The sequence below is a fragment of the Balaenoptera musculus genome, chromosome 2 (genome assembly GCF_009873245.2).
Source record: "Balaenoptera musculus isolate JJ_BM4_2016_0621 chromosome 2, mBalMus1.pri.v3, whole genome shotgun sequence".
Classification (NCBI taxonomy): domain Eukaryota; kingdom Metazoa; phylum Chordata; class Mammalia; order Artiodactyla; family Balaenopteridae; genus Balaenoptera; species Balaenoptera musculus.
Window position 1 is genome coordinate 101,305,778 of NC_045786.1, and position 58,837 is coordinate 101,364,614.

Here is a 58,837-nt window from a genome sequence, read left to right on the forward strand (position 1 = left end):
TAATAATAATTGCTAGCAGGTAGGAAAACACTCCTAGATACCCAACTTGTAGTATCTCCCTAAATGTTGACAATAACCTTAAGAGGGAATTGTACATTATTAACCCCATTTTACAATTGAGAAGCACAGAGAGGTTAAACAATTTTCTCAACGTCACATAGCCAGCAAGAAGCGAAGGCACATTTATTCCTTTATTGAATTACTGTGTCTCAGCAGGAGAGAAGCCTTTGTGGTATAAAGGTAAACAGTCTAGGCCCCAGCCTACGGGAAAGTTTCAGTTTCCACAGCAGGGGAGGGGCAGGGGCGGGAAAGAGTAAACAAATAGTTACAACACCGTGTGGTAATTGCTATAATAGAGGCTCACCAAAAAAAGTGCTACCGCATCCCAGACACTGGGACAAGAAAAGTACTGAGAGCTTAAGGATCCAAAGGAAAGACATGATAGTTACGGAATAAGCAGTTGCCCTTTGACAGACGTGTCCTGTAACTAACGTTACACGGAAAGGACTAAACAAAGCAGAGTTAAAAGTGGAAGCTGAGCGCCTTCAAAGGCCAAGTGACAAGACACTGCACGACCGGAAAGGGGTAAGACGGGCGGGTGGGCGGAGAGGCGCGTTGATTGGCAGGGTGGGGCCAGGCTCGTCACCCCGCCCCCTCCTCCGCCGGGCTCCTCCAACCCCTGGGCTGGCGGGGGTACAGTCTGGGCGAGGGACTGGGCGCTGTGCCGAGCCGCCTGTCCCCCTCCTCCGCTCCCCTGCCGCGTTCCGCGGGCTGGACGCGCTGGAGAAGTTGAGCAGCGCCCTGGCCGGCCCTGGGGGCTGACAGTCGGTAAAGTTTGGCCCGAAGAGGAAGTGGCCTCAAGCCCCAGCAGGTGGCGGCCAGGCCTGGACCGGGGCGCTCGCGGCCTGCGGGCCGGCTCTAGGCGAGGGCGCGCCCCAGCGCCGGTCTTCCAGCCGATTTCCGGGGCTTCGGGGGCCGGCCTCGAGAGAGAGCGCGGCGGCGGCCGGGGAAAACAACTCCGAAGTTGGCGAGAGGCACCGCCCCTGCGCTCGGGCCGCCTCCGTCCCCCACCCGCCCCCAGCCCTGGCCTCCAGAGCACCGGTCGAGGAGCCCGGGCCATGGAGGCCCCTCGGGGAGGCGGCACTGGGAGGCCAGGACGCCCGGAGCGGCGCCGCCTCCCCACTGGGTAGACCACCGAAGCTCCGGGACTCTTCCTGCACCTCCGGACGGCTCACGATGCTGCCGGCCATCCTTCTCCTCCTCCTGGGTAAGAAACCGAAAACGAGACTACTCGCCCGGCAACCCGCTCCCAGGGCTGTCACCGGGCCCAGGGGCTCTAGCCCCTTCCTCTACGTGGCCCCTCACCTTACCCTGCCAGCCCGTGCCCGGCAGTGCCTGCCCCAATCCGCGGGAACTCTCTAGCCGCTCTCCTCAGCCCGCAGCCTCTCTCTGGCTTCCGTAGATCACCGTACGCACCCCATAGGGCCGTGCTGCCGGACTTTTCCTTCGAGGTCACACACCGCTGCTTCCTCTGCTCCACCACCCTTTCCTGTAAACTACCCGGAAGCCGCAGATGGCTCCCTTTCCTACTTGAGTCGCTCAGGTGAAGAAAACTCCGAAGCGTGACTCTTGCCCTTTCTCGCTCTTCCTCTAGGAGGCGCTGTGGCCCACCCAGACAGGATCATTTTCCCAAATCCTGGTGAGTAGAGGATGCCCCTGGGGTCCCATGGGCTTGGTAATGAGGGAGGACCCAAGAGAAAGACTCTCTCTTCCTTGAATTCCTCTAGTACCTACCATAGTTTTAGAGTGGAGGTCATCCACCCTTTATTTTACAGATGGGGAAACTGAGACGCAGCATAAGCCTTCAGCTGGTAGTTATGTATTTTTTCCCCAAATATCCATCCTTGAACTGCCTAGCCAAAATGTAGTCTCCGCGAGGATAGAAACAGTATTTCCGGCTCCTCCTGGCCCAGTGGTTGCACAAAGCAGACCTCATGTTGTTTGTGGTTGTTGATACTTAAGGTGGAACTATGATGAGTGTGGAGAGACAGGGGCCCGCTGAAGGCTATGCCTCTAGAGTGTGTGTCGCTGGGGCAGGGGAGTTTCTGTGCTCCTTCTTGAAAAACCCAGGCCCTTGGAGGAGGCGTGGCATGGTAAGAGGCTCTCAACCGATTGTTCCTACCTTCCTCTCTCTCTCCAGCCTGTGAGGACCCCCCGGGCAGTGCTCTTGGAAGTGCAGGGCACCTTACAGAGGCCCGTGGGCCGGGACAGCCCGCAGCTCCCCTGCCAACTGTACCTGGCTCATCCTGGGCAGCAAGGAGCAGACGGTAACGCTCAGGTGAGAAGCAGAGCAAGACCTTATTCCTTTCCCCCACCCCTTCTCCTCTACTATGGAAAAGACTTCAGGGATCATTTCTCCGTGGAACTTCCATCCCTGTCAACAGGGGGAAGAGTAGAATTAGATTTGGCCTAGTCTGCCCTAAAAGCCTGGCTTGTTCCATGGTGAATTGGAACTGCCTGGAGGGGACATCTAGCTTGGGTCTTGTCATCTCTGAAGGACAACAGTCACTCTAGAAACAGTCTTTGCGCTCCGATATGACTGCTTTGAGGAGTCCTTCAATCCACTGCACATCCTTGCCTGGGATTCAAAGCTATTCCTTCATCAGCTTAGAACCTTCCTCAGCCTCCCCAGATCTTTCTTTTTTTTTTTTTTAATATTTATTTATTTTATTTTGGCTGCACTGGGTCTTAGTTGCGGCACGTGGGATCTTCGTTGGGGCATGAGAGATCTTTAGTTGCGGCACACAGGCTCTTAGTTGCGGCACGTGGGCTTCTTCGTTGCGGCATGTAGGATCTACTTCCCCGACCAGGGATTGAACCCACGCTCCCTGCATTGGGAGCACAGAGTCTTACTCACTGGACCACCAGTGAAGTCCCTCCCCAGATCTTTTAAACAGTCCAGGTTTCCCTGGGCTCCTCCAACCGTGGGCCGTGGGGTTGGGGCCCATGTTGAGTACCTGGCTATTTGTTTCCCACAGCTCACTTCCCATGAATTTACCCAGAAATGGGTAGGTGAAGGGAGAGGGCAATCTGGGGAGAGGTTGTTGGGGCAGAGGGATCAGAATGGCATGGTGATCTCAGGTCTCACCACTGGGCACTGGGAGGGGATGATGAGTTCTGGTTAATTAAGCTGTATGGTAATTGCCGGTTACTGCTAGCACCAAACTCGGGTGACAGTGCTGAAACAACAGGAAAGCAACGAATCAGTTCTAACTCAGTCCAGAACACAAGGCAGTTTTTCCAAAAGGCTCTAGGATGTACTCATGGTCTCATGGTGCCATAGGCCTCTGTTAGGGCTGTTGCCTTGATTACAAAGGAATTTGGCTAACTGCATTTTCATTTGGCTATTTGGATTGTGGATAAGCAGGTGTTCGTGCTTCTTGGAGTAGAACGGGCCTGACAGCACTGGGGGAGGAAGAAGCCAGCAGTGGTCAAGAATATCTTACGTCCTGCTCTCCTTCACCCCTGTAGGTTCCAAAAACTGCGTCTGGCCTGTGGCTCAGAGCGCTTAATCCTGCGCTCCCCCATCCAGCCACAGATCTCCCTGTGCGAGGCACCTGCCAGCCCTCTGCAGCTGCCTGGAGGCAACGTCACCATCACCTACAGCTATGCTGGGGCCAGAGCACCCATGGGCCAGGGCTTCCTGCTCTCCTACAGCCAAGGTGGGCTGGACAGGGCTGTCTGTAGTGCTATTAGAACAGGCAGTGGAAGCCTGAGGGAGGAGGGGAGGATCCTGCCAGCTCCAGTGCTTCACAGCCCCTCTCCATGGTGCCTCTGCAGATTGGCTGATGTGCCTGCAGGAAGAATTCCAGTGCCTGAACCACCGCTGTGTGCCCTTGGTCCAGCGCTGTGACGGGGTCGATGCCTGTGGCGATGGCTCTGACGAGGCAGGTTGCAGTTCAGACCCCTTCCCCAACCTGACCCCGGCCCCTGTCCCCACCCCACCCTGCAATCACACCTTGGAAGACTTCTATGGGGTCTTCTCCTCCCTCGGATACTCACACCTGGCCTCAGTCTCCCACCCCCAGTCCTGCCTCTGGCTGTTGGACCCCCATGATGGCCGGCGCCTGGCAGTGCGCTTCACGGCCCTGGACCTGGGCTATGGAGATGCAGTGCACGTGTATGATGGCGCCGGGCCCCCCGAGACCCTCCGGCTGCTGCGCAGCCTCACCCACTTCAGCAATGGCAAGGCTGTCACCGTGGAGACACTGTCCGGCCAGGCCACCGTGGACTACCACACAGTCGCTTGGAGCAGTGGTTGGGGCTTCAATGCCACCTACCACGTGCGGGGCTACTGCTTGCCTTGGGACCGACCCTGTGGCTTAGGCTCTGGCTTGGGGGCTAGCGAGGGCCTAGGCGAGCGCTGCTACAGCGAGGCGCAGCGCTGCGACGGCTCATGGGACTGCGCCGACGGCACGGACGAGGAGAACTGCCCCAGCTGTCCACCTGGACACTACCCCTGTGGGGCCGCTGGCACGCCCGGTGCCACAGCCTGCTACCTGCCTGCTGACCGCTGCAACTACCAGACCTTCTGTGCTGATGGAGCAGACGAGAGACGCTGTCGGCACTGCCAGCCTGGCAACTTCCGGTGCCGGGACGAGAAGTGCGTGTACGAGACGTGGGTGTGCGACGGGCAGCCAGACTGCGCTGACGGCAGCGACGAGTGGGACTGCTCCTATGCCCTGCCCCGCAAGGTCATTACCGCCGCGGTCATTGGCAGCCTCGTGTGCGGCTTGCTGCTGGTCATTGCCCTGGGCTGCACCTGCAAGCTCTATGCCATTCGTACCCAGGAGTACAGGTCAGTGGGAATGCAGCTGGCGGTAGAGGCGTGGGGACTGAGGGCGGGACAGGGCCTGTGCAGCCACAAAAGACCAGAGGGTGCCCACATTGGGGACAGGTTCTGGTGACCAGGTTCTGGGTTGGCTCCTAGGGTTGTCTAGCTTGGCAGACGTGCTCCTCTGAAGGGGGGACAGGTCTAGATCCTGAAAGCCATCTCAAGGAAGGAGGGGGATTGTCAGATGACTTTAGAAAGCCGTGGCCTAGCTCCGGGTGCCCCGGCCTGGGTGCGGAGGAAAGAGACCTGTCCAGGCTGGGGCAGGCGGCTCTGGTGAGCAGCACCCGTGACCGAGCCGTCCTCGTCCCTTCCAGCATCTTTGCCCCCCTCTCCCGGACAGAGGCCGAGATTGTGCAACAGCAGGCGCCTCCCTCCTACGGGCAGCTCATTGCCCAGGGCGCCATCCCACCTGTAGAGGACTTCCCTACAGAGAACCCGAATGACGTAAGTCACCCTCCCCAGCCGGACCACCTCCCACTCCCAGCCCTTCCTTCTTTCAGGCTTCTGGCTGTCCCCACCCCCTCTGACTCTGGTGTTTTCATCCTCTCCTTGCAGAACTCCGTGCTGGGCAACCTGCGTTCTCTGCTACAGATCTTGCGCCAGGACATGACTCCAGGGGGCGCCTCAGGCACCCGCCGCCGCCAGCGGGGCCGCTCTATGCGCCGCCTGGTGCGCCGTCTCCGCCGCTGGGGCCTGCTTCCGCGAACCAGTCCCCCAGCCCGGACCTCTGAGACCAGATCCCAGGTCACACCTTCTGCTGCTCCCCCTGAGACCTTAGATGGCAGCACAGGTCCAGCCCGTGAGGGCGGGGCGGTGGGTGGGCAGGATGGGGAACAGGCACCCCCGCTGCCTGTAAAGGCTCCACTGCCACCTGCCAGCACGTCTCCAGCCTTCCCCACTGTCCCCGAGGCCCCAGGGCCACTGCCTGCGGCGCCCCTGGAGCCATCACTGCTGTCTGGAGTGGTACAGGCCCTGCGAGGCCGCCTCCTGCCCAGCCTGCGGCAGCCAGGACCAACCCGGGCCCCACCTGGACCCCACACAACAGTCCTGTCCCCAGAGGATGAGGACGATGTGCTGCTGGTGCCACTGGCTGAGCCCGGGGTCTGGGTGGTCGAAGCAGAAGATGAGCCACTGCTGGCCTGAGGTGACCTGGCTCCCCTGGGTGCTCTATTCACAGTGACAGCAACCCTTTAGAGGGCAGCTCAGCTTCCCATCCACTACTTCCCTCCCTGTCCCTCAGTGTGAGGGCACTTGATGGGACTCCCATGGATCCCATGTAGCTGCTATAAAGTTAGGTGTCCCTCAGGCAGGGAGAGGGCTCACACAGAGCCCCCCTCTCTGCGCATGGCCAGAGACCACAGTCCTCCACCACCCTCTCCCCACACCACCACCATTTGGGTAGCTGTTTTTAAAAAGTAAAGTTCTTAAAGGGTCATAGGCCTGGACACTCCATCCTTGCCAAACCCACCCAAAAGTGGCCTTAAGCACCAGAATGCCAATTGGCTGGAGACTTCCAGCCCCCAAGGGGAGGATTTGGGCAGGTCCTGGGGTTTTGCCAATGGTGATCCCTCCTACAAGGCCTGGCTCATAAAAAGAGCACAGCAAATGCTTTTGTTCCATAGCCAGGCCATTGTCCAGGAAGCCAAGGTTGAAAATAAAGGAATCAGAAATTTAAGATTTTTGTAAATGAGCTGTGAGCATGAGCCCCGCCTCTCTGCCCATCTCAGCTTATGCTCCCCTCACCTTACTCCTCCCTATGAAGGCCTTTGCTCTGCCCTCCACCTCCTGGCCTTTTCCTATTTATCTTCCAACCACCCATCCTTGGTTTTTATACCACTCAGAGGGTAAGAAAATTCTAGGAACCCTAAGACTAACCCTCTCCACCTGCACTCACTGCCTGGGGCCCAGCTCTACAGTGACTGACACCAGCAGTGAGCACCAAGCCTCCTTACTCACTGCCAGGCCGGAAGTGGTGAGGCCGCTGGGCCCTGCAGCTGAGAAACTTCCCATTTATGGAGTACTCGCAGAGCATTAGTCACAGAAGCAGACTGTCCCTGGTGAAACACTCCTGCCCTCCATCCTCCACCCTACCAGGCATTTTCAGTCTGTCCTAGGCAAGACAGATGAACTCTCAGCCAGGATGCCTCAAAGCGGGCAAAGATGCGTCCAGAGAAAAATCATAATCGTTCAGGGTGTGAAGATGCTAGCATCACCTTGGCCAGATCCAAGAGGTCTTCCTGGAAGAGGGCCCAAACTAGATCCTAAAGAATGCTGTCAGTAGCTGGTATAGAATTGTGAATTTTAGGCGGGGTGAGAGTCCATATGATAAGCAAACTAAGGAGACAGTGAGGGCTAGGGCTGTAAGAGGGACCCTAGACTTCCTGAGAAAGGGGCTCAGGGGCACAAGCAATAGCCAGAGCTAAAGAGCTGGAGAGGGTAATGGAGGAGGGAATGATCTGTGAGAAATGTTGGGACCCAGCCTGTGGTAAGCAAGCTGACAGAGCTGTCCCAGAGTTTAAAAGGAAAATCAGCCGGGACAAAGGATTTAGAAAGAGCCTATGGGAGTGGGTGTGATGCCCACAGGAGCAGAGCTGAGGCATTCCCTAACGGAATCAGTCCCCGGAGAAAGGGCTCCCCCTCAGGCTCCCTTAGCCTTCCTGCCTGGCCCGGCCTATCCCCACCTCCCTGGTGGAGGGGCCCTGTTGATTACACACTGCCAGCACCCTCACACCCAGCACTAATTGCATACCGTTCCCTCTCGCAGCGAGCAGGAGCCTAGGGAAGTGGCTGAGGGGATATGGTACAGTCCTGGGACACTGGCATCTTGGCTTGGGGAAGACTCAAGCACCTTTCACTCCACGCCCTCTCCAGAGATTGGGGAAGGGGCTCCAGAGATTCTCATCCTTGCTTGCTGTTCTCCCTCCGGGCCTGCCTTCCCCAGTGTAAACAATCACTGGGTCCCACCCGCCCCGCATCAGGCCCAGTGAAAACAGGCAGGGAATGTTGATTTCCCCTCCCATGCCTCTCCATCACCTGGCCTCCGCCTCTCCCTGCTCCTCTCCTTCTCCATAGCCACCTCAAAACCTTCAGCCTGATATCCTCATCCTTGTCCTGCTCCAGACCTTTTACCTCCTAGGGGTATTTGAAACTTGAAAATGGACAAAGATTTAAGGTAGAAGAATGTTCCTCGTGGTGGAATGCTTCAGAATGCTGGAGGGAGGACTTGAAGGTAGAGTTCACTAGGAAGCCCTGTGCATGTAGATTTATGGGATTTATCTTCTGAAAGAAGATTCCTCTAGGTGCTGGGTGTGTAATCTAGGAGGTGCAAGCAGTAACACCATTTTTGTCAGCCACAGTGAAGCCCCAGGTGGCGGGGAGAGGGGACTGACATTGTACAGGCAGAATGGGGAAACTAAGATAGAGGGTCTTACCCAGGCAAGGGTGGGGCAGTAGGGGGCTGTCACCCAAGTTATTTTCACCACGGCCCAAGGAAAAAGAAGTGAGGCAACTTCAGATCCTATCAGGATAGACACCACTGTCCAAGGTGCCCAGTATCGGGGGTGTGGGACTCATGCAAAGGCCCTTGGTGGGGAGGAGGGAGGTGATCTCAGTTATGAGATGGGGATCAGGCTGAAAATCTGAGATAAATCTGAGCAGATACCAGAATTTGGTCCTTAAGGAGCAGAATCTGGGCCTGAACCAAGCTCCAGGCCACGCTGGGAGGGGAAAGGGACCCCCAGCCACACAGCCTGAGACTGTGGGAGCACCAAATTTTTGGGCAACCTGCTGAGTGCCAAACCCTTTATCACACGTAGCTAACCCTCACAACAAGGCTGTGCCGTGGGCATCACAGCCCCAAGTCACAGGCTCATGAGCAGCTTCCGAGGAATTAAGACTGCTCCAGTCTCTACTGAGAGGCAGACTTAAATCAGGATCAGCTCGGTTCCAAATCTCAGTCTGTCCCACTATTACACAGGACCTCCAGTTCCTGAGGGAACCTTGACCTGCGCTGGGCAAGTGCCCCTGCGCTGGGCAAGTGCACAGCCTCTTACCAGTGGGACAAGAGAGATAGTGGTTCAAGATGAAACCCAGCATGCGTCTGTGGCCTAAGGCTGGATTGAGGGCAGGCGGAAGTCATGGTCAAGAATCCTCGCTGGGGTCTCCAGCCCCTGACACTCTTATCTAGTATCATAGAAATGAATTCTACCACCTAAATGAGTTTTCCAGAAACATAAAGCTCACCCCTTTACAATTTAAAACTTTTTAAAAACTCATTCTGGAAGGAAATCACTCTAAAACATTACACTCGTCTTCAGCCCATCTGCACTATAATATAAATCCTTCTGGATAGCTGAGGATCATTCATAGACACCAAAAACCTCTGCAGCAGTGTTTTCAGAAGCTGTAACAGCGTCAGAAAAGCTATTTGCCTTAATGCCAGATGACCTTGGACCACTTTTTAAATGCTTATGACTGCTTTAAAAGTTTTCTGTGGGGACTTCCCTGGTGGCGCAGTGGTTAAGAATCCGCTTGCCAACGCAGGGGACACAGGTTTGAGCCCTGGTGCGGGAAGATCCCACATGCCGTAGAGCAACTAAGCCCGTGTGCCACCACTAGTGAGCCTGCGCTCCAGAGCCCGCGAGCCACAACTACTGAGCCCACAGGGCAGAACTACTGAAGCCCGCACACCTAGAGCCCGTGATCCGCAACAAGAGAAGCCACCGCAATGAGAAGCCCGCACACTGCAACGAAGAGTAGCCCCCACTCGCCGCAACTAGAGAAAGCCCACGCGCAGCAACGAAGACCCAACACAGCCAAAAATAAATAAATAAATAAATTTTAAAAATTAAAAAAATAAAAGTTTTCTGTGATACTGCTTCCCTTGCTACCAAGCGATCAGGGGTCACTAGCTGCTATAAATGTGCTTCTAATCTTTGAGCACAGGAACACACATGGACACATTAAAATTGTGAATAAAGTAAGAACGAGTAGGCTGTGATTGAGGACTGTAGGGTCTGTCCAGTGAGTGAAGCACATGAAGACTGTAGCTGCTTAAGAGTTCTTTCTGCTCCCTCTAGACCCCACAATGTTACCCTGCAGTTGACCTCCACATAAGTGAAGCGTCACTGCACTAGTAACCCCGAGATCACTATTTGCTTCTTCAATTGGAAAAGTCCACTGAAGATCACAATATAGATTGTCCCCAATAATAGGAGACAGTTGGAATATTTAAGACAAGGAAGGCAGCATAGCATAGAGACAAAAAACAGTCTTTGGCATTGGAAAGATCTGGGTGGGAATCCTGGTGTCCCCATTTTCCAGCTGCATGATTGATTTGGGGGACAGGCCACTCACCCACCACTCTGAGCCTCAGGGTCATGAGGATGAAAGGAGAGAATGCAGGAAGGTGCTTAGCACAGCATCTGGCAAAAATGGGGTGAGAAGGGGCCAGGAAATCGGAATGTGTGTTTGGGTCCTTGGGGGCATCAGGAAGTCAAGAGTGGGAGCCTGAAGGGAAAGGGACCGGGCAGAAAAGGAGCAGTAAAGGAGCCCCGCTATCCTGGCTTCCCCCCCAAGAGGTAGGTGTCATTGTGTGTCTGCCCTGTGTAGCCCAGAAGGCCTGGGGCTGCCCCAGAGAGCACTGAGAGGGGGGCTGGCTCCCGCACTGGGGATTGGGAACTTCTTCTAGAGGGCTGTCTCTCCCCTTTTTCCTGCTCTGATTAACACGAGGTTGGTGGGCCGGGCAGGGAGGGAGAGATGGGGAAGGAGTCCCCACAATGGTTTGTACCCACCTGAACCTAGTAAAAATATGAAGCTGCCAAACAAAGCAGCCATGTCTCCTTCCTCAAAGCCCCCATCTGCCTAGGGGCCAGGCTGGGAAGTGGGTACTGCTGTGGGCCTTAGCCCAGAAGGGGTAATATGGGGAAGAGGGGGTGGCAGAGAAGCTTGGTGGCAGGGTGGCTGTCCTCCTGTCCCTGCGTCTTTTTTGGTTTCTTCCTTTAGCCCCTCCATTTAGCTACTGAGCACCCACTCCGGGCTGAACACTGGGCTAAGGGGCTGGGATACGGAGACAAATGACACATAGTCCTGGCTCCTGGAGAAAGACCACCCAGGCCCTGGGTCCTTGCCTCCTCCCATCCTCAGCTCCCTTGCCCACTGACCCCTCACCCCACTTCTCTGAACCCGTCTCTTCTGCCCCTCTGACTTTGTTCTGTTCATGTCTTAACCAGACTCCGCAGTGTGTGTGCTCCCAGAGGGAAGCGATGCAAAGGGGGTGGGGGGGCGGTGGGCAGAAAGGAGGGAATCCCGCTGACATCACGGCTCATTAGCATATGTGACCTCATCAGGGGGTGGGACTGTTTCCCCAGGTGTCTAGGGGGAGGGCATGGGGGGTGGTATTTAAAGGGAAGAGCTGACAGTGCTGCTGAGTGAGGGAGCGGGTGCTGCGAGCCGCCAGGCTGCACACGCACACGCACACCGATGCACACAGACCTCGACACCGACATGGACACGGACACAGAAACCACAGCACTCTGCCCCGCCGGCAGCCACCGGGCCTCCCCGCCAGGGACGCCCACACCAGGTGAGGGCTGAGCTGGCAGGTGCTGGCTGCAACCATGGGGGTGGGAGCTGAAGCTTTGGTGGGGAGGTCAGAACTAGGGGTTGAAGGAGCTCGAACCCAAACAGCAAGAGGGGAAGACCAACTCAGGAAGTGGGGAAGCCTCCTGCCCACACCAGGACTGGGGCTCAGCTGAGGTGGGGGGCTAGGGGGCAGAGGTGGGCTGCCTAAATGTCCCCTAACCCATCACCGGGGGTGTCCCTGGGGAAACTGGTACTTAGCCCCTAGGTCTGCCTCATTCCCAAGAGGTTGGGACGGGCAGGAGGGAAGGGGGAAAGACAAGGGGCAGCCCACAAGCCTGGGAATTATGGGCAGGGGGCTACCCTGGGGAACTGTTTTGAGGGTTTCTCTGGCTCCTGGAGGCCCTGGCTGCCAGCCAAGTATTGATCCTGGGCTATTTCCAGCCTCTCTCTATCCCCCTTTGTTATGTCTGTGGTTCCTCCTCCAGTTACCCTGACCCGTGCATTGTCACTCTCCCTGCTACTGCTCTCTCGCTATTTCTCCTCCTCCCTCCCTCTCTCTCCCTCCCTCAGCCTCACGATGAACACAATATTCTGTCGGACTCACAGGGACAGCCAGGGGTGCAGAAGGATTCTCACACACAGACATGCATTGGGGGATGCTTACCTACAGGGCCATGGGAAGAGGCAGCCCCCTTAACACACCCATGGAGACCCAACACACACATCTCAGTGAGCAAGTCCCTTCCCTGGGAACAGGCTCCCCACAAAGTTTTTGACTCTATCAGTACCCAACCCCAGAACCTGGGCAGCAGCTTCAGTTTATCCTCTGGGTGGGGATCATCAGTGCAGGAAGCAGGAGGGGGCAGGGCCTCCCGGTGGAAGGAGGGGCAGCCCCCGGCCAGAGGCCTAGTCTGGGGGTGTGCCTGTGTGACAGTGTGAAGTGTGAGTGGGTGTGCAAGCCTGCACACAGGTGCCTCCCCTGCATGGGGCATGTTTTGAACGGGTTGTGGCTGAAACCACACTGGGCAAGCCTTCAGGTCAGCCCCTGGGAGCCCCACCAGTTCAGGCTTCTGGTGGAGTTCAGTGGAAGAGGTCGGACCAAAGATTCTCAGCTCCTTCTGGGTCACGGTCATCGACTGGGCCTCTGAGGCTGGAGCAGCCAGGACTGAGTCCTCTGCAGGTGCCTAGGCCTACCCCACTCATAGCTTCCTTCTCTTTGCCCCCCCCCCCAGAAGCAGATGCTACACTGCTGAAGAAGCCAGAGAAACTGTTGGCAGGGTTGGACCGGGGCGGGCCACCCCCTGCCCCGGGGGCCCCCAGACGAAGAGGCAGTATGCCTGTCCCCTACAAGCACCAGCTGCGGCGGGCCCAGGCTGTAGATGAACTTGACTGGCCACCTCAAACCTCATCCTCTGGCTCCTCTGACTCCCTGGGTTCAGGAGAGGCAGCCCCCACCCAAAAGGATGGCATCTTCAAGGTCATGCTGGTGGGGGAGAGCGGCGTGGGCAAGAGCACCCTAGCAGGCACTTTCGGTGGTCTCCAGGGAGACAGTGCTCACGAGCCGGAGAACCCAGGTATTTGGGGGAGCCCTGCAAGGATTGAGGGTGCCTCTGGAGCCCTAGTCAGGGATGGAAGAGCTCAAGGCATGAACAGTCCTGGAGGCCAGAACCTAAGAGAAACTGTTTCAATGCTTTCTGTGGCAACCTCCCTGGAGGGGGTCCCTGGTGCTGGGATCTAAGGCATCCCTGGTTACCAGGTCTTACAGGTGTTGGGAAGCCTCCTAATGGGCTCTATTCCCTGTCCCTATTTCCCAACAGAGGACACCTATGAGAGACGCATCATGGTGGATAAGGAGGAAGTGACTCTAGTTGTTTATGACATCTGGGAACAGGTGAGAACTAAGATGTGGCTGCAAGCAGGTGATGAAACCTGGGAGAGCTGAGGAGGGGCCAAGTATGGCTGAAGGCTGAAGGCTGGTGGGACTACAGCCCCTGGTTTTAACATGTAGTGGAACCTGACCTTTCATATATATTGTCTCAGAGAGCAAAGGCTCACACCTATGCACATACCATGGCATTGAGAGCTGCTGTCTGGTTTCCAGGATCTTCTGACCCAGAGGAAAGTTAGGATCTGGATTTGACAAACCCTGCAACTGCAAGCCAGGCTGAACACCCTGAAACTGACCCCCTCTGTACATTTTTCAGCCTAGAAGATCCTGATCTGAGAGGACAGAAGCTCAGGGCTCTGTAATGTCAGGGAAGGGGAAAAAAGTGAGGACTTGTGAATATTTGGACATAAATGATTACTATGCAGAAACGAGAGGCCAGATTACACACACTTGAATAGCATTCATTTTTTAAGAGCTTAAGCATAACAAAGTAGGATGGGCTACCCTAGACTAGGATCCTATGTCCCCCATTCGCCCATGTGGGGCTCACATTACAAACTTCTCCCTCCTCCACAAACACACTCTGAGTATGGAGATTCTGCCATTAACTAGCTCTGTGTCCTAAGCAGGTGGCGTCTCCCTCACATCCTGGCTCCTCATCCTTGAGGTGTAGGTGCTGGGCAGGTTCTCCCATGCCTCCAGCCCTGACGTTCCACGACTCTCTGCCCATCTGCAGGGGGATGCAGGGGGGTGGCTGCAGGACCACTGCCTTCAGACGGGGGATGCCTTTCTCATCGTCTTCTCAGTCACCGACCGACAAAGCTTCTCCAAAGTTCCAGAGACCCTACTACGGCTCAGGGCTGGGAGGCCCCACCATGACCTGCCTGTCATCCTCGTTGGAAACAAGAGTGACCTGGCCCGCTCCCGGGAGGTCTCACTGGAGGGTGAGTACCCTGAACCTCATCCATGTTTGCAATCTCAGGGAACCCTCTCCCTTCCAGGACACCTCTTCTCCATAAGGCCCTTTTACCCTCCTGGGTGCACAAAACTGCAGTTAGCCCCAGGCTAAGGGCAGACTCTCAATGCCCACGCCTTGGGCCCCGAGACTCCCTTCTCTTCCCCCTCACCTCTTCTCAAGGCCCCTTTCTCCCTCCCCCTCCACACCACCACCGCCCTCCACTTAATCCCTGCTTGTTCTATCAGTTGCAAGAGATCCATTTGCCCCAATCCCTTTCCACTGCACGCCCTGGACCCCCCAGACCCAGCCTCGCCCGGCCCCGGGCCCAGCGCAACCCCATGGGCGGGCGGGCGCCTGAACACGTCCCTTCCTGCAGAGGGCCGCCATCTGGCAGGGACACTGAGCTGCAAGCACATCGAGACGTCGGCCGCGCTGCACCACAACACGCGGGAGCTCTTCGAGGGAGCGGTGCGCCAGATCCGGCTGCGGCGGGGCCCGAACCGCGCTGGGGGCCCGCAGCCCGAGTGGGGCAGGCCCGAGGGCCCCGCGCCGCCCACGCGCCGCGAGAGCCTCACCAAGAAGGCCAAGCGCTTCCTTGCCAACCTGGTGCCGCGCAACACCAAGTTCTTCAAGCAGCGCTCCAAGTCGTGTCACGACCTCTCCGTGCTCTGAGCCGCGGTCGCTATGGTCACCGTGGTCGCCATGGTCACCGCGGTCGCCATGGTCACCGCGCCCTCCGCTCGCCCCCTCGCCCCGCCCCGCCCCCCTCCGGCTTCCTCTGTGAAGACAGTCTAGGAAACCAGAAACTCCCGGGACGCCCCGGTGTGACTTTGGGAGCCGGGCCCCCCGCCCCCAGACCCCGGCGGGCGTCGCCCCACCCGCTCCGCGCGCCCCCCGGTTACCTCCCGGCCTCGGGGCTCCTGGAAGGCGAGGACGCTGACCCGCGGGGGTCGCGCAGCGACTGTTGGGCGGGGCGGCTTCCGGCGGGCGGGGAGGGAAGTAGTTCTGCAAGGTATTTTGTTTTTTTATTAATTCACGCTTGACCACCTCTCCCGTAAAGAGGTGCTAAAAGCAAGAACTGGAAAAGTGCTTTGTAAACTCCTTTACAGTTTTCCACCTTTGTACTCAGCGCGAATATGCCTCAACTTTAAGAGATTCTTAAAGGTAAAGACACGGAGCCGCTTCTTTGAGACTTTCCTAAAGCGTCCTGGCTCTGATCTGCTGCACTTGTCCACTTTGCCTTTAAGAAGTCTTAAAGGCAAGGGCCTGGAAGCGCTGTTCTTCTGAATTGATTGTGATTTACCGTTACACCACGGCACTTCCCCTTTAAGGTTATTAAGGGGAAGGTGTGCAGAGACTTTTGCCTGAAGAGCTGTGCGGTGGCAACCCGCCTTTAGCCAGGTTCCAGGAGGCACCAGCAAGGGGGCCACACTTCCCTTTTCAATAAAGAATTTTTCTACTGCACTTGCTCACTTTGACTCTCTGTTCTCAAAGCCCCCCCCCCCCCACGGAAGGGATGGGTGGATTTAGGTTCCTTGCTCCTCTGAGCCTGAGTTTTCTTGTCTGTAACGGTTCTAGGGAGACTCCGGAACTGACTTAGTCCTGGAGTAGTCATAACAAGGGGCAAAAGGCCCCTAAAGTTTACGGAGTCCAGCTTGTCCCTTTGCCAATGAAAAAACAGGCCTGGAGAGGAGCAGGGACCCGTTAGAATTAATTTGGTAACTCAGTGACCAAGTCCCCATCACCTTACCCCTTATCCGGCAAGGAGCAGGCTGGAGGCTACATTTTGTACCCAGAACTACACTCAGCTGTGACCTGGGCTGATTCAAGGTGGGGCCCACATCCAACAGGGAGGCCCATCAGCTGGGGCGTGATAGGGTTGGCCTGCACCTCCCCAGCTGTCACCTGCAAGGTCCCTGTGAGAGCTGAAGCTGTCACTGCCTCCCCTGGGGACGCCCACGCCTGCTGCTGCCTGAGCTGAGCATGAACAAAGAGAGCAGAGGCAGCAGTTCCCCTCACCCCTAGACATACAATACAGCTACCCGAGCACCTGAGGGCCAGGCCTCCACTCCACCCCACCCAGGTTCCCAGAACTCGATGGAAAGAGGGATGAGATGTCTCCTGAGTCCTTGCAGCTGGGGAGGAGCCAAGGGGGACCAGCCCAGCACAGGTGGTGAGATGATGATATGAATAATGACACTATCCTTAGGACTTAACTTACTTTATCTCAATTCTTTAATGACTATATGAGGTGTCACTACCTCTTCTACTGTGGAAGAAACAGAAAGTAACTTGCCTGAGGTCAATAAGCAATAGAGCTGGGATTGCACTCTCGTCTGCTTGATACTTAATGGTGATTGTATCCAGCCTTGCATCTGAGGTTCCCCTTCAGTGAGGATGATGGGAAGAGGGAGAGGGACAGTAGAAAGAATGCAGGGGACACTATGGGCAGAGCCATGGGCAGTGGCTGTGGTAAAAGGGCCAGAGAAATTACATGGCTATAGTGGCGTAAGCCAGCTCTAAACTCTGGGGACCAGGAACAGCGGCAGTGCAAATTGTAAACTGCAGGAAAACACACTGGGCCCATTAAGGGACCAGATGGTCCTACAGTTGCGTTGAAACCTCAGGGACATGAAGAGGAGGGCTAAGAGATGAGCACCGAAAAGAAGTTTGGGAGCCCTATTGCAAAGGACCTTAAATGCCAGGCAAAGGAGTTTGTGCCCAACTCTGTAGGCAGTGAGAGTCACTGAAGGGTTTTGAGTGTGTAAGTGACATGATGGGGCTGGTCCTTTGGGAAGAGGAGGCAAGGAGATGGACTGGAGCAGCAGAGGCAAGGCCTGAAGAGATGAGTTTAGGGGACAATCACAGTAATACACATGGAAGGTAATGAAGGACCACGCTGAGGGAGATGGCAGTGGGAAAGGAGAGGCAGCATGGAACTTAGAGTCAGAATCTGTGGGACTTGACAACTGAGTGGCTGGGTATAAAGACAGGGAGAAGTTGCAGGTGATGGGAGGATGGTGAGGAACTGGGAGTTAGGGGGCAGGGGAGGTAGCCGGTAAATGGCTCCATTTTGGAGACTCTTTTGAGTTTGAGATGCTCAGAAATACATCCCTGGACAGCTGAGTCTGAAATTCAAAACAAGTTAGGGCAAGAGACACAGATAGGAGAATAATTGCCATACCAATGGTAGTAAAGCCAGAGGAAAGGATGAGATGCAGGGCAGTCACACAGGGCCCCATGCTTAGTTAAATGCTCTGCTGTCGCTTGAACAAGGCTCCTTGAAGAAGGAACCCTGCATTTTCATTTTGCAGCAGGGACCCACTAAGGGAGAGACTAAGAGGATGCAGTACAGGTTGGGATCCTTAGCCTCAAACCACACATGGGCTTTAGGGGTCTGTGATTCTTGTGAAATGGTACAATCTGATGCGTTTGTGCAGTCACACATTTGTCTGAGAATAGGTTCACGAATTTCATCAGATTTCCAAAGGGGTCTGTGACCCAACAGATCACGAGCCGAGATGGTACTGACTGCTGCTGAGAAGGGGAACTTGGTGGGTGGACAACAGGTGTAGGAGGTTTACTTTTCATTGTATGCCTTTTTACTACCTTTTGGGTTTTTAACTATGGCTAAATAAACTAAATAATTTTTTTAAAATAAATTATTTATTTTTGGCTGTATTGGGTCTTTGTTGCTGCACGCGGGCTTTCTCTAGTTGCAGAGAGCGAGGTCTACTCTTTGTTGCGGTGGGCGGACTTCTCATTGTGGTGGCTTCTCTTGCTGCAAAGCACGGGCTCTAGGTATGCGGGCTTCAGTAGTTCTGGCACGAGGGCTCAGTAGTTGTGGCTCGCAGCCTCAGTAGTTGTGGCGCACGGGCTTAGTTGCTCCGCGGCATGTGGGATCTTCCCGGACCAGGGCTCGAACCTGTGTCTCCTGCACTGGCAGGCGGATTGTTAACTGCTGCGCCACCAGGGAAGTCCCTAAACTAAATAATTTAAAACAAAACAAAGCTTTGGTGTTCCAGAGAAAGAAGAGGGACCAAAGAGAGAGTCCTGGGGACAGGCAGATGAAGAAGGTGGGATGCAGCTGCCAAAGAAGTGGTGGAGGAACTAGGGTTGAGCAGGTAATGGCTACTGCCCAGGGAGAAGGGTTTTCTAGAGGAAGAGTACCACCACTGGTCAAATGTGGCAGGAGGGGAGGATGAGGAACCAGAAGGCCCAGTGCCTTTCATGGGGCAGAAGTCTAAAGATGATGACGGCAGGACCTCCCCCATGAGGGGAGCCACACACGCCACAAGCTTCCCTCCCCCCAACTCAGCCAGTTCCATCAGCCCGACCCATCTGTGTGTTCCCTCCAGACGCCTACAGGAAAGAGCTCAGAACAGACAGAAGCTGAAGCCCCGCTCCTGCTAGACTTGGGAGAGGTGGGGTCTTCTCTGAGAGCCTGGCCACTCTTCTCCCTCCCTCTGATCAAGGCAAAGTAAGCCCAGGCTGCTGATCTGGACTGGCATGAGACCAGCAAGGGGGCCCGATGCTGAGCTGCCTGTGCCAGGTAAGATCCTCTCTGCCCTCACGCGCCCTTTTTTTTAAAAATTAATTAATTTATTATTTATTTTTGGCTGCGTTGGGTCTTTGTTGCTGCGCGCGGCTTTCTCTAGTTGCAAAGAGCAGGGGCTACTCTTTGTTGCGGTGCGCAGGCTTCTCATTGCGGTGGCCTCTCCTGTTGCGGAGCACGGGCTCTAGGCGCGCGGGCTCCAGTAGTTGTGGTACGTGGGCTTAGTTGCTCCGGGCATGTGGGATCTTCCCGGACCAGGGCTCGAACCCGGGTCCCCTGCATAGGCAGGCGGATTCTTAACCACTGTGCCACCAGGGAAGCCCCGTGCTCCTCTTAACCAGTCCAATTTTGACTTGGGGTCTGTGCTCCCTTATCAGCCCAGTCCCTGCCCAACCTCTACTAACCCCATGCCGCCTGGCCCACAAGGCCGCCTCATTGGCCAAGAGCATAGACTGGGTGTTCTCTCCCTTGAGAGGCCAGAGGTGAGGCCAGTCCTGTCTTAGAAGTTATCCCTCTGCTCTGGGCCTCTGCTTACAATTGGGCCTTTGTGCCCTGCTGCATCTAACCCTCTTTAGAGACTGGAACAGGGGCTCTCTCCTCTTCTGAAGGACTGCCGGAGTCATGGAAGGACACTCCGCAAGTCTTCTGGGTTAAATCCTCGCTCCCAGAAAGTCCACCCATACATACATCTTTTTATTAATCTAATCTAATTGTTCCAATCCACATCAGTCTAAGTAAAATCTTCCTGGGCCTTTTAATCTTTCATCTACAAATGCTTGTTGCTCTGCTCAAATACTGCCATATGCCAGTCACTGTGCTGGGCCCTAAAGAGAAAACAAATACAGATAAGGCACTATCCCTGCCCTCAAGTAGCTTACAATTGAGCTGGAGAGACAGGGCAAGTTGGAGGTAGCACTACCATGGCCAAAACAGCAGCAAACTATACCACATTCTGACTAACTGCAAGCTATATCACGTGCTCTAAGAAGTCTGAATGGAAGAGACAGAACATTTGGAAGACATATTTTAGGAACTGGGCCTTGAAGGTTATACATAGGCTGTAGATAGATGGGGGAAAGAAGGAAAATAAATGTCTTGCGGCAAAACCACATGAGCAAATGTACAGGAGAAATGGTGGGCAGCCTGCCACATGATGAGGTAAAGACCCTCCCTGTACAGAAGGAAGCAAAATTTGGGAGGATGTCAAAGGGTCCCAAAACCAGTCAAGAGCATTCTGCTTCTTAGTCCTTTATCATCTGGTGGCTCTCTGATGGAAATACTCAAGGAATTTGAATCTTGATGTCATGACTCTACAGCTTGGTGGCCTTGTAAAGTCAAGGCGTGAATATAAATTCAATGGGGCTGTGTAAGCCTTTTACCTGGCACTCAGGCTATTTTCTGGATGGAAGTCTATGGAGAAAGTCACTCTTAACCTCTCTTGTCTTTCTGAACCTCAGCTCTTCCCAATTATAAAATGAGGATAAGGGCTTCCCTGGTGGCCCAGTGGTTAGGACTCTGCGCTTCCTTAGTTCCAGGGAACTAAGATCCTGCCTGCCACAAGGCGTGGCCAATAAATAAATAAATAAAACGAGGATAATGATACCTATCTTGTAGGATAATCATGAGGACTAGATAAAAATGCAAATATCTTCATGATTATACAAATCAGCAGTGGAAGTAATGCTTCTTACAAAAATTTTTTATTATTTTTCTTTTTTTAAAAATTTTTATTGGAGTATAGTTGATTTAGAAGCAATGTTTTTTTGCAACCTGTGTCTGGTCCCTTATTCAGGCAACCATGCAACATGCTAATCTCTCAAAGCATGGCACCACTCTGGAGATACAAATTTAAGTTGTGGTCCACAAAGTCCAACAGCCTCCTGCAAGACTCACAGGTAACCCATTATCGGATTTCTTGTTTGGGGAGTTTTGGGGGGAAGATTGGCAACTGAAGCCTAAGGATGGTATTATACTACACAGTTTCCCATTTTTCTGTTCAAATTACAACTTTAGGCAGAGGACCTGTGCTGATTTAAAATACTTATTCTGAAAGGAAACTGCCAGAGTAGGTAGGGCTAGGCTCTGGAGACCACAAAGACAGGTGCCATAGGAATGCTTGGGGGAGATTAGGAGGGATGCTTGCAAAGGACTATAACAGAGACTGCTCTGGGATTTTCCCCAGCCAGACCAAGCAAAGGGCACTAGGTATCCTGAAGGTACTTGAGGGGCCCACCTTGATTTTCCAAAGCCATCTGGTTGTAACCTGATTAGAGTTTCAAGTATAAAGAGATTTGACCAGTGGGATTTGTTTTCCTGAAATGTAGCCTGTGTGTGACCTAGGACCTTGTAAGCCTGGGACTTTAGCCCAGGAACAATGAAGGTTTATTTTCACCATTGCCCCACCATCAGTTCCGCCCCTGTAAATCTCGAGCATTCTCAAAGTTGGGGAGGAGAATTAGGTCAGGTAGAAAGTCAAGTATGTAGGCATCCAGAGGAATGGGAAGCTATCAAGTTCTAAGGCCTCTACAGGTTATCATTTCATTGCATCCTCACAACATCCCCGAGACAGGTACTACTGTTATCATTTCCTTTCTAAAAGGGAGGAGTCTTGAGTTAGAGAAGTAACACCTAAGCTTACTCAGCTGGTTTGTGGCAGAAGAGAGATCTGAAGCACATGGTGTTGTTCCAGAGTATGATCTTTCTGCTACAGGGTGGAGGTTCCCTGGCTTGGCTGGGCCCAGGAAGTGGGAGAAGGAGGCTAATTCTCAGCACCATTCATTTTAAACAAGTAGGCTTCAGGATGCTTGAAAGCTGACTGAAGTTCCCATCCTTTCTGGGATATTGGCAAGAGTCTGACAAGTCTCTGATTTCCAAGGTCACTGTTTCCCTCTTCTTGCAATCCAGCACTGACTGGCTCTTTTCCAATCTTCAGGCACCTCATCCACCCACTGCCCTCAAAAATAACTGCTTAATGGGTCTCCAGTAACTCCACCCAACTCCTTAAGGGCTCTTGAGAGCAGATCATCTGGGAGAGCCAAGAGAACTCATCCAACTTTTAAAAATATTTTATTTATTTATTTATGGCTGCATTGGGTCTTCATCGTTGGGTCTTTGTTGCTGCATGCGGGCTTTCTCTAGTTGTGGCGAGCGGGGGCTACTCTTCGATGTGGTGCACGGGCTTCTCATTGCAGTGGCTTCTCTTGTTGCGGAGCACTGGCTCTAGGCACAAGGGCTTCAGTAATTGTGGCATGCGGGCTCAGTAGTTGTGGTGCAAGGGCTTAGTTGCTCCACGGCATGTGGGATCTTCCAGGACCAGGGATCGAACCTGTGTCCCCTGCATTGGCAGGCAGATTCTAAACCACTGGGCCACCAGAGAAGTCCCTCATCCAACTTTTAAAAGTGATCTTTGATCATCTCTTTCCTTGCCTCCATCTTCCCACATGATCTAAGTTGACTGGTCTGCTTCACCTCACACAGAGCTCTCTCAACTAAGAACACACTTTGAGGGACTTCCCTGGTGGCGCAGTGGTTAAGAATCCGCCTGCCAATGCAGGGGACACGGGCTCGAGCCCTGGTCTGGGAAGATCCCACATGCCGTGGAGCAACTAAGCCCATGCACCACAACTACTGAGCCTGCGCTCTAGAGCCCGTGAGCCACAACTACTGAGCCCACGTGCCGCAACAGCAAAGGCCTGTGCGCCTAGAATCTGTGCTCCGCAATGAGAAGCCACTGCAATGAGAAGCCCTCGCACCGCAACGACGACCCAATGCAGCCAAAAAAAAAAAAAAAAAGAATACACTTTGCGAGCAATCCGTTCTGGATATAGAGTGCAAAAGTTGGAAGGGAAGGGGGGGATATCTGAAGCCAGAAGATTCACACAGCTTCAGACCAGAACTCCTTTCCTGCATTCAGCTCATGACTACTGACTTCACCTGGTTGCCATGGAAACATCAGTCTCTGGGGTGGCAAGCATCACTTTAGACAGAAAGCTTCACAGGTTACCATGGTAACACCAAAAAGAGTAAAGCTGCCTCCTCTCTTGGAGCAGTGAGGAAGAAATGGACGAGACTGCTAGGAAAAGCAGGCTAGAAGGGACAGCCTCTGGAAAGCCTGGCTCTGACTTGAACTGAGAGGGAATTAATTCAACTGAACAGATACAAAATGGTGCAAACAAAACAGTAATGAAAAAGACACATCTATGACTGGCTTCATCAATCTATAACCATCTAGTAACAGAGTTTACCAAGAACTGTAAATAAAGTCAGAATAAGACCTACATAGGACCAAGAATACTGAAAAGGAAAATCAACTTCAACTAGGAAATCATCAGTCTTAAAGGACAGGATTTTGACCAGCAGAGAGGGGCAGGAAGAGAGAACAAGACAGTAGACATGGAAGTGGAAGAATTCAGGATATACTGAGAACTATGAGTATAGAGACAGAAAAAGTGACACTTCCCCATGACTCCAAGGCTTTGGCTTCCACAGTGATGCTGAGGCAGGTTAAAATTAAGATCAAGGGATCTGAAGCTAGACTGGACTGAAATCCCAAACTTGCTAACTGCATAATTGGGGGACAAGTTAGTTAACCTTTTGGGTATCAGTTTCCTCATTAACAAAGTAAAGATAATAAAAGAATCTACTTCAGAGGGTCATTGTGAGGATTAAACAATTCAATACATATAAAATGATTCGGGGCTTCCCTGGTGGCGCAGTGGTTGAGAATCTGCCTGCCAATGCAAGGGATACGGGTTCGAGCCCTGGTCTGGGAAGATCCCACATGCCGCGGAGCAACTAGGCCCGGGAGCCACAATTGCTGAGCCTGCGCGTCTGGAGCCTGTGCCCCACAACAAGAGAGGCCGCGATAGTGAGAGGCCCGCGCACCGCGATGAAGAGTGGCCCCCACTTGCCGCAACTAGAGAGAGCCCTCACACAGAAACGAAGACCCAACACAGCCATAAATAAATAAATAAATAAATAAAATTTAAAAAAAATAATTTTAAAAAAATAAAATGATTCGAACAATGCCTAACCCACACCAAATCCTGCATAAATGTAAATTCTCATTGTTAACCACCCCACTTTTTGGTGCCAGGAGAGCCTCTTCTGACTGTCCAAGTAATACTCCCCCCCCACTCCTTTTTTTTCCAGTTGCAGCACGCGAACTTCTTGGTTGCGGCATGCATGTGGGATCTAGTTCCCCGACCAGGGATCAAACCTGGGCCCCCCTGCATTGGAAGCATGGAGTCTTACCCACTGGACCACCAGGGAAGTCCCTGTCCAGGTAATACTTCCTGATTCGCACCAGACTCTTTAAGAGAAAGGCAGGGCTGTGATAGAGTATCTCCAAGTTTTTAGCTCATTTCCCTTCCTTATAAGCACCAAGACTAAAGGTTCATAGGTCACAGCCCTGCTTCCACTGGTAGCCCACAGAGCCTAAGAAAGAAGTAGGGTGAATCCCAATCCAGCAGCATTTAAAGAACAGGGAGGAATGCCACTGCCTTAGAGAAGAGAGGAGTGGAGGCTCTAAGCCGAAAGTCAGGTGAAAAATCCCATTCAGAATTGAGGACTGGTGGGAAAATTCTAACTGCGCTGGGCACAGACCTGGGCAAGTCTCATCTCTACTCCCACCTTAGCCACCGTGCTCAGGCAGGAGGTTGAGGGAGGCTCCTTTACATCAGGCTGGGCCCAGAGGCTGTTCACTGCCCCTTCTCTCCACGCCAACCACCCCCTATAGAGGGATGAGTAACAAGAAGGCACTGAGTCACACACAGTGACACCGGCTGTTACCCACTAGACATTGTCACCTTATGTGGGTTAAGACTAGAACAGAAGTTGTCTTAGACATTCCCTTACTTCCACCCTTGTCTCTCTCCCAGCAAAAAGCTATGCAAGGCTCTAAGAACAAGGAGCAAGTTAGAACTGAGGTGGAAGGACGCAAAGTGCAGGAAGGCCAAAGCAGCTAGGAATGGGAGTATAAGGAAACTGAGCAGTGGTGGGGGCCCACCTGAGGGCAGGAAGCAAGGCCTGGGGGTACCTACAGTTTGAAGATGTTCAAGACTGCCATGAGGAGGCCTGGCCCATAGCCTCAGGAGGATGCATAAAAATGTAAAAATGGTTTGCACTGAGGTCAGGATGCCTTAGCAGCCGCATCAATAACTGCAAGGGACTGGGCCTTAGCCAGCTGCTCCTACCTAAAAACAACGCGGCCTCCTTCCCTTCTCCCAGGTCCAGAGAGCAAATTAGTACAGGGAAGGGGTAGGGGTGACAGTGGGTGAGACTGCAGCAGCCTGGAAGTCCCTCCAGAGTCCCAGTGGCCTTTTATGCCACAAGTAGGTTTCAGGTACTTAACACTGCAGTGTAAAGAGCAACGTCATAAGCTAACCACTAAAAAACCATCACTCTGCTTAGAAGCCTTAACTGACAAGTTAAAACCTAGCAGCAATTATCCGAATTTTTAGTGTGACAATAAACTCTCAACATTCTGTTGCATAGAGACCAGTAAAGAATGGAGGAAGCCCACAGAGCCCTGTCCTTGAACCTCAGACCTTCTCCTTTTGGTTGGTCCCTAGTTGGCGAGCCAGGCTCTGGGCTGGCCCCTTGTTCTAAGCCTTACAAAGCAGGCAGAGGAAGGTGTGCCCTCACCTTTGGAAGGGCCATGCCTGGAATGCTCAGCTCCCTGGAATTCATCGACTGGTCTCAGGCCTGTGTTATCAGAGCCGTATGGAAAGAGTTGGGGGGACTGAAAGGACGAACAACTGCAGACTTAAGGCCTGGGGAGCCCTGATGTATAATGCCCAAACCCCTTTGGATATTGGACTGGATGTCCACTACAGAAAGGTCCAAAGGCAGGTACAGAGTTCAACAAGGTAAGAATGGTGAGCTTAGGAGGCTTCTCTGGTACTTAAGCTCCTCAGGATCACGAAACACCCTTAGAGCAAGGTGCAGAACGTGCTACCGTCACACTGCCATCTGGTGGAAAGACAAGATCTGTCCCCAGGCAGAGAGAGGGAGCCCAGAGGTCTGTCCACTAGGCAGGGAGGTTTGGAGATAATCAAGATAAAGACAGAAGGAGACCACAGAGCATAAAGACCACGGGAGTATAAAGCAGATACAGATGGCGTGTGTGCCTTTTGTCTGTTTTTCTTTCTAAAGATCACATTTTTAAAAAATTAAAATAAAGGAAAAAAACTCAATGGCATTACAAATGTTTTATATCCCTAGAATCATTCGTGGTTTTGGCTCAGGATAAGTTAACGTCAGACAGACACACCACTGGACCGAGACCACACACATGGGCAGCTGCCGCCACAACTGTGGGACCTGCCTTTTGTACAAAGTTTATATATATATATATATATTTATATTTATGTACACAGACACAAGGGTATAAAATACAGTGAGAAAGACTCACGTGTGCCCAGCTGGGCTTGAGCCCCCAGTCTCCAGAGGCACATGGAAGTGGTGGAGAGAAGCAGCCTCCCCTCCATCCTCCCACCCTGGGCCAAAGGAAGGACAACTACACAAAGGAAGATGGAAGGTAACAGAAAGGTACCCCACCTTTCACTGAACTCCCGAATGCCCCTAAGACATCCAAAACGGCTGGCAGGAGAGATCATTCCCACACCTCCCAGCAAGATGTTGAGCCCACAGTAGCAGTTCTGGCCCCAAGCTAAGGTTTAAGGCAGGCTTCCCAACACACATGTCCGTGCTATCTTCCAGGGCCCTTGTAGCAGCAAGCCAGCACTTTCAAGGTTCACTCCCTCAAACTCCAACGTCCTCAGAGACCAGAGGTCTTAAAGGTTTTCCGTGACAGATTGTAGGGTAAAGGTACAGGCAGGCAGAGAGCGGTTAGTTCCTTCAGTTAATGCCCTATGGCCTTCCCAATGGGGGAGGAATCAAGGAATCAGTAAGAGGTGGTTGGAAAGGGCAAGGAAGGTCATCCCAGGAGACGATAAACACAGAGAAACAGATGTTCAATGCAAGTGCAGATTCTGTTCTCTTCAACTGGCAGCTTTGCTCACCAGGGTCCATTCCCACTGCGGCTGCGGTGGGCAGGAGCTCTCCTTGGTGTCCGAGGGGGGTCCCAGTTCCCCCACCGTCAATGTTCACACCCTCAGGATGGTTTGGTCCACAGAATGGAGAGAAGGGGCCATGGAAGGGTAGACGTGGAGAAGGGAGTGGCAGGACCCAGAGGCAGAGGGAGGCAGTGGACTGCGCCACTCATTACCTGTGGCATGGAGAAGATGTAAACGGGAAGCCGGAGGAAAGAAAGGAACTGTGAACACTGAAATGAGCTGGGCCTTGAGACTCACATGGTTTGGGGGGTAAAGAGGCTGGAAAGCTGGAAGCACTGGGAGGCGATTGCCTGGGAGGCGAGGTTCAGGGCCGGACTCAGAGCTGGAACAAAGAGAGACAAGGGAGTTAGCACAGAGCATTCATGCCTTCCAGGCCCGACCCTTCTCTCCCTTTCCCAAGTCCAAGTCTACCAGTCAAAGCCGCTGGGTTCAGGGACCCCAAAGGAACTGCTCCATTCAGTTGCAAGGCAGCAGCTTGGGCAGCAGCAGCGGTGGTCGGCAGCTGGATTCCAGAGCCTCAGAGGGAAAGACGAGGTGGGGTTAAGTCCTAACCCTTGATGTAAAATTCAACGCCATGTTCTTCACTCTGCAGAGAAGCCCTACCTTCTGCCAATTTGGCCATGAGCTGCAAACGTCCACCCGCTGATCCCAGATCCAGCTCCTGGTCTCCGTCAGGAAAAGTGGTGTCTGTGCCACCATCCAGCCGCTCGGTCACATGGCCAACCCTCACAGGCCGACCAGCAAGCTCAAAGCCATTCAACTGTTCCAGGGCCCGGCGGGCACACTCAGAGTCAGAGAACTACAAGAAACCCAGGCCATATCAGGTACCTCCTGGCCACAGACATGCTCTCAAAGCCCCACTAATACTCTCTCGTCCTACTGTCCCATGAAAATTGCATGCTCACTGTGGCTCAAACTTTTCTTTCCCAGGGAATGTGACCTAAGATCCCCATGCCCCCAAATGGTTCTCTAAGAAAGACCTTTTCCAGCTGACTCAAGCGCAATCGCTTTTCAATCTTCCAGCTCCACTGAGAACCTAACAGCGCATCATCTGTAGGGAGCCCAGTCTGACAGGCTGTTTCACAAATGGGCATATCAAATGGAAGTAAGACAGGCTGAGATCCAAGGCTCCTGAGCTTTAATTTCAGCCCTCAGGACTAGTAAGTTTCAGTCCTTAGTCAAGAACCAGGAACGTGGAACTCCAGAGCCCAGCCTCAGGAAGGCGCACACCCTGGTACTGAGAGCGAGACTGCACCCCCACGCCCACCCCGCCCCAGTGCTGCTGACTCTGGCCCACTGGCCAGAAGGCCTCTACTCTCTCGTCCCTTTCAGCAGCAGCACTAGCTGCAGCCTGGCATGAAGAGGATTCCCAGTCTGCTGTTTATGTGTCAAGGGTGTTGACCTAAAAGGCAGCAACACAAGGGCAAAAAGGCCCCACAAAAACCTTTCTGCATCTGAGTCACACAGGGAGCTAGAAAAGGTACTTGCCACCATGAACACCACAGCTGGCTTTATTTACTCTGGTATTACCTGTCCTAGGGCCTGGCACGTGGTACTGACAGTTCCTAGGCAGGTGGTGTAGGTGGCGTGCTTTTACCAGATACTTCTGAGATGAGCAATTCCCATGGTAGAACACAACCTACCTCCCCTCTGCCCTGCAGGCAACTGGGGGGGTGTATGCTGCCTGGATTGAGCCCAGAAAATATCAGCTTCTATCAGACTTTGTGGCTGGCAGCCAGTCCTAGCCTGGAGTCACATGGGGCTGGAAGAACCAGTTATGGGAATTGGAAACAATTTTGTTGGAGTGTTAGGAAAAGGTGAGACTTGCCCACTATTAGGTGGCCTCACTGTTTTCCCTATAGTGGTATTTAAATATACAGATATTTCTCAATGGGGAAACTGCTTCAAACTGGGTAGGACCAGAGAGAAGTATATACCTTCTTATTCCCACCCCATCATGAAAATATACCAATTCTATAAAGCACATCTATAAAGGCCCATACCTAACCTCCCTCATGCCCCCAACCTCTTAGCTGCAGCCTGGAATCGTTACTATTACCCAGAGAGCAAGCTGTAGCACCAGGGAAGCTGGTTGACCTCCTGGACACCCCATACCAGTGCCACTGACAGAGTGTAGGAGAAAAGCCATGATCTCAAGCAATGCACTCATCTCAAGGGGCAGAAGGTTAGTCCAAGCTTCAGGCACCAGGGTTTATGGGTCAGTTAGACAGTTCCTATGGGAGGAGGATGAAGCTAAGCTGCAAAATCAGACAAGTGGAGAAACCTAAACTAAAATTAAAAAGTTGAAGACTAGAGACTCACCGTAATAAAACCATAACCTTTAGAGCGGCCTGTATCTGAGTCCTTCATCAGGACAATATTATCAATCTGCAGAATAGAGAAAAATCATCAATAATCTTTTGGCTAAGCCATACCTTTGATCTTTCCTACCCAGACTGTTCTTTTTTTTTTTTTGGCCATGCGCAGCATGTGGCATGTGGGATCTTAGTTTCCCAACCAGGGATCGAACCTGCGCCCCCTGCAGTGGAAGCACGGAGTCTTAACCACTGGACCGCCAGGGAAGTCCCTTACCCCGATTGTTCTAAATACCTCTTTCTAACCAACCCATTACATCTCTCCAAATCATTTTAAAAAAGAGACAAAGCCCATCTCTTTCCCAAACACTTTTTCTGACTCATCTTACTTCATCTGGACCCCATTATTTGATTTCACGGTGCCAAATTTGTCTCCTGAGCAGTATGAATACAGATGGAGCCCAACTTTCCCAGCATGGACCCACATGGCCATCGTGAAACACGCAGTGGGTTAATCATGGTCAGACAGAACGAGGAGGTACACTTGCCCTCCCCACTTTTTCCGATTCCCTTCAGAGGTTTCCCTCACTTTCTACTCACTTTGCCAAAGGGCTCAAAGATGCCCCGGAGCATGTCCTCGGTGATATTGAAGTGCAGGGAGCCCACGAAGAGGCGCATTGGTCCACCACTGCCCTTCTGCAGGTTGTTGGCCATGGCTGCCAGTCGGTTTTTCTCAGCCTGCGGAACGAGGAGATGATGGGTCATGCCCCACACCTACCACCATCAACTCCATCTTCTCATGTCCATTTCTCAGGCTGCTCACCTGTGAGGCCTGTACAATGATAGGCACTCCCAGCAGCCGCTGCCCGGTCAGCCCAATGGCCAGCGGCACAGACTGGATCTCACAGAATTCCACATAGGCAATGCCCTTAGAACGACGTGAGTTCCGATCTGAGATGATACGTACATCTCGAACCTATCCAGGGCAAAAAGGAAATCCTGAGTTGGGCATAAAGGGGGATGGAGAGAAGACAGGCTTCTCAGAGACAACTAAGAGGGGGAAGAGGGTTACCTTGCCAACAGCCGAGAAAAAGTCCTCCAGGTCTCGAGGCCGAATGCGGGCAGCTAACTGCATACAGAACACCGTGCGGGCATCCCGCTCCTCAGGACTCAGATTATCAACTGGCTCCCTAAAGAGTGAGCAAAATCGTCGAGACCCTCCCTCCCAGTACTTGGTCATCATTCTTCAGCTACCCTCAAGTACTAAACATTCCTGTGGTTTGGCTCAAACCGCTTTTTATTCATAACTCACAATCCCTAAAAGAGTGCTCACTGTCAACTCACCTGACTGGGCTCTTCTCTCGGAAATGAGGACTCTTACTGTGTCCATACCTACGCCTACGGAACAGAGAACAACCAAACTGAAAACCAGGTCACCCATCTTTATCCACACTGGCCCAGTGCTGGGTCTTCCACCATGAGAAAACCAGATTACAGCACCCCATCGCACATGAGAATTCTGAGTATCACCCCTCCAGTAACTGGGTCTCCTGCCTATCCCAAAATACGATACAAAGACGATCTTATAAGCAAAAGGTGATACCCAGTGCCAAGCGGTGGACTCCTGTAGCGCACACGATCCTCACGACGTCGGTCTCGACTTCGTGACTCACTACTATGTCGACGATCCCAGCTACGGCTGCGGTGACGACGCTGCCGATCTCGACTCCGGCTCCGACTGCTTCTCCGCCTATGACGGTCTCGACTACGACTGTGGACGGCAATGACTATTAAGCTCCTTAAGAAACAAACCAACCTTTCTGGCCTTTAATGTACAGCTTTCCCTGGTTTCTTTCCATTTATAATTCTCAAAACCCAAGCGGCCCCAGAATGACTGACCTGCGTTTTCTATCCCTGCTTTTACTATGGCTCCGACTCCTCTTCTTCCTGTGAAAGAGAACATAAACTCTTATTACTGATGTTTCATTATCTCTCCCAAGGATAAGAAATGACACTAAAGCAAGGGTGAAACAGAAAGCAGTGAAAGACCAAAGTCTAGAAGACAATATGGCAGAAGTTCACAACAATGGCATGACATCAGTTTACACAGAGCCCTGAATGCTGTCAGGCATCTGAAATGGCCATTTTCCCCCACAAAACCAAGCAAAAGCTCATGTTTCCAAATCAGAGATCCTCTTGCTATTTTATTCAAGTGAAATACTACATCAACGCCTGGACTGATCCACAAGTCTATCCACAAATCTACACTGGCAAGCGAAGACTAGAAGATCATTAACCCAGGTCACCATCATTCCCATGACCCAGTGGAGCCATTACTAAAAGTCAGAAATCTTACCAGCAACCACCTCCCTGTTCTGGCTGTCTCTGTAACGGACACAGTTGCTTCCCTTCCTCAAGTTGCCAACCCATTTTCCTCAGGCCACACTCACTTGCTTGCCTCCCCACTGGTGCCACTGCCACTGCTGCCGGTACGGCTGGTGCTGTTGGTGGTGTTACTAGGGATCTCCTTTTCAACCTCGTTAGTTTGCTGCTCATCCTGAGGGGTTCGCCAGGAAAATGACACAAGGTACCAGGTGGCAGACACACAGATTCCATTGGGCAAGGAAAGAAGTGGACAAGGAAGAAAGCTCATGAAATCGAAGCTCTCAATCATCTAAACAGTTTCTAAGCACCTGAACCTCCTAACAAAAAGAATAAGAGAATAAGGAAAGAAACTACCCAAAAAGAAGAAATCAGATTTTGAAGTCAAACCTTTAGCTACCCCAACATCTGTTCCACTAACACCCATTTCCCTGGAGAGTGAGAAATGAGAGTTATGCCTGAGATACACTGACCTTCTACTGTGTCACTGAGAGCTGTGAGCAAAGCACTGGTTCCCACCGCAACTTCATGTCCCCCCGACCCCCAGTTTCTGGGGCCCTTTCTGTAAGCATGGCCCTTGAGTATCGGCCTCCAGCAGAGCTTACTAAAAGATTATGCCTTTCATGAAAGCCACTGCACATAATAAACGAACAGGGAAAAAAGATTCACAAAGCGTTGAAACTGATGATCCACAAGTGCTTTTTCTTACCAGCCCAATTCCAAGAGTGAGATGGGGAATCTTACCTCCTCTTTTTTATAGGGAGCCTCCAGCATGGCCTCAATCACTATATCAAAGTCATCGGACGCCATTGTAGCAGATCTGAGGAGAGGACATCAATACATAAGAACCTCATTTATATTTTTCCTCCCCTTCCAGCACCCCACATTCCCTCCCCCCTGCAAGAAACAGACTTCAGGATATACAGTTCTGTTTCTTGAACTCCAAAGGTACCTTACCCGCTGTTGCTTACCCTAAGTTTATTTTTGCACCTTACTGATCTGAACTAGTTCTGCTTTGTGGCTTAGAAAAGGTCAGGGGTCTAGAAGAAAACTGAATATCTAGGTAGAAACAATACACAATATAGACCCCGTCCCGTGAAGAGAAAATATTGGTACTCAAAATTACTGTTTACTTTACAACAGACATTCGGCCTCCATTCTACTGTTCAAAATTCTGAATAAATAATTAGTTTAAACTTAAATCGGCACATATTTCCCATAAAAAGGTAAGAACGCATGACTAAAAATTAGGAGCAAGACAAAGCAATACCAGAATAATGCAGATTTGTCCGAAGCTTTTCCCCACACCACCGCCCAACATAAATAATGAGGGGATTCATCATTAAGCATTTTCTGTACAATACCAACCAGAGTTTGGGTAACTCAGAAAGACCATGATTAAGACAGGCTTAACCAGTCCCACTCTGAAGCCTTTCTGTCTAGGAAGGTACAGTAGGACTTCTCGCCTACCCCAAGCTTTCACATCTAGCAATGGTCTTTCCCAAGTCTGTCCACGACAGGTCTATCAAATAAAAAAAAACAGAAGACACCAAACAAAATCAATAGGATAAATTATTCAGAAATTACTGGTCTGAAATTATCAATATACATAACATGGATGACTCTCGAAATAATTATGCTGAGTGGAAGGAAACAGGTAAAAAAAAGAATACATACTGTATGATTTCATTTACATAAAATTCTAGAAAATGCAAACTAACCTGTAGTGACAGAAAGCAGACCAGTGGTTACCTAAGGATAAGAATAGGTGGGAAGGGGCTAGGATGAAAGGATTATAAAAGGGCATTTTGGAATTTGGGGGGTGATGGTTTCATGGGTGTTAACACATATCAAAACACATCAAAACCCATCAAACTATACACTTTAATGTGTACAGTTTTATTTTATGTCAATTACATCTTAATAAAGCTGAAAAAAAAACTAATCTAAATACTTTCTATGCAAGGAGGTTAATCATAATTAGACTTTCCATATCCTCAAGAACTTTGTCCTCTTTAAAGCAGCTAATGCATCATCCAATCATGCTGTCTTGGTTGCCCTCAGAGTCCATAGCCTATTTTGATGACTTAATAAGAGTAATCATTATATCAATATCTATCATTTATAGTACCTAATATTGCTAGACACTATGCTAAACATGTTACAGAGATAAAATTCTTGGAAAGAGCCAACCAATAAAACTTACTTGGAGCCAAATTTAAGGCTTAAAATGGAAACCAAACCAAAATCAAATAGGTGTGTCTAAAAACCAGTGAACTCAATCTCTTATATTAACACCTTACATTTATTTAACAATCAATGGTAACATATGCTACAGGCAAATATTGGATCTAATGCACAGATGACGGACTTCCCTGGTGGTCTAGTGGGTAAGACTCCGTGCTCCCGATGCAGGGGGCCCGGGTTCGATCCCTGGTCAAGGAACTAGATCCCACATGCATGCTGCAAGTAAAAAGCCCATATGCCGCAACTAAAGATCCCACGTGCCTGAACTAAGACGCTGCACAGCAGAAAGGAAGGAAGGGAGGGAGGGAGGGAGGGAGGGAGGGAGGGAGGGAGGGAGGAAGGAAGAAAGATTTTAAAAATGCACAGATGAAAAAACTGAGGTTCTGTGAACTGCCCAAAGTCACAAAGCTCAAATGGAGAAGCTGACCCTTGATCATAAGTCTTCCGACTCTTAAGTCTAATATTCTAACAGGTTACTGCTCTCTCATGTGGTTTATAACTTAAACCCTGAAGGAAATTTAAAAAAGAAAAGTACACAGCTTACCAAGATGTCTACTTTAAATTTACACTGACTTGAAGAATTAATGTTCTGATACGTATATCAAAAGAATCAGTCCCATTAGTCACACCTATTGTGTGGCTTACAGATATTCAGCGTGTAACAGTATATGCTACAAAATATTAGAAACCAGGCTGATTTTTTTTTTCAGGCTGATTTTAATATATGCTATCTGATTTTAATATATGCCAGCATATATCTTAATATATGCTACTGTGGGAAAAAATGGTTCTGAAAGTAAGTTTTTGATCTACAAGCTCTGTTCCTTTCATTCATTTTGGCTGCCAAATCTATACAATTTTTCTAAGTGTCATAACGCTTCTCTTTTTCACAGCCTGCCTTTAACTCTCCAAATGAAATGCTTCAAGAACTGCTCTTTGTTGAGTGCTAGTACAGCATAGGGATAACTTAACACCAAAAAAAAACTTTCATGTAAGTTGACAAATGAACCCCTTCCTATGGAATGAAGTTTTCAGACTTCAGAAACAAATGAATGAATCTATTTAAGCACAGACATATATAACACCAGCACACTTTGAAACTTGCAATCTTGCTGGGTTTAGTCTATCTTTCTAGATGTCCTAAAAACAGAATGTCCCAAACACTGTGTGCTTTCACGTTGGGAGTTTTCAAACTCTTTGAGTCCTAACTTATGGGTCAAAGTCCACTCAATCCCATACATTAAAATATTATAGTGCTTTCTTCCAACCCTGCTCCAAAAACTATGTTAAAGGCCCACAATCACGGCACTACGTGGACCTTGTCATAGCACAGACAAGACCCAAGCCAGCACAGACAAGACCCCACTGCCGCGGGGGCAAAGGAGAGTGAAGAACCACTGTCAGCCCTGATCAGGCAGAATTCACCAAACGCTGGAGTCCCAGGGGTGATGGTAGCGCCATCTCCTGGGTCCGGTAACTGAGCTGGGCACAAACATGTCCAAACTGAAGACAGCTTAATTAAGAACAGAAACAATGAGAAAGATAAAATCATTCCCCATGTTGTGTAACAAGCCAAGGCCACGCTTCAAAAAATGGTCCTACAAGTTACCGACTGGCAGCATCTCTGCGAGGGTCAGTGTCCCGATTCTAAAGCCTCGTATGTGGCCCCATTATGCTCCTCTACCGCCACAGGATGTGTGGGCAGAGTGGCCAACATACTGAACATGAGTCTTTGAGAGACTGAAGATTGAAAAAGAAGCCTCAATTCCCTCATCTCTCTCTGAGTGGTGGCACTAAGGGCTGAAAACGGATCCCACATGTCCTCTCAGACCGTGGTGGGTCGATGCTCCCTCCACAGTGTGGGACACCCTAAATGTCAGAGCTGCGGGGACCTGGAAAGAGGTAAGTCACTGGGACCCTTGAAACAGCATCTTCATCGCTAAAGGATGTAGCCACGAGGGTGCCGATGGATTACAGTTAGGTAGCGAACACTTCCAGATCAAAGTAAACAAAAAAATTTTTTTAATTTTAAAAGTTTGCCCCCCAAAAAAATAAATAAATAAAGTTTGCCCAATTCTGCTCTTGACGCCATTTTCTGCCTGTGACGTCAGGGGGAGGCGCCGTGCGACAACGTCACGCATAGGTGACGTTTCGGGGGGGGACCCGGTTTCGGGGTTTCTTACCAGTTCCGGGTCCCCGCAGGGGGGGGGGGGTCCCGGTTCCCTCCGTTCCTTTGGGTGTGTCGGGGGACGCGAAGCACGGCTCCCTTCCAGAGACTCAGCAGTAAGAGCCCCACTACAATCGGAGCCGCTCCTCTTCCCGCAAAATGGCGGCAGCTCCGCTGTCTTCCAGAACGTTCCCCAATCTGCGCAGGCGCCGAAACATTCAGGCGGCGGAATTAATCTCACTGGTATCGCGGCAACACTCCAAAGTACAGATTTTCATTGGCTAAAATCCTGAGCATGGGTGGAGCCAAGTTCAAAGGTCTCTTAGCAACCACCAAGTGCCCACTGATTGGCTAATCCTTCCGAGACTGAGGGAAAGCAGAAGCGTCCTTAGGTAGCCGCCTACCGCTCTGTCATTGGTTAAATGACTTGCGGAAGGCGGGGCAACCGGGCAGAGCACCGGAGAGAAGGATCCTCCGGCTCGCTCCCGGCTCTCCTGTAGACTAGGCGAACACCGCGGAGGAGCCTATTGACGTCCTTGGTCGTCCCCACTCAGATTTGCCGAGGAGCTCACGTCAGGCTTCTCTGGGACAGCTTTCTGGAGAGCAACTGTATTTGCTTCCCGGGGGGAGGGATGCTGGGCTGCACATCCCCATTCTGTCATACAACCCTCCCAACCGCTGCCTCGTTCCCTCAGCGCTTGGATCTCACGAGACTGTCACAGATTTGTCTTCTTCCGCTTCTGCCTGGTCCTACAGCTCACATACCTTCAGTTCAAATCAGTGCCCCACACACCTCCCACCGCAAGGGTAAACTTGAGGCAGTTTCTCAGGTGCCTCGGTGAAGCAGTACTCAGCCCTCTAACCAGAAAGAGAAGGAACTGATGTCCACCCTCACGTTGCAACGTCTTCCAGAACCCCCAGAGCCTTCAGCTGCCTAATACAGCTGCCAGAAAGATAGCTGGTTATAACATGGAGAGGGCCATGGAGTCACAGGAACCGTGTTGAGTCCTGATTTGAATACTAACTTTATATCATTGTACCAATTCAAATTCCTTTTCTGTAAAATGTAGAATTGGACTAGATTATCTCTTAGGACTTCAAACTCTAATCCTATGATTTTATTCAAACAAAATAAGTGGCTTCTTGCTGGCGAAGCCTGGATGACTTCCAGTTTCTCTCCCAAGAGGTAACAGAGGAGCTGGCAGTACAGCAGCTCAGGAAGGTGGAAGGGAAGCTGGCTTCACTCACTACCCTATCTTTCTCCATGGCAACAAACACTATGCCTCCTCCCCCAGACAAGAGCCTAATCACAGGTCCTAACGGACAAGACCTCTCTGTAGCTGGTCAGAAAGGCCTATAATTGGGAGTCCAAGAGTCACCACTAAGCTTCTTAAATAGGAAATAAAGCTAGGCCCCTTCAAGTCTTGGATAAGAGCATAGATCTGAATATGTGTAAGTAATGGGTGGAGAAACAGAGGCAGGGGGCAGCAGAGTTGGAGCAGGAAGGGCCATAACCTCACTTTATTTGTATTTCCTCCTTACACAAAATCATCAAAATAGGAACAGAGATGGGCAGAGAAAAGGGCTGAAAAGTTGTTCAATGCACATGTTCTCAGGGCTATCCCAGGGAGCACTTGAGGCTGAGTGCCTGTTGGAGTAGCCGCAGATCCAACATGAATTCCTCATGCCCTGGCCTGAAGTCTTCACAGATTGGTGGCGTGAGCCCTGCAATTCTCATCCTTTGCCCATCTTGACGTAAGGCAGGAAAGTGGACTGAAATGCTCCTCTCTGATGGGCAAGGCAAATCAGAGCCCATGGTGTACTGCACCTTCTGTGCTACAGGAGCAGAACCTGAAGCTGCTTCCAAGGCTCTAGACACCTGCAGGCAGGGCTAGAGGCCAATGGTGTAAGAGCGGCCTGTGGGGTTGTGAATAGCAGAACAGACTGGTGCTGTCACAGCCCACTCATACCACACCTTCTTGGAATTGCTGCATCGCCAGAAACGCACACAGATGGTCTGGCCTTCACGCACGGTAATGGGCTGCTGTAAGAAGAAAGACATGGAGGTTCAGGGTGGAGCTAATGAATTTTATGTGGCAATGTACTAAGCTAGGTGTGGAGATAAAATGATCAAATGATGTTCCAACCCTCATGAGGTTTATTTGAAGTCTATCAGAACAAATAATCAGAAATGAACAATCAGACACTGAACAAATAATCAAAAGTGGGATGAACACTGTGAACAGGGATAGGGTGCTATGAAAACACCTATGAAAGGTTAACACTAACCTAGTCTACAAGGTCAGGGAAAATTATCTGACAATAAGAATGTTTAATGAGATTTGGAAGATAAGTCAGCTGAGTCAAGAAATGAGCCAAGAACTTTACAGGCAGAGGACAAAGGTGTGAAACCCCGAGGCAGGAAAGAACATGGGGCATTAGAGGAACCAAAAGAAGGTCCATAGGACTGAAGCAACGTAATCCAAGGACAGTGGCTGAAAAGGCAGGCGAAAACTAGATCACACCAAGTCTAACAAAGATTTAAGACCTTATCGTAGGGCAGTGGAGAGACACTGAAGGGTTTTAAAAGCAGGAGAGAGATAGGATCAGATTCAGGTTTTTAAAAGATGACTCTTGCTCCAGGTAGAGAATGGACAGAAGAATAGCCAGAGTAGATGTGGGAAGCCAGGTGGAAGGCCCCTGCACATATCCCAACATCTACAACAGGATCCAAGAGCACGTGAGAGCAGTAGAACATGGGTCACAGACAAGCATCATCCTGGGAGAAGGGAAGGGGCAGAACACCAATGACAAAAGTTACTCTTTAACCCAAGGAGCCTTAAAGGTGATTCCTACCTTAATGGGGAAGAGGATGGGAAACCATGAAAACATCCCAGGAGAGTGAGTCTCTGGACGGATACCTAAGTGGACAAAGTAATTTAAAAAACTGAGTATAACTGATTCACTTTGCTGTACACCTGAAACTAACACAACATTGGAAAACAACTATACTCCAATAAAAATTTTAAAAATTAAAAATTAAAAAAAAATTGAGGTCTCCATGACTCTGCTTTTTGCCTAGATTGAGGAGAATCTCTTCTGTGAACACAGAAGCAAGTAATCAAAGATCCCCATTCACTGATTCCTGGGTTCCCTGTGACTCTAAATGAAACATGTACATAGGCTGCCCGAAACATCTATGTACGCTGCCCAGGTAGCATGGTCTTATACTCCCCATCTACTGCCCCAAACACTCACTCAGAGTGATGTCCTGATAAAGCACAGTCTCAAAGTAGCCTGCAAAGCCATGCAGCACTGTGTTCACCTCCACGGGAAACTCCAAGGTGCAGTAGCGGTTGTTGTCAATCATAGGATCTGTCAGGGGAGAGCGGTGTGGGTGATGAGCGGCCAGAAACCCTAGACAACTTGGTAAGGCATGAGCAGGAACCAGGAGAGGGAGCCTTGATAGAGAGCAGATAGAGCAGACTCAGGACAGCAAGGGAGGAAACCAGGAGGGTGAGCTCTCTCCCAACCAGTCAGAGCACAGCCATGCAGGAACCCACCTCTGTTGGGATGGCTGAAGGTAAAACAGGGCTGGGGCGCAGACAGCTGGTGGAAATTGTGCAGCCGTACCACATAAGGCATTTCAAACTGGGCCTGTCCCGAGAGAGAAAAAGATCTGGAGAAGACAGGCGAGAGCGACCTAATTCCCCAGGGAATGCAGCTCAAGCTTTAGGGACACAGATAAAGATAAAAACACAGGGACTTCCCTGATGGTCCAGTGCCTAAGACTGCGCTCCCAATGCAGGGGGCCCGGGTTCCATCCCTGGTCAGGGAACTAGATCCCACATGCTGCAACTGAAGATCCCAGCACGCGGCAACGAAGATACCATGTGCCGCAACTGAGACCCGACGCAGCCAAATAAATAAATATTAAAAAAAAAAAAAAAAAGAAAAAGAAAAAGATAAAAACATAGTTTCACTTCAATCGCTTTCCCACATCCCCAACTCCTTCACCTCTTCATCTTCTCCAGTGGAAGAAAACACTTATGCTGACAGAGAAAAAGAAAAGGACTAAAGAGAAAAGTCCTCCAGAAGAGAATAGCTCTTTACCTCAGGGTCGCGGTCCTTTTCCCGACAGGCTCGGACCTCATTGTACAGCTTGGAGGAGGAGATGGGAGCTAGAAAGGAGGTGTACTCCCCAGGGATGCTCACGCCATCATCTGCAGAGCGGGAGAGTCACATTACTTCCCAAGGGATGGAAATGGTGCATCTGTACTGAAAGCCCAGACCTCCCATATCAAAATAGACCCAGGCAGCTCCATGCTGTCACATTCCCAGGCCAACCTGCTCCTAACTCCTGCCCTGGGGGATTCTACTTCTAGGTTAATTTAGAGTCACACAAGAGTGAAACTGGAAGGAACCCAAGGTATTTTAATCTAGTGGTTCTTAACTTTCTTTCCTGTAAGATCCTGATGAAAGCTAAGCCCAAAGTACTTATGTCATCTCAGGAAGTCCACAGATCTCAGACTAAGAGTCTCTACTCTGGTCCACTCTCCTCATTTTACAGATACGAATACCGAGGTTCAAAGAAATTGCTTCATTTGCTAAGGGCACTGACCCAAGTCTGCCCTGCCTTCCCTAAACTCTGTAACCTCCTCTAGGCTGCTGCCACACCCATCCCTCCCCAGTCCCGTCCAGCCTTCCCAGTTGATAATCCAATCCCCTTACTCAGTACACCCCAACCTGGAGGCACCTTTTAGGAAGTGCTGGGCTCCATCCAGGCACTCCGGTGACAGCTCATTATCAGCGAAGGACCCCAGAAGCTCACTGACAATGATATCCGCTTTCTCTGGAGCCACCCATTCCCGCATGTCCGATGAGACTACTGTCACCTGGCTTCCCCATTCTTCAAACTGCCAGTTCTCCAGCCTAAAACAGAGATGATACAAGTGAGGATAAGATAAGAAACACTGACACTGGGGACAAACTTCCCAGCAAAAAAGGTGGCTACTCACGTCACCACAGCATTTGGGTTCTTCTCCACAGCGTACAGCTTTATCCGCCGGTCAGCCTGCTTGGCTGCCCGCAGGGAAGCGTTCACCAGGGGCCCCCGGCCTGCTCCCAGCACCATCAGCACTCTAAGAAAGAGAGGGAGGAGTCAAGCTGACTCTGCATGTAAAGAAGCAGGCATGAAAATCTCTGGAATCATGGGGAGAGCACTCACTGGACATTGGTGTCCTTCTCTTCCTCTGGCACTCGGTCTAACAGACATTTATAGATGGCCTGGGGGAACGAGGGAAGACCTCATGGCTATAATGCCATCCTCACCCAGGTCATCCCGGCCCCTGTGCTTGACCCCATCTGGGACCCACACTGTACCTGCTGGTATTGAGAGTATTTGATAGGGTCCTTTTCAAACACTTCGTATGTCTGAGATTCCAGATTATCCATCAGTGGCTGATGAATGAGAGGAAAAAGGCAAAGTAAGTTAGCCAGTTTCTGGCAAGGACAATGCACCAGAATACCAAAACCTTCCCACTGCCTCCTGAGCTTTGGTAGGATTTTAGGGCACCTGTTCTCAAGAGACATTTCCTCCCCCAACCTCCCTCCTCTCAGTGTACTCCAGACCCACCTGGAGTGGGGACTGCAGGTAGTCTTCATAGCCCTTGGCAAAGAGTTCGTAGGCATTGGGTGGAGGTCGATTCTGGCTCAAGTATTCCAAGTACTGGAGGTAGGAGCAGAACTCTTTCTCTGAGTGGTGGTTGGTGCCTGTGATGATGAATTGCACCTCCAACTGTGAGAATAAGTCAGACCATCAGACACAGTCCTTATACCAAGAGGATATTATTATGGTTTATGGCCAAATAACTCTAGCATAAAATAAGGCCCAGATCACCAAATACCAACAAAAGCGTCAAGAGCCCTCCTATGCCACGTAAACATCATCCTGGCTCAAGAGGCCCATGGATTGTTGCTATAACTTTTTTTTTTTTAAATTTATTTATTTCTGTCTGCCTTGGGTCTTCGTTGCTGCGCACGGGCTTTCTCTAGCTGCAGGGAGCAGGGGCTGCTCCTCGTTGCAGTGCGCAGGCTTCTCCTTGCAGTGGCTTCTCTCGTTGCGGAGCACAGGCTCTAGGGGTGCAGGCTTCAGTAGTTGTGGCTCTCGGGCTCTAGATCGCAGGCTCGGTAGTTGTTGTGCACGGGCTTAGTTGCTCTGCAGCATGTGGGATCTTCCCAGACCAGGGATCGAACCCATGTCCCCTGCATTGGCAGGCGGATTCTTAACCACTGCACCACCAGGGAAGCCCTGTTGCTATAACTTCTTGAGTGAAACTTTCTGCAAAGTTCTCATGAGATCTGGTTCCTTTTGAAATGTTACTGGGGCCTCTACTGCTATTTGCCTTTTTGCTCTCAAGACCCCCAACTTTGCCGAAATTGCTCTCCAGAAACTAGAGGGGAAAAGAGCCCCACAGAGGGGAAAAAAAAAACACAACAAAGAACACCCCATCATACATATGTGAATAAGGCAAGAGGATTAGCTGCAGCACCTTTAGAACCCTTCTACTACACACCTTGAGGAGTCGGAAGATCAGCCTCTGGTGCATCTTAGAAAGAACAGGAAATCCCTTCTTATTGGTCAGGAAAATGCTGGTGGGGAGAATGGCTGCTTTGATGGGCTCCCCAAGCCAACGATCAATGACATGATTAGATGGGAGGTCAGCACCAATTTCGAGAGCTACACAAGGGAAAAGAAAGACCTGTCAGTCACTGATAGGCCAGAAGCCTTTCCTTGCTCTTTTGTGCAAGATCTGTCTACTCCTTAAGAGCAAGGCAGACCTGAGGCACAGAGAAAGTAGCAAAACTTCCCAGCAGCCAAGTGTACATGAGACCCCTGATTTTTGGTCACAGGAGGTCAGAGAATGATAACCTATCCCAGGATATATGTGGACTTACCCACCGCAATCCTCTTGCTATAATCACACAAGGTCCGGAAGTTGTGCCACCTGTCCAGAGTCAAATACAGAAAAATACAGTCAAATACATATGGCCCACCAATCACCATACCTCAAGGAGGCCTTCCTACAGGTTCCACTCTGTACTTCCCTCCACCCTAGGCTTTGCCCTGGTACAGCAGCAAAAGGAGACATACCACATCCATGTCTTCTCCTCTCCACTGTACTCCTCTGTGTGTGAAGTTGGCGCATTCTCAATTATATCATCTCTCAGGTCCTCCGGTGCCACCAATGGCACCCGCATCCAGAACTGCACATGAACAATAAATAGGTTCTGTACCCTAGAACTGTTTTGAACTCATTAGGTCCAGAAAGCTTCCTTCAACTAAAAAGATCTTGATCCAGATTTCAAATTCTCTCTTTATATGCTTTTCCCAATTTGTGATTATATGTATGTGTACACGTATCTTGTGCATATCCTTAAGTATCTGCCTTGTCTTCTATTTCACTACAAGTTGCTGGAAGTAATTGAATATTCTATATATTTTATAACTCTCTGCTTACCACTTTTAGTTGTGGGTAGGCAGTACTGACATTTCAATTCTGCCAAATGCACCTTTTAATGAATGGCTAGGAACAGGAAGATACCTAGCACGGCCTGACTACCATAATATGCAGCAGGAAAGGAGGCCCTCAGCCATACCATGGAGGAGTGGTGGCCAGTGTGGATGTGGTTGGTCAAAACTCTAGCCAAGTTTGTGTTATCTTCCTGATTTAGGGGCAGCAGGAAAGCTGGAAGACCCAAATATGCCCCAAAATTCAGCTCCTGTAACATAGCCTGGAATGGAGATCAAGAGGAAAAAGTTAATAGCTACCAATTCAAATAGCTTTAACTGCATTATATTAGATTTACTAAGTTATGGAGGGGGAAAAAACTACTCTCCCCATCCAGCTTGTTTACAAACCTGATCTTTAAAAAGATTAATTGAAGAGGTCAGTCTTACCGCCTCGGAGTTCCTGCGGATCTTTTCCACTTTTGAGTCTGGGCGAATCCATGGAGAAAGCTTTCCCACAATTAGTGTATTCCAGTCTGCACTCCCCCACCCAAGAAAGACAAAGACTGAATGAGGTTCAGAACTTTACTCATTCAATTTCTAGTTCTTAACAGGGACTAGAGAGTTAGAGATGAGACAGACTTTTTCTATCACAGATACAGGACAGGAGAGCCTGACGCAGAATAGGGAACTAAGGCTTTTAGCAGGTAAGCAAGGAGAGAACAAGAGTTATCTATATCCCGGGGGGAACCAATATATCCAAGTCAAGAAAGGAAGAGAAGGAAGGCACTGATAAAGCATAAATAAAGTTGTTATTGCCTCTAATAATTAAGGGGCATGTGGGATGGTCCCTACCCCTTCCTGACAGCAGTAGGTCTGATCGTGTCTGGGGGCCCGGCCGATTCTTAGCAGGTTCCTGAGTGAACTCCCTCTTGAAACGCGGGTGGAACACAGGCATGCAGAGGAAATCAAACCTACAACCGCGACAGACCCAGAATCGTCATGTAAAGACAACAGCAGTGCCCAGACATCCAAGCAATTGGACTAGGCTATCTTGATTCTGCACAACCCTTTCAGCTGCCGTCAGTCATCCGACTGGACTGCTGAATTCAGCCCACCTTGGGGCATATCACTTCCGCTGTACTGTGCCTCAATTTCTCCCCGGAACACAGCCATGGAAAAGATGAGTAAAGAGAAACGATGAAAATCCACACCACGTGGACTTTCTATTCTGCTGTCACTGGTTTTCCAAGACTGTCACATCCAGATCTGCACCAGTACTGCCCAAGTTTCCCCCCTCAAGGTTCTTCTCTTCTCTTCTCTCCCTAGCCCCCTAACTCTTACACTCTCAGACGATAATCTCGCTCTCCATGGCCCTGGAGGTCTGTACGCCCCCTGTGTGAGTTCACCTGATAACTCCCCTGACTTTGGGGTTCAGTGACCCCACGCCCCCAACAAGTTTTTTTTTCTCTCTCTCACGCTCCACGGCCCGAGGCTTCTCCCCTCCAAGGATTAATGGTTTCCCCCGCCCTCGTCATATCCACTCCGACCCCCTCACCCCTGCCTCTCGGGAATGACTGGTCTGCGCCTCTCTGTCCCTGAGTTCGGACCCCGCATTCCGCTCGCAGAGGTCCAGGCCCTCACCCCTGCTTGGCCACAGCCCCCAGTGTGTCAGCTATTTCGGGGACGCAATTCAGGTCCCTCCCGCTGGACACGCGACTTCCACTGGCACCTCCGACCGCCATCGCCGCCATCTTTTCCCCCGCGCTGTCCACGCCGAGATTCCCTGACACTAGCAGCCAATCACAAAGCCGAAGAAAAGCCCCCAAAAGGCGGGACGAGTCTCCCTAACAACCAAAGCGTCTTCCACGGCTCCGGAGCTGGAGGAGGAGGGGTGGGGAGTGGCTCTTCCCGCCAATCCGCGGGCTGCACAGTGACGTACGGCGTGGCTCCGGAAGAGTCACCAATCTCAGGGTCTGGTTCTTGACGAACTTCAATCTCCCATAATGCTCCGTGTACTCGTAGAATTCCGTTAAGAGACTACATGTCCCATGAAACACTGCAGCATAAAACCCTGCAGTATAAGCTGGAAGTATCATCATTGAGAGCTGCAAAATTGTCTCAGGGCCAGTGGCGCAATGGATAACGCGTCTGACTACGGATCAGAAGATTCCAGGTTCGACTCCTGGCTGGCTCGATGGGACAGGTGTTTCCTTTATTGCATACCACGCAATATGGACATAAGCAGTATTTTGAAAGTCTCCCCTTCTTTCTTCTTTAAAATTTTCTCATTATCTCTCGCCCTCATTTTGAGGTCTTAATTTTATTGCGTTTTGCAGCCATTTTATGTCAGCTTTTCCCCTTACCGAATTCAAAGGTGGTTCTTGTGTCACTACTTAGGTCCATCCGAATCCTGAGAAAACCGGGTTGATGGCTGGGGTCTTTGTATGGGCCTTAGTATATTTTTAAATAGATTGTGGCAATTCAGCCACTAAGTCTTTGTGATTCTATGTCTCAAACACAAAAAAAGTAAACAAACACCTAAACACACACACACACACACTGATGATAGAGAAAAGGAACTCATGGTGAGGAAATATAGTGAGGAGAGAGGAGTAATGAACTGCCTGGCGGAGGCCTGAGAGAACCTCCACATTTTCCTTTGTGAATGCCTGCTCCAGGGGTGGAAAAGAAGGAAAGGAAAGCAATGAAAGACATAGAAAGGGAATACCTGAAGGCAGGGAGGCCCGAAGTGCTGAGGGCCTGGCAGCAGGGTTGGAAACAGAACACAGTACAAAAGGCCCGAGGCAGGAGGCGTTGACAGAATTTAGGGACCGACTGACAGGGAGCGTGATAAAGGGAAGTCTGCGGGTGATAACCCAGGGTTCTGGCCTCTGTAGAAGCTGGTTTAGGGAGAATCAGGGTTTGGGTTTGAAAATGCTAAATTGGACGTCTAGGGGGCGCTGTGTAATAGAGAGTTGGATGAACAGTGATCTGAACCAGACAAGATTTGGAAATCGCCGGAAGAGAGGTAGTGACTGAAGCCATGAGACTGAATGAGATCACCGTAGCCCGTGGGGGATCAGAGTTCTGAGAAATACGGAACGGGTGGATGGGATAAGCTATAAGGAGCCCGGGTGCAATGTAAGTGCCCCAAAAGGATGAAGATTAGAAAGCTAAAGAAGAAAATGCCTATGAAGCCTAAGAGAGTTGGAGGTGATTTTGTCCCATCTTCTTCTTATTATTACTAGACTTTCTTTTTTTTTTAATAAATGTATTTATTTATTTATTTATTGGCTGCGTTGGGTCTTCGTTGCTGCACGCAGGCTTTCTGTAGTTGCGGCGAGCGGGGGCTACTCTTCGTTGCGGTGCGTGGGCTTCTCATTGCAGTGGCTTCTCGTTGCGGAGCACGGGCTCTTGGTGCACGGGCTTCAGTAGTTGTGGCTCGCGGGCTCCAGCAGTTGTGGCTTGCGGGCTCTAGAGCACAGGCTCAGCAGTTGTGGCGCACGGGCTTAGTTGCACCACGGCATGTGGTATCTTCCCGGACCAGGGCAGGCGGGTTCTTAACCACTGCACCACCAGGGAAGCCCCTAGACTTTATTTCTTAAAACAGTTTTAGATTTACAGAAAACTTCAGCAGATAGTACAACACAGCCAGTTCTCTCATGCCTCCCTACAGCTTTCTCTATTATTAACATCTTAACATTAGTATGGTACATTTATTACTATTCATGGACCAGAATTGATACATTATTATTATTAACTAAAGTACATAGTTTATTCAGATTTTCTTAGTTTTTACCTAATGTCTTCTTTCTGTTCCACCATCCCATCGAGGATACCATATTACATATAGTTGTCATGTCTGCTTAGGCTCCTCTTGGCTGTGACAGTTTGTCAGATGTTCCTTGTTTTTGATGACCTTGATAATTTTGAGGAGTACTGGTCAGGTATACTGAAGGACACCTCTCTATTGGAATTTTTCTGATGGTTTTCTCATAATTAGACTGGGATTATGGGTTTGGGGGAGGAAGATCACAGAGGTAAAGTGCCATTTTCATCACATCATATCAAGAGTACATACCATCAGTATAATTTATGACTGTTGATGTTGACCTTTATCACCTGGTAGAACTAGTGTTTATCAGGTTTCTCCACTGTAAAATTACACTCCCCCCCCCCCCCCCTTCTATCCTGTACTCTTTGGAAGGAAGTCACTTGTGCATTCCACGCTTAAGGAGTAGGGAGTTATACTTCCCCTCCTTTAGGCTGGAGTGTCTACAATATTTATTTGAATTCTTCCCTGCAGTTCTTATGAGTAGGGAGTTGACAGGAAGTGGGTGAGTGCTCTGCCGACATTTTAAGAAGAAAAAGAGTTGTTGGGGAGGCCTGCTTGTTCTCTGCCCCAGCTGTGCCCAACCAAACTCTACATTCACAGAAGACTTATTAGATGTTGTTTTGTCTTCAGAAGCTAATTATCTGGGCTGTGGACCATCTGTGCTCCTGGAATCTTCCTCCTGATGTCAAGCTGGAGGCTGCTCTGTTAACTAACCCCTCCATGGGTGAAAGGGAGAGAGGAAATCTGTGAAACAGTAATGTCAATTTTGCCATCAGTTAAAATAATTTTCAAAGGATTTGCATAAAAAGAGCCTAGAATTTCCGACTGACCTTAAAGTAAACTTAGATGGGCTGAATTTCATTAGTCTGGGATGTCTTTGTTTTTTCATTCAAAATGGCCTCCGCTATGTGGCAAGCATAATGCTGAACAGTTCCCGGGAATTCCACACCAAATTGCTCCCTGCCTGTCTTACAGCACTTTGCTTTGCCTTAAAGAACAGCGTGGTCTGTAGGTCTGTCTATATGAGCTACAGAGGAGCAGAAGGAACAGACTGAAAAAGAAATAGAGAACCTTTTAAAGGACTTGGCCCTAGGCATAAAGTCAGAGTTGGTGAGGTCCATCTTATGCTCTCCTTCCCTCTGCTCTGCTCTCCTTGCTGAACTTTTGTGCTCAGAAGCATGTCAGTCACTGTTATACTATAGGATGTAGGCCTTTGCTGGGATGAAGACAGGGAGGTGGTAGGTGAGAAATAATGTTACTTTCTCCAACAGGAGCCAGTGACAAACAGTCTAGAGCACTGGAAACTTTTTTGGAAGGGAAGAAGTACCCACTCCCAGATAACCCTCCTGTTGCCCTCTAGCATTCCTCACCTTCAGGCCCAGTTCTTCTACCTGCTTCTGTTTTTATGTCCTTGTTTAAACACTGCCAGTGCATTGTAAACCCTCCTTTCACCTTTTCTTGGGCACCCCTCCTTCTTCAGCCCTCGCCTCCCTCCCCAGGCCCACCTTCACTCACCTCTGTGCCTGCCCAGCCAGCTGCACTCTTCAACACCAAAATAATGGCCCATTTGACCCTCCTACTGCTCCAAATTGCTTCTTCACAATCAAGGCTGTCCTCCAGCTACAAAAGTGGCAGAGTTACTGAAGCAAAATAATCTGTGCCAATTTGCATTCTCTTCCTTGTCATCTCTATTATACAGTATTTATCTGTCAAAATGAATAGAAAGTAGAAACTGTTCTGGAACATAGAAAAAGATGGAAAACTACCCAATTTGTTTATGAAGCCAGAATATACCTAATATCAAAATCTGTCAGAAATAGGACCCGCCCCCTCCACACAAAAAAATAAAGCAAACCTATAGACCTGTCTCACTTAGGAATATAAATGTAAAAATCCTAAAATATTTAAGATTAACAATAAAAGTCAATAGTATATTAACATAATAATATACCAGAACCAATTAGGGTTTATCTCAGGAATTAACACAAGGTTAGGTATTAGGAAATTTATTTATATAATAGGTCAAAAATAAAGCAAGCAAGAAAAACATTTGATCATTTTTAGTAGACATCAAAGAGAACATGGTAAGTCAATTCCATTTTCTAATACATTCTTAATAGTCTTAATATTCTTTCTATATAAACACATATATGTGTATATGAAGTCAACAATTCATGTAAAGATAAAATAATACAAGAATGTCTTGTCTCATCACCGTTATTTAATATTATTCTGAAAAATCCAATACAATAAGACTGGAAATTTTTTAAAAGCAGTTATAACTTTTGGAAAGAGGCACATTTATCATTGTTTGCAGATGATATGATCGTATACATAGAAAATCCATGAGAATCAATTCTAAAATGATGAGAATTAATAACAGCATTCAGCGACATCACTTAATACAAGACAAATACAAAACATATCTGTAGCCTTCTTATAAACTAAGAATAACCAGTTAGAAGACATAATTAATAAAAATATCCCGGAACTTCCCTGGCGGTCCAATGGTTAAGACCCCGTGCCTCCAATGCAGGGGGCATAGGTTTGATCCCTGGTCTGGGAACTAGGAAATATCCCAATAACATAGTAGTTAAGATCATGGGCGGTGGAACCAGATGGCAAGAGGTTAAAGCCCTATTTATCCATTTACTAACCATGTGAACCTAACCCCTCTGGCCTCAGTTTCCTCATCCACAAAATAGGAATGTAAATAATAGTCCTTATCTCATAAAGCTGTTATGAGCATTAAATTAGTTAATATAGTAAAGCATTTGGGTGGGGGGGTGGGATGAACTGGGAGACTGGAAAAAAAATGTAAAATAAAAAAAATATATATATAGTAAAGCATTTAGAACCTATCTGCACATAGGAGGCCTTCAATATACATTAGCTGTTGTGATTAGTTTTTTACCCATTCACAGACGTAACAATAATATCACCATAAAATACTTAGCTGTAACCTTACTGGAAAATGCAAGGAACTTATATATAGAAAATCATAAAATTTTGCTGAGAGACATAAAGACTGAAAAAAAATGGAGAAACGAGTCATGTTCTTAGGAAAATGAATCTTATAAAGATGCCAATTCTTACCAAATTAATTTCTCACTTTTCCAACATTCAGTCACAATTCTTTTTTTTTTTTTTAATTAATTAAATTTTTGTTTTGTGGCTGCGTTGGGTCTTTGTTGCTGCGCGCGGGCTTTCTCTAGTTGCAGTGAGCGGGGGCTACTCTCCATGGTGGTGTGCAGGTTTCTCATTGCGGTGGCTTCTCTTGTTGCAGAGCACGGCCTGTAGGTGCGCGGGCTTCAGCAGTTGTGGCACGTGGGCTCAGTAGTTGTGGCGCACGGGCTTAGTTGCTCCACGGCATGTGGGATCTTCCCGGACTAGGGCTCGAACCCGTGTTCCCTGCATTGGAAGGTGGATTCTTAACCACTGCACCACCAGGGAATCCCTCAATCACAATTTGAATGGAATCCTTTGTTACTTGATAAAATGATTCTACCATTCATTTGTAATAAAAAGCAGACAAGAAAAGCAAAGAAGGGACTTTCCTGATGGCGCAGTGGCTAAGACTCCGCACTCCCAATGCAGGGGGTCCAGGTTCGATCACTGGTCAGGGAACTAGATCCCACATGCATGCCGCACGCAACTAAGAGTTCATGTGCCGCAACTAAATATCATGCATGCCGCAAAAGATCACGCATGCCACAACGAAGATCCTGCATGCGGCAACAAAGATCCCGCGTGCTGCAACTAAGACCTGGAAGGAAAGAAACAAAGAAAGAAAGGAAGTAAGATAGATTTTTTTAAAAAGGAAAAGCAAAGAAAAATTTTTAAAAAGAGGAGAAAGGAGACGGAATTTGCTCTACATTTTTAGCCTTTATGAAACAAGCAATGTATAAATAAATAAAAGGCTACAATGTGCAGTTGGTACAAGAATAGACAGAGAAAAAAAGACAGGGGCTTCCCTGGTGGCACAGTGGTTGGGAATACGCCTGCCAATGCAGGGGACACGGGTTCGAGCCCTGGTCCGGGAAAATCCCACATGCCCCGGAGCAACTAAGCCCGTGCGCCACAACTACTGAAGTCCGCGTGCCTAAATCCCGCACTCCTCAACAAGAGAAGCCACTGCAATGAGAAGCCTGTGCACCTCAACAGGGAGTAGCCCCCGCTTGACGCAACCTAGTGAAAGCCCGCATGCAGCAGGGAAGACCCAACGCTAAATAAATAAATAAATAAAAATAAAATAAAATAAAATAAATTAAAAAAAGAAAGACAAAACCAATAGCCCAGAAACAGACCAGTTGTATGTGTATACATGCATGATTAAATATATGAATGCAATTTTTTTTCAAGATTTTTTAAATGTGGACCATTTTTAAAGTCCTTATCGAATTTGTTACAATATTTCTGTTTTATGTTTTGGTTTTTTGGCCACGAAGCATGTGGGATCTTAGCTCCCCGACCAGGGATTGGACCCACACCCCCAGAATTAGAAGGTGAAGTCTTAACCACTGGACCGTCAGGGAAGTCCCCTGAATGCATTTATGATAATAATAAGAGCTAACATTTATTGAGCCCTTATTTTGTGTCAGGTTCTATGAAAAGCACTTTACATTCACAAGAACTCTGAATCTTCACATGAATCCGGTGAGGAAGGAAATGTTATCCATCTATGGGTGAAGGAACTAAGTCTTAGAGAGGTTAAGTGACTTGCCCCCCTAAGAAGGGGTTTAGATGGGGTACAAACCTAGGTCAACTGACTCCAGAGCCTTTGATCTTAACCTTAAGACACATCATCTATAACTTTACTTCTAGAAAGCTATCCTAGACAATGTTCACAAACTAGGGCAAAAAGATTCATTAAGAGAAATGTCTAGTATAGCACTTTTTTATGATTACAAAAAATGTATAACAAGTTGGATATCCTATAGGGGTATAGTCAAATAAATCATCCATGCAAGGAAATCTTAAGCAGTCATCATTAAAATCAATGTTGTCAGAGAAAATTTAATAAACATGGAGAAATGTTCATGATATGCCATTAAATGACACAGATTACAAATCGTACATGCAGAATGACTTCAATATGTGCGGGGGAAAATGTATTTTCCAAGTTTTCTATAATAAGCATGTTTATACTATGCGGGAAACATCTTTTCAATGTATCTAAAAACTGTGATCTCTCCTTGATCTTTCTGCTTGTTTCCATTCTTCTTTCTTTTGAAGACCTAGCCAAGGCCCCCCTCCTCTCTAGGCCCCTGTAGCTGTCCGAACTTCAGCAGTCACTCTCACTCATAGCAATAACGTTAACAGTCCTCCTAGGCAGACTAATATTTTTGGGTTTGTTGTTTGTTTTAGTTTTTTTTCAGTTTTATTGAGAAATAATTGACATACATCACTGTATAAGTTTAAGGTGTACAGCATGATGGTTTGTTTTACATATATTGTGAAATGTTTACAACAGTTTCGGCTAACATCTGTCTTCTTATACAGTTACAATAAAAAGGAAAAGAAAGAAAAAAATGTTTCTCCTTGGGATGAGAACTCTTAGGATTTGCTCTCTTAACAACTTTCCTATACATCATACAGCAGTGTTAACTATAGTCGCCATGTACACCCCTAGGACTTGTTTATCTTATAACTGGAAGTTCGTACCTCTTGATCACCTTCCTCCAATTCCCCCTTCCCCCACTTTCCAGCTATGGTAACCACAAGTCTGATCTCTTTTCCTATGAGTTTGTTTTTTAGATTTCACATATAAGTGAGATCATACAGTATTTGTCTTTCTCTGGACAGAGTAATATTTATTAAGCTCTACCACAGGCCAGGTACTTTAAATATATTATCTCACCTCAGGACATAATCTCGTCCTAATGCTCAGGACATAATCTTGTGAGGTAGGACTTATTAATATATCTATTTTGTATATGAGAAAACTGAGGTTCAGTGTCTTGAACAAAGTTGTGCTTCAACTAAATAGTAGAGCCAGAATAAGAATCCAGTTCTTCTGATTCCCAACCCATTGCTTTTTCTTTTACAATAGCGTTTCCCCAAACGTGGTCCAAGGACCTTGGGGGCTCCCTGAGTCCTTTTTAGGAGGTGCATGAGGCTCTCCTACGTGTCTGTGTGAGGCCAGATTTTCTTTATTCAGCCAAAGCCACATATCATAACAGAAGGCAGATATGAGAATCCAGCTGCCTTCTATTAAACCAGATACCAAGGAGATTTGCAAAAATATAAAACAATATCACTCTTCTCATAAGTTTGTTTTTCTTGTTTGTTTTTTTTTTAAGTTTATTTTTGGCTTCATTGGGTCTTCATTGCTGCACATGGGCTTTCTCTAGTTGCGGCGAGCGGGGGCTACTCTTCGTTGTGGTGCGCGGGCTTCTCATTGTGGCGGCTTCTCTTGTTGCGGAGCATGGGCTCTAGGCGCGTGGGCTTCAGTAGTTGTGGCATGCGGGCTCAGTAGTTGTGGCTTGTGGGCTCTAGAGCGCAGGCTCAGTAGTTGTGGCGCACAGGCTTAGTTGCTCTGCAGCATGTGGGATCTTCCCGGACCAGGGCTCAAACCCATGTCCCCTGCATTGGCAGGTGGATTCTTAACCGCTGCACCACCAGGGAAGCCCCATAAGTTTTTTTTGTTTTGGAAAACACAGTTTTTTAATTAAAATGTATTATTTATGTTAACATGCAATGGGCTTATTATGTTTAATGAATTAATAAATATTTTAAATTTTCTCAGTTTTTAAAACCTTTTTGATTGGGAAAATATTTAGTTTATTAAATATTGTGAATGTCTAGAATATCAGACACATCATCTCAATATGTAAATATCAAATCACATTTCAAAGTCAAATTAAATTACTTGGATTTTTTTTCTTTGCTTTTCTCTAACAATGACAACTAAGACCATTCTATATTGTATTAGTTTCTTCAGTCTTTAAAATAATTTTTAAAATGATGTTCAAGTAAACTTCCAGCAATTATCTTCAACTTTTTCTGAATAGAAAGTTTCCATTCTTAAGACATAGGCTTGTAATTCATATACTTGATATCACTCAGTGGCGTTTTATCTGTAGCAGGAAGAGGACAATCAAATATCAAGGAATATTAGAAAATCATTTAAGCCTTATTCATTTGCTGCCTCCTTCCCTGTGACATGTACATAAAACTCTTTTGGAAAGACAAATATCATATAATATTGCTTATATGTTGAATCTAAAAAAAAAAGAAAGATACAAATGAACTTATTTACAAAACAGAAATAGACCCACAGACATAGTAAACAAACTTATGGTTACCAAAGGGGAAAGGGAGAGGGGATAAATTAGGAGTTTGGGATTAACATATACACACAACTATAAATAAAATAGATAACGAACAAGGACCTACTGTATAGCACAGGGAACTGTACTTAATATTTTGTAATAACCTATAGGGGAAAATAATCTGAAAAAGAATATATATACGTGTATATATATGTGTGTGTGTGTGTATGTGTATATATATGTATATATGTATAACTGAATCACTGTGCTGTACACCTGAAACTAACACGACATTGTAAATCAACTATACTTCAATAAAAACATTATTTTTTAAAAAAAGCTCTTTTGGTTCTACGTTTGCCACTAGGGATTAAGTTCTGCGTTTATAAAATTGAGATCTAATCAAGATCATATTTAAATATCAAAGCAGTTGTGACTAACTAGAGCTCGGATACTACCTGACTCCATCTCGGCAAAGGATTATATTCAAGAAACATCCATGCTCAGTAAAACCAAGTAATTTTTTTTTCTGATATCCTTCAGGAAAAGACCGATGATAGTCTCTCAGTTTTACTTTTTAATATGCGAAATATCTACAGATAAAACTTACATAAACAAAATCTCTTTGGCGTCCTTAAAAATAGTGGCAAGTAAAGGAGTCCTGAGACCAGAAAGACTGAGAACACCTGTTTTACAACCAGCTGCCCTCCAGGAGCCTCTGATGTTGTAGATAGAGTTAAACACACTGCCCAGTGGGGTAATGAAATTCAAGGCCTGCATGACAGGCACCTTAAAGAAGTTGTAACAAAGGGCTGTGGATGGGATTCCCTAGTGGCCCAGTGGTTGGGAGTCTGCCTGCCGGTGCGGGGGAACACGGGTTCGAGCCCTGGTCTGGGAGGATCCCGCATGCCGCGGAGCGGCTGGGCCCGTGAGCCACGATTGCTGAGCCTGCGCTCCGCGCGGCAAGAGAGGCCGCGATGGTGAGGGGCCCGCGCACCGCGATGAAGAGTGGTCCCCACTTGCCGCAACTGGAGAAGGCCCTCGCACAGAAACAAGGACCCAACAAAGCAAAAAAAAAATAAATAATAAATAAATAAATAAAACAAACAAAAAAACCCAAAATTCTTCATTTAAAAAAAAAAAAGTGCTGTGGGTATTAAATGACAGTGAGACCTTTTCTAGCTGGAATGATCATGGGGAAGCAGAACTTGAGGTGGGCCTCCAAGATGATAGGATTTATGAGCAGAAGAGTTCTTGCCAGGTGGATAGAACCATAACAAGCACACAGGAAAGCATGAAAGGCTGAGTAAGCCCACTGGGGGGGCGGCTTAGGGTGAGTAGAAGGTGTGCGTGGTGGGAAAAGGTTGGAAAGTCGAGCTGCACTGTGAGGGCTTGAATTCCCAGCTAAGCCATGTGGACTGTGTTTGGTATGCAGTGGGGACACCTGACATGTTTTGAACAGAGAAATGACGTGAAGTGAAAATTACAAACTACCTGGGAAAAACAAATCAGAATCATCATAAAAATTGGCCTGGCAGTGGTGTATAAGATGAGAGGAGGGGCAGTTAGGGCAATTTGCAGGGACCCAAAATGAGGACCTGAGTAAGGTGGGGCAGTGGCAGGGGAAGGATGCCCATTGGCCATGCTGACTGGTCTCACAAGGTGGCAGGACATTGGGGAGGTCTTCTAGTTCAGGGCCTGGCTCCAGCTTGGTGGGTCCAGAGCCTCTGGAGAGCCCTGATCTTGTTCTTTGGATAACCCTTTTCTAAACTCTGGGCTAATCATTTACGTTTGGTTACACATTCTTTCTTCAGCCAGGCTTAGTACATTTAGGTCTTTCTACATTTCAGTTGTATTTTTCTGAGACCAGGCCTTACTTAGCCACTTTGGCTGGACCTCAGCCACTTGAATATAACTATATTTTAGGGAAAATTCTTTCTACAGATTGCTAACCTCGTTCATGATGAGTTAACGCCTATATTTTCACTATCTCAAAGTATAAGGAGACCTGCCAGTTCCCTTAACAAAACCTAGACCAGGGACTTCCCTGGTGGCGCAGTGGATAAGACTCTGTGCTCCCAATGCAGGGGGCCCAGGTCCTGATCAGGGAACTAGATCCCACATGCATGCCACAACTAAGAGTTTGTATGCCACAACTAAGGATCTCACTTTCCGCAACTAAGACCTGGTGCAACCAAATAAATAAATAAACTTTAAAAAAAACAAAAAAAACAAACCTAGTCCAGATCCTTTAGGATGGGTATTGTGGAGAGACTCTTTATGGGGTGAGGGGCCCTCCAGGGGGCGCCGGGTTCCCCTTTTTGTGGTGGCTGAGGGAGAATGAAGGCAAGGTCACTCCCTTGAGACCTGGATATTCACCCCTCCTTGAAAGCCTGGAGGGGACAGATTTTGCTTGTCTGAGAGCACCCTAGTTTCCTTCCAGAGAGCGATCCTATTCCAAGTTCTGGAGGTGATATACTTTGCCTCTCATTATGGAGGAAGAATCAACAAGACTTGGTTCTTTTTTTTTTTTTCGGCCAGGCTGCGGGGCTTGCAGGGATCTTAGTTCCCTGACCAGGGATCGGGAACCCTGGCCTGGCAGTGAAAGTGCCAATTCCTAACCATTGGACTGCCAGGGAATTCCCAGCAAGACTTGGTTCTTGATCAGATGTGGTAAAAGGTAAGTGAAGAGAGAGAGGAGTGTGAAAGAATGAATGAGCAACAGTAAAGGCAAATCTTTTCTGAAAAATGTGAGGAGGAGAGGGCAGCTGAGGTCCAAGATGCTAACCCTCAGCTCTCGCTCAACCCCTCTGCTTGCCCTCCAAGGCCCCTTCTCATCTCCACAACAGACAAATTTACTACTGCGAACCTTCCATCTCCAGGCAGTGTGAAGAAGGAAAGGACCAAGACACACCACCGTAGTGCTCTCTTCAGGTGCACTGAACACTCTTTGTAAAGAAAAGGGAACCCTCCTACACTGTTGGTGGGAATGTAAATTGGTGCAGCCACTGGAGGACAGTATGGAGGTTCCTTAAAAAACTAAAAATAGAGTTACCATATGATCCAGCAATCCCATTCCTGGGCATATACCCGGAAAAGACGAAAACTTTAATTAGAAAAGATACATGCACCCCAATGTTCATTGCAACCCTATTTATAATAGCCAAGAAGTGGAAGCAACCTAAATGTCTTTTATCCATTGACAGATGAATGGATAAAGAAGGTGTGGTATATATATACAATGGAATACTACTCAGCCATAAAAAAGAATGAAATAACGCCATTTGCAGCAACATGGATGGACCTAGAGATTATCGTACTAAGTGAAGTAAGTCGGAAAGAGAAAGACAAATATCACATGATAACACTTATATGTGGAATCTAAAAAAATTATACAAATGAACTTATTCATAAAACAGAGACAGAATTACAGACATAGAACACAATCTTATGGTTACCAAAGGGAAAAGGGGAGGGAGGGAGGGATAAATTAGGGGTTTGGAATTAACAGATACACACCACTATATATGTAAAATAGATAAACAACAAGGACCTACTGTATAGTGCAGGGAACCATCATTATTTGATCTTAGCAAAAGAGCACCTTGAGACAGTCTCCCTGGAAAGTGGTTTGAGAAGCTGGGTAGGCCCTTCTAAATAAGGGTGTCGGTCTTGTGCTTGTTTGCAGTCCCTGACTTTGACACCAGCCAGGGCCCTGCCTTTTTCTAAGCTAAATAGACCGTGGAACTTGGTTCCTCAGGGTGATCTCCTCCCACCCTCTGCTCTCAGAGAAAGAAGTAACCCTCAAACCACACCAGAGGGAAGCAGGAACACAAATGCCTTGTGTCCTTTCCTGTAACCGAGCTGGATGCCCTGCTACTTTATCATACCCGCCCCACTGAGAGCCACAGTGACAGAATAGTTCCCTATCCATCTGAGCATCTAGCACTCCTTTGGAGACTATAGTTCTTCAAGAGCAAGACCAGTTTTAATCCACTTCTGCTGAGAATGAAGCCTCTAAGACTCCACATGGGACTTCCCTGGTGGCGCAGTGGTTAAGAATCCACCTGCCAATGCAGGGGGCACCGGTTCAAGCCCTGGTCTGGGAAGATCCCGCATGCTGCAGAGCAACTAAGCCCGTGTGCGACA

At 49.0% G+C, this 58,837-nt stretch overlaps 4 protein-coding genes and 1 non-coding gene across 13 annotated transcripts; 3 read left to right on the forward strand and 2 right to left on the reverse strand.

Annotated features, from left to right (window-relative positions):
• The first annotated feature begins 1,131 nt into the window (after nucleotides 1–1,131).
• Nucleotides 1,132–6,581, forward strand: LRP10 (LDL receptor related protein 10). The gene is given in 9 exon segments (XM_036842810.1): nucleotides 1,132–1,267; nucleotides 1,655–1,699; nucleotides 2,201–2,217; nucleotides 2,219–2,272; nucleotides 2,274–2,338; nucleotides 3,532–3,722; nucleotides 3,841–4,858; nucleotides 5,209–5,338; nucleotides 5,450–6,581. Coding segments are annotated over 9 exon segments (2,139 nt in total). The 5' UTR covers nucleotides 1,132–1,236; the 3' UTR covers nucleotides 6,038–6,581.
• A 4,793-nt stretch (nucleotides 6,582–11,374) lies between these two features.
• REM2 (RRAD and GEM like GTPase 2) lies at nucleotides 11,375–15,208 on the forward strand. Its single transcript, XM_036842027.1, has 5 exons — nucleotides 11,375–11,477; nucleotides 12,709–13,050; nucleotides 13,294–13,367; nucleotides 14,101–14,308; nucleotides 14,699–15,208. Exons 1-5 carry the CDS (start codon nucleotides 11,375–11,377, stop codon nucleotides 14,992–14,994), a joined length of 1,023 nt encoding a protein of 340 aa, XP_036697922.1. The 3' UTR covers nucleotides 14,995–15,208.
• RBM23 (RNA binding motif protein 23) lies at nucleotides 13,837–36,274 on the reverse strand. Of its 8 annotated transcripts, none has more exons than XR_005018722.1 (16): nucleotides 36,083–36,274; nucleotides 32,397–32,472; nucleotides 31,721–31,827; nucleotides 31,170–31,217; nucleotides 30,874–31,041; nucleotides 30,615–30,668; nucleotides 30,343–30,460; nucleotides 30,094–30,246; nucleotides 29,871–30,008; nucleotides 29,278–29,343; nucleotides 27,559–27,754; nucleotides 27,367–27,471; nucleotides 27,193–27,277; nucleotides 26,902–27,107; nucleotides 15,225–15,327; nucleotides 13,837–14,094 (listed from the first exon to the last, which is right to left on the reverse strand). XR_005018722.1 is itself a non-coding variant. In XM_036843010.1 (16 exons), the coding sequence occupies exons 4-16, from the start codon at nucleotides 32,460–32,462 to the stop codon at nucleotides 27,104–27,106; spliced, it is 1,308 nt and encodes a 435-aa protein (XP_036698905.1). In that variant the 5' UTR covers nucleotides 32,463–32,472; nucleotides 33,123–33,174; nucleotides 33,374–33,404; nucleotides 36,083–36,274; the 3' UTR covers nucleotides 26,228–27,103. The 8 variants fall into 8 exon arrangements, 6 of the variants coding, with proteins under 6 accessions (XP_036698905.1, XP_036698903.1, XP_036698904.1 ...); XM_036843010.1 differs by lacking the exons at nucleotides 13,837–14,094; nucleotides 15,225–15,327 and adding exons at nucleotides 33,123–33,174; nucleotides 33,374–33,404 and having other exon boundaries at nucleotides 26,228–27,107; XM_036843008.1 differs by lacking the exons at nucleotides 13,837–14,094; nucleotides 15,225–15,327 and adding exons at nucleotides 33,021–33,174; nucleotides 33,374–33,404 and having other exon boundaries at nucleotides 26,228–27,107.
• Nucleotides 36,275–37,559: 1,285 nt separating this feature from the next.
• PRMT5 (protein arginine methyltransferase 5) lies at nucleotides 37,560–45,507 on the reverse strand. Of its 2 annotated transcripts, none has more exons than XM_036844607.1 (17): nucleotides 45,221–45,507; nucleotides 44,432–44,550; nucleotides 44,027–44,112; nucleotides 43,726–43,860; nucleotides 43,220–43,332; nucleotides 43,024–43,073; nucleotides 42,642–42,805; nucleotides 41,702–41,863; nucleotides 41,449–41,526; nucleotides 41,294–41,352; nucleotides 41,085–41,207; nucleotides 40,823–40,998; nucleotides 40,180–40,289; nucleotides 39,630–39,723; nucleotides 39,325–39,441; nucleotides 38,923–38,987; nucleotides 37,560–38,110 (listed from the first exon to the last, which is right to left on the reverse strand). In XM_036844607.1, the coding sequence occupies exons 1-17, from the start codon at nucleotides 45,328–45,330 to the stop codon at nucleotides 37,958–37,960; spliced, it is 1,914 nt and encodes a 637-aa protein (XP_036700502.1). In that variant the 5' UTR covers nucleotides 45,331–45,507; the 3' UTR covers nucleotides 37,560–37,957. The 2 variants fall into 2 exon arrangements, with proteins under 2 accessions (XP_036700502.1, XP_036700503.1); XM_036844608.1 differs by having other exon boundaries at nucleotides 45,135–45,249.
• Nucleotides 45,508–45,700: 193 nt separating this feature from the next.
• Nucleotides 45,701–45,773, forward strand: TRNAR-ACG. Its single transcript has one exon. It is a non-coding gene; the product is annotated as a tRNA-Arg (tRNA).
• The last annotated feature ends 13,064 nt before the right edge of the window (nucleotides 45,774–58,837 follow it).

Excerpts from the sequence above, each read along its gene's own strand:
- REM2 (XM_036842027.1), top strand. The coding sequence starts at position 11,375 with ATGCACACAGACCTCGACACCGACATGGACACGGACACAGAAACCACA. Across the intron at positions 13,051-13,293 it reads TCACGAGCCGGAGAACCCAG|AGGACACCTATGAGAGACGC; the intron begins GTATTTGGGGGA and ends ATTTCCCAACAG. Across the intron at positions 13,368-14,100 it reads TTTATGACATCTGGGAACAG|GGGGATGCAGGGGGGTGGCT; the intron begins GTGAGAACTAAG and ends GCCCATCTGCAG.
- RBM23 (XM_036843004.1), bottom strand. The coding sequence starts at position 32,462 with ATGGCGTCCGATGACTTTGATATAGTGATTGAGGCCATGCTGGAGGCT. Across the intron at positions 31,042-31,169 it reads AGCAGGGATAGAAAACGCAG|TCGTAGTCGAGACCGTCATA; the intron begins GTCAGTCATTCT and ends TGCCGTCCACAG. Across the intron at positions 27,472-27,558 it reads CATGGCCAAATTGGCAGAAG|GCTCTGGAATCCAGCTGCCG; the intron begins GTAGGGCTTCTC and ends TTTCCCTCTGAG.
- PRMT5 (XM_036844607.1), bottom strand. The coding sequence starts at position 45,330 with ATGGCGGCGATGGCGGTCGGAGGTGCCAGTGGAAGTCGCGTGTCCAGC. Across the intron at positions 41,864-42,641 it reads TGATCTTCCGACTCCTCAAG|TTGGAGGTGCAATTCATCAT; the intron begins GTGTGTAGTAGA and ends TTATTCTCACAG. Across the intron at positions 39,442-39,629 it reads CTTCAGCCATCCCAACAGAG|ATCCTATGATTGACAACAAC; the intron begins GTGGGTTCCTGC and ends CTCCCCTGACAG.